The sequence below is a fragment of the Nicotiana sylvestris genome, chromosome 10 (assembly GCF_000393655.2).
Source record: "Nicotiana sylvestris chromosome 10, ASM39365v2, whole genome shotgun sequence".
Classification (NCBI taxonomy): Eukaryota; Viridiplantae; Streptophyta; class Magnoliopsida; order Solanales; family Solanaceae; genus Nicotiana; species Nicotiana sylvestris.
The window spans coordinates 71,393,501-71,465,589 of NC_091066.1; the positions used below are offsets into that span (position 1 = coordinate 71,393,501).

Consider the following 72,089-nt stretch of genomic DNA (forward strand, 5'->3'; position numbering starts at 1 on the left):
ACTGATCACTACCACCGATATGCCAACTCAACTATGGCTAGCTAATCTCTCTTCTTCCAATTTATCCTTGATTGCCTTAGAAATAATAATAACTCCATTCAACGCATAACACACTCCATCCGCACTCATCCTGAGTGACCTTGAATCACGAGACCATGCTGTCTCAAGTCCCACGAACCATTTCATAGCCCCTCCATTTGCTACACTGCAAGTCAAAACATCATAGGACATTCTGGGCCTCTTCTCATAAGCTTCTACAAAAGTGTGATTCTTAACCGTACCTATAGGCTCAAAATCATTAGGCACCAAACTTTACCCCTTTGAATCCACTAGGACCGTTGTTGAGAGCCACCCACTCTGACTTGGCTCCAAATGTAATCAACTCCATGAATCTTCTAGCACATGAATACCCTCTCAACGAAGCACCCGGCAGAATCACTTCCCTTGAAAACCCACACCTATACAAGGCATAAATCCTGAATCCTTCCCCAAGTCTGAGCATGAGCCAATAAGGCCAATCATAGCACACCTTTAACAATTCTTTTGCTCAAACTACCACTTATGTTCCTTTCCCGTAGCTGAAATGACCCATCAATGTGCTAATAACCAGAAACATCGCAAGTAGTGAGTCATGCAACCTAATCATAGGCGATGGGACTCTCCCACTTAGCTCGAAGCCACTATTACACAACTCTGGAATTCACGAGGATTCTTTATCTCTTATTGACATAACCTTGCCCGATCACCCACCAAATTCTCGAAATCTTCCTGTAAAACCCCTTTTTATATTCTAAATCATCAACCACATTCGCACGACCAATCTCTTTGTTGTACAACCCATAGGATTCTTCGCATAAGCCTCGCCAACCACGCGAACGCTAACCTGCTCACAGAGGATAACCCACCTGTGGAAATCACTTCCCGACATCTTCCAACGCTGCTGCACGGGGTACAAACACTACGACATCAATAACCCATCCCGAGTTTGAGCTCACTCTCTAGCTACACAAGTCCATTCACCCCTCGTGGGCATCAATTAAATGTGCGGCAACATCCCTCCAATTCGAAGTTATGTTGTATCCTTCTTCATTCAAGCAGCCCCTTCCCGTTATATCAAATCTCCTGCCGCATAATAGCCCATACTTCAAATTAAATTTGTAGACCCCAATCACCAATCACTAAAATTCCCAAGTCTTTCCAAACTCTCCTTAAGGTGCATAGTCATCCTACCACAATGCCCATATGTAACTCCGCCACTCTCCCACTTTGGCGGAACTCATCCCCTTAATCGACTACTCGACCTTTTGCTTTTTATACTTGGCCTTCTAGAAATTTTAGCCACCGCCTGACATTTCCCACATGTCCTTCCTCATCCTTTGCTGCTCAGTTATTGCCTTAAATAAAATCTATCTTCGTAGTACTTGAACTCGCAACTCTCTACTAACTTCAAACATTTCTGAAGATCATCTTTCTCGAGCCATCAACATTAGAAACACTGATTCGATCTGAACCACCGCACCCCGCGATCTCTAACCGTCGCTTCTTTAATAATGGCCCACATTAACCTGATCCAAAGGCAAATTGTAGAAGATCATAACACTGGCGAACTTAGTACATTCAATAAGGACAACGACGACTTATCATAGAAGAAAACTCCATTACGCTCACAAATACCAAGTCTCGTTACCCATCAACCCAAACCGGAACACTCTCAGCCTGATTGCCTTTCCCCTATGGGGAATACAATATCAAATTTCTAGATCATGCATTGAGTAAACCTCCCTTCAAGTCATTCACCGCCCCGACAAGTAGGCAAATATCCTACCATCATAACAATACCGCAGAATAATCGTTCATAAGCATCATGGCAACTTGTGCCAAGCCTCAGAGCTCTCAGAAGTACCGCTACTGGGCCGAAACAATAAAATATCCTTCCACAAGGCGAGGATAATAGCTTAAACAACCTCGCAGTGAGAAACACCCCGCACTGCTTTCGTAGTACCATTAAAATCCTTAAATTCTCGATTTATAACCAGTGGCTCGCGTCGCGTAAGATTGAGTAGAAAGGAAACAAGGGCATTAGCCTCAAGGAAATCAAATTGCACGATGAGGAATCAAGAAGGGAAGTACTCCTAACAGTCCTGTAACCTCCCGAAGATAAGTACATATGTCTTCGTACCGATCCGCGAGACTCTACTAGACTTGCTCATGACTCGTGAGACCTGAGGGAACCTAGTGCTCTGATACCATGTTGTCATGACCCAAAATCCACTAAGGGTCGTGATGGCGCCGGACACCGCTGTCAAGAAAGCCAACCAAAATACTTAATTATATTCCAATTTTAGTATTTGTTTAAAATCATTTTTTTACTTTATACATTAAATAACGAATAAGGAAATTTACAGAAATAACCATGAAGTCTTTAACAAACTTAACATTGAATAATCCAAAAATCCTCCCAGAACCCGGTGTCACAAGTGCATGAGCAATTTCTAGGAAATAATGTAATACAACAACCGTCTGGAATACAATATTTGACAAAAAGTAAATACAGAAAACTGAAAGAGACTCTGATGGCTGCGGGTTGCTTCGAGAAGTATAGCTCACCTAAGTCTCTGTATCAACCATGTTGTCACGCCCCGTAGGCCACTAGAGACGCATGCATGTGCAACAAAAATGCACAAAAGTGTAGTATGAGTATGAAAACCATGTGTACCCAATGAGTATCCCGTCTAATCTCGAAGAAGTAGAGACGATATGGTCGACTTCGGCACTTACTAGTGGTCCAATAATGATATATTATTAATGCAAATAATCAAGGATTTATTAAGAATGGCAGTAATTTCAAGTAAGTCATGAACAGGTGAAAGTCCCTTTTTATATTAAAAGTCTCCAGATTCATAATCCAATAGTTTCCAATTATCTTAAGTCGGGGAGAGCAAGTATCAATCTTGAATAATCTCAAGTCAAGAAATACAAGCATGCACAAATCATGTCGAGGTCGTACGGCCCGATCTAACATAAATGTAAAATATGCACTGCCGAGGGTCAAACGGCACGAACCATAGATGCATCTATTACCCGCGCTCGCGCATCATGCATGCGACGCGGTCAACATAAATAAACAAATACCCCGATCGTGAATCATGCATGAGATGCGGGTACACATAGATGCACACAGTCAAACTGCCAATTAAGAGTTTATCGGGAAATGTTTAGTCCAATAAAAGCCAATTCTCTTTTAATAATTTAAGAAAAATGAAGCTTAATCGGTTTAGAAATTCATTTACTAATTCAATGTGATTTAAGCAATTCAAGCTGTCAATAAGTTTACAAATAATCCAAGTATAGCATGCTTTTGGGTCTTAGACTACCCGAACAATAGCATAATAGTAGCTACGCACGGACTCTCGTCACCTCGTGCGTACGTAGCCCCCACAAATAGGAGCACATAACCAATTAATTCACCTATGTGGACAATTCCCTCTTATGAAATTTCTTCCAAATTGCTAACTTCCACGATATGCGCCAAAACGCTCCCTGGTCATCCATAACCCGATTCGGGCATACGCCCAAGTCCGAAATCATCTTACAAACCTGCTGGAACCTTCAGATCCTAATTCCGAGGTAGGTTACTCAAAAATTCAATCTTAGTCAATTTTTCTAACTTAAAGCTTCCGAAATGAGAATTCTCTTTCCAATTCAACCCCGAACTTCCCGAAATTCAATTCCGACCATGCGCACAAGTCATAATACCTGAAGTGAAGCTGCTCACGGCCTCAAAGTGCTGAACGACGCGCTAGAGCTCAAAACGACCGGTCGGGTCGTTACATTATAAGTCATTTTAGTGCTTTTAATTTGTTTTCAGAAATTTGTTTATTATTTTTTTATAAATTAAATGGGGAAAAAAGGGCTATTTAACTTATAGCCACATTTGGCCTTTTAATTTGGCCTGATTAAACCCAATACCCAACCTAAATTAAACCAACCCAAGACCCAAGCCCAATCCTAAATCTACCCGACCCAACCCGGATTAAATCCTTGTGGTTGATCATTTTTGATCAACGGTCCAGATCCGCCCTTACCAAATTAAACCAAACGACCTCCCAAGACCTCTCTCATTCTTCACTCAACCGACTATCTCTCTATCTCTCTATCTCTGGTTCTCTCCAGAACCTTTCCCCTTCCCATCCTCTCCGATGAGTTCCATCCATCTTTCACGGCCACCTCTTGGCCTGAATCCATGGTGGTTTCACCACCCACCAGCCTTCTATGTCTCCTCACGCTTGGTTACTGAAGTTTCATGACTTGACTATGAAGAGTTGGGTCAAGAACCTTGTTGATTCAAGTTTCACGGCCATCTCCGGCCTTGGTCCAGCAAGCCATGTTTGTTTTGAGCCTGGCCTCGACTCCTCCCGATTAGATCCAAGCCTTTTTCACTGTTTGGGTTTCTCTGAAACCCTAGCTTTTGAGGTTTTTCTGATCTATGTAGATCTGTTCCAGATCCATGTTTTCCCTAAGCTTTTAAATGATTTTCTGATATTTCTTTCAAAAGTTATGCTTTCAAAGCCTTTATTTTTCGATCTAGGGTTTTTAGATGTTTCTCTAATTTTCCTTTTTCTTTTGTGTGCTTCTTCTACTATGTTTCTTCTACTGTGTTCTTTATTTTTCTTCTACTACGTTTCTTCTACTGTGTTATCGTTAAGTTTTTGCTACCATGTTCTTATCAGTTTCCTCTACTGTGTTTTAAGTTTCTGCTACTGTGTTCTTAATCAGTTTCTTCTAGCATGTTTCTCATTAGCTTCTTCTACTATTTTTCTTTTATTGTGTCTCGCATGTTGTTCTATTACTATGCTTCTCATGAGTTTCTACTACTAAAAGAGCATGATAAGGGTCTCAGTTCCTTTCTGTGACCTCTGAACCTGTTTCGATTAGTATCTTTTCATTGACTGCTTGTCCTCTCACCTCTGCACTCAATTGATGGTAAAAACCCTAGAATTTGGGGGTTCATCTGAGTTTTGAGACCATTGGCTATGTGATTTGCTTGTGCTTCATCTCTGAACTTTCCTGATTTCGAAAACCCTAATCTTTTGGACCTATTTGAGTTCCTGGAGTTGTTTCATCTAGTGCTTCATTAAGTTTCAAAATCATTGATTCAATTTTGTTTCTTCATATTGTCTGCACTGTGGATTGTTTACAAGACCTACTGTTTTCTCTATTTGTTTCTTTGAAACTAGTATGTCCTGATTTAAGCTTTAGCACCACAACAAAGTGTTTATGTACTGCTTTCATATCTACGTCTACTCATTGTTTCTGTATAGTTCAACACTTACTTTAGCATGCTGATTTCTTTCTGCTTGTTCTATTCTGAATCCCCAAACCCCTGCCCCCTATGTGTTTGAGCTATGGTTTAAGGCATGGCAATATGCAAATTATTGTCCATGAATTAAATTTGACCCCTTGGGATCCTAGCCTCTAAATAGTGTGTTCTAACAGGCTTATGGGTATGCTGGCATTCTCCATTGTTGGGCATACCCACAGCCTGCCCTTGCCTCTTTCAATTTCCCTATTCCCCTAAACCCCTTATGTGTACTTATCTGTAGCTATTTCCCTCTCCTTCCCCCCTTCTAGAATTCTGTTTCTTCACACTTCTCAGTCTTTAAGTTCTGCCCGTCTCTTATGAGCCTTGCCTTGGGGACCCTTTGAGCTCCCTCTAAACTTGGACACTTGAGGGCTGGCCCTTCCACACTGCACTTGTCCTAATCTGATAAAACATTTGGGTGTGAGCATTGCCTGGAGTCCTTTTGAGGCTTTTAGGGAACTTTGACGCACTCTAATGGGAGAAAGGCTTTGGATCTTGATCTTGTGGAGTTGGTTTACCTCATATTTCAAACATGAAGTCTGAATCAGGCTCTCCTTTGGTTGTACTTTTATTTATAATATTTTGATGTATTTTACTTTATTCTGGGCTGTAATAATTTGTAATAAACTCTTGGGGATGTCTAGTGAAAAGGGTGGGTAACTATGTATGCAAAGGGTAGATATCATGCCTATAGGTCATTCTAAATTCTGCAACTCTCATATAGAAATCATGCCTATAAGTCATTCTGAAATTTGCATTGCATATAGAAATCATGCTTATAGGAATCATGTCCATAAGTATGGAAATCTGAATTCTGCATATGCATATAGAAAATATGCCTATAGGTCCTTCTGAATCTTGTATATCCATTTTCATCTAGAAATCATGTTCATACGTTTTAAACAATCAACTGCATATAGATATCATGTTCATGTCTTAAAATAAATTCTGCCAGTTAGATACCATGCTTAGAGGTTAAAACCCGTCTTCAGCACCTAGATATCATGCCTATAAGGTTTCTGCACTTTTACCATGTCTATAAGGTTTCTGACCAACTACGCGTAGAAAGAATGTCTATAGGAATTATTAATCGAATCTAAATCGCTTCATTCACGTCAAGAGCTAAACCAGTAATAACAAGGATCACCATTTGCAGAACTCATGACCTTCGTAAAAAACTTACTTTTTTAATAATTTGACAACCTTTTTATCCAGTACGTATTCAGTTTATTATTATTGCTTTCTGAATTTAGTAGATACCATGCCTATAGGATCCTTGTCCAACACTTAGGCAAGCCTTAGGGCGAAGTTATAAACTGAATATGTGCTATTAACTACAACTAGCAGGCAGGCCTGATTCGGGTTTCTTATCTGAATTATGTAATAAATCAGTCTGCCTCAACCGTTAAGTTCTTAATCAAACCATAAACAGTATGTGAAAGTCATGCCAATTATGTGCTTTCTTTGTTCAAGGAGGTATATCTGAGCCTTTTACTTGTTATGTGATTTCCCCCAAATTGCTATACATGTTTTTTGTATATCGCCTTAGAATTTTGCCTTTGAAACTACAAATAAGCCTAATATCCCTCCCCCCTTAGGATTAGTAGTCCTAAATGCCTCCGGGACTGATAGGATTGGGACGGGTAATAGCATGCAATAAGTAAACGAGACCATTCCGTGCTTTAATACCTTAACGGGGTGGGAATGGGTAGATATGGATATGATGACCACGCGATAACGTCTCGTGTAGCCCCTCACAGAGGAGTGATTACCGGATGTTGTGTGGGGTGATCCATATTATTAATAAACCTAGGACCCCCTTTTTCCCTTTGTTTCTTTGTTTCTTCTAAAGATTTCAAACTATTTCTTTTAAGAAAATCAGCTTCCTTTTAATTCTTTCCAATTTTGTTTGTAACCATTATGTGAAAATCCCCTCTTATTTAAAATTTTATTTGCCTACATGTTATTTGCACCTAAATTCACAATAATAGTCTGGCCGGTGAACCACACTAGTGGATCCTAAGGGGTGCCTAACACCTTCCCCTTGGGATAGTTTCAAGCCCTTACCCAATCTCTGGTTACTCAAATCAAACATTCTTGTTGTCCTAATGCACCTTAATCATTAGGTGGCGACTCTTCAATTCAAACCCAAATTCCCAAAAAAGGGAACGAGTTGTCCTCCCAAATGTCATAAACCCGATTTCGCGAGAAAAAGGGTGTCCGACAGCATGGCGACTCCACTGGGGATCTTTTAAGCTTTTACCATTTCATACTATTACTGTGGCTTGACATTTTCTTTATATGCCTTTATTTGTTTAATACCTTTAAGCATTCAATTCCCCTTTTCAACTACAAAACTGACTTGTCTTTTTGTTTCTTTCCTTTATTTCTTTTACTGCTTTCCTTTATTACTGTTTTAAATTATGAAGAATTGTTTTATTTACTGTTTTCTCAACGTGCAAATACGTGACAACCTGCTTTAGTTATTGCATAAACATGTTTTCAACATCATATTCCACTCGCGCTAAACAAAATACAATAGCAACACTTATAATGAGTGGTTGCGCTATTTCGATATCATCACCCCCTAAATCCGGTAAAGGCATATTTGCGGTAAAACCAGTCGATCAACGGTGTAGTCGACGGTTCCGCACCTTTCCCTCTTGAGTTGTCCGCTCAAGGGTACCAGTCTAAAACCCTACAGAAACCTTACTCTGTTTAATTGTGCATGCATCATGGTCAAACCTAGCCCAGTCAGTTATGTTGTCCGCATAATAACTCTTTAAGATAGCCTTGTCCAAAGTCCACTGGGTTTCCCTAAAACCCAAATGGACACTACCACGTTTTATGCATTTATTTGGAGAACTAAATGTTTTTATACAAATTATTGATATTTAATAGTCGAGTCTAGTGGGGGTAAGGGCCTAACCCTTTTGTCTTGCAGAAATATGAGGCACGAAGTCCCCAGATTCGGCATGGTCACTAACATCCACCCAAAATTGCTAAGATGGTGGGAGGATCTTCATTCCAGTGATCAGACTCTTGTCCGGAAATACCTAGGAAATCTACCTTCTCTCCTGGAAATCCAACCTAACAACAAAATCATAGAAGCTGCTACTCTGTTCTGGGATTGTGATAGGTCTGTATTTCGCTTCGGGGACAGTGAGATGACACTCCTTCTGGAGGAAATAGAAGGCTTAGCTGGTATACCATGGGAAACTGCGGGTTTGTTAATGCTGGAAAACCGCAAGAGTAGAGGTTTCCTCAAAATGATGGGTCTAAAAAAGAATCCAGACTTGACATGCTTGAAAGAGTCGTATATTCCCTTTGATTATTTGTACGAGAGGTACGGTCACAACAAATCTTACCGTACTTATCCTGACGAGTTCGCCCTTACATCATTGGGGCATATTCACCGAAGGGTCTTTGTCTTCATGTTTTGCTTCTTGGGGATGATAGTGTTTCCAATAAAGAAAGCAAGGATCCACATCATGCTAGCTATGGTAACCAAAACTCTAATGGAGGGAATTGGTGGGCAACCATTCGGCATAGTGCCCATGATCATTGCAGAGATATACCGAGCCTTGGAGAAGTGTCAACAAGGAGCCAAACATTTCGAGGGCTGCAATTTGCTACTCCAGCTCTGGCTCATGGAGCATTTCCAAAGGGGTGAATATCGACAAGAGATTCAGCGAAGGGTTGGGATGATCACATAGCCTTCCATCATCTAAGACGAATGAACTACATGCCCAACATGTTCGCCCAGCCAGAAGACGCCAAGGGGTGGTTAGAGCTATTTGAAAATCTAATTGAGGATCAAGTACAATGGATGTTCGAGTGGTTCCCTACTGAGAAATTCATCGCCCGATCCAGGTATGCACCGTTTATGATACTGATCGGTTTGATAGGAACCTACCCTTACGTCCCACTCCGAGTTATGAGACAGGCTGGTAGGAAATAGGTTGTACCAAGGGTCGACAAGATAAGTCACTTCCGAGCTGAATTTCAGGATGATGATAGCCCTTACAAGTGCCAAGCTCAGCATATATGGCACTGCAAAATCGTCATGGGAAGGGATACTATCGAGCCAGACAGATACCATGCTGGTTGTACTTCATACTATTCAAGTTGGTTGGAGGATAATCATAATGGTTTGGGTCAACCCGAGTTTGTTCGAGGTCATAGAATCATAGATGAAAAGGCCGAGGCACAGGTCAAATACAATCAACTGTGCAAGAGGATTTAGGAATGTGAAAGCGAGCACCGTGAGATACAAGAAGCCCACCAAAAGCTGATTGAAGAGTGGAAAGACATGGTTCTCAGTGCCAAAAAGCGACTGGGATACTTGGAGCGGGGTTTAGTAGAGCTGGAAAGGAAATTTCTCAAAAGAATCGAGGATTGCCAGAATGCTAAAGGAAATGAGGGCGGACACCTAGCCAGAGCCTACCTGTTGTTGGGACTTCGCGAGTTGGTGAAGCTATTCGATGGAGCCAAAGATGCTGAGTCTGGGGAAGGTCCTTCTGGGACCAAATAGATAGGAGCTTGTTCTTTTGCTTTGAGAAATGTAATAAGGCCGATGGCCACTAGTGAAATTTTATTTCCTGCTATTTAGTGTCGTTTTGGGATTTGTCTACTTTTTATCAATAAAATGAGGTATTTAGCACTCTAAGTTCTCCAAATCAATTTGTCGCTAGGCCTACCTCGGGCACAAAGAGGTTCCCCGAGTTAGGACACGATTTACATTCTTGCACTATGTGTTTAAATATCGCAACATTTTTCTTATAATCCTCACTAACTTGTTACCTTTTTGTTTTTACTTCTGTTTTATTCCCCTCCCAAAAGGTTAGTTCGTGCACTCTGGCATCGTCATCCTATTCCACGAGATCTAGGGCCCTCCACCCACTCCTTCTCTTAGTCCTATCAAAAACAAGAACAAAGGAAAGATGGAAGATTCGAACAACACCAGAAAGGAAAACTCAACTGAATGGATAGAGGTCACTCATGGTACTTAGGTTTCCAAAGAAAGTACGTCCCAACTCGAGCAGAAACTATTGAAGTTCTAGGAGGAACTTGATCAAGTTCGGAATCTGGCGAATTTGTCATTTTCCCTCACCACTCCAGACATTAATTTCCCAAACACTCAGAACCCCACACCTCTACAAATATCCCAAAAACACAAAACCATACCGCTCCTCACCACCACTACAACACTTGCCACACCTCCAACAATACTCCACTGCTCATCCCAGAACCGTGAACTCCACAAATGACCATTTCCACGCTCGTCACAACACCCCCATCTATGCGGAGACCATACCACACTCTACCTAACCCATCTTAAGCACACTTGAGTCTGATGATAAAGACTCACTCATTAGGAACCTGGCTAAAGAATTTAAGAAGTTGACTAGCCGAATTCAGGGTGCCGAAGGAAGTAAGGGGATTGAAGGGTTGAACTACGAAGATCTTTGCATACAACCCGATGTCAAACTGCCCAAGGGGTACAAACCTCCTAAGTTTGAGATGTTTGATGGAACAGGGGATCCAAGAGTTCATTTGAGAACATACTACGACAAGCTGGTCGGAGTAGGAAAGAACGAAAGGATCCGCATAAAACTTTTCATGAGGAGTTTGAAAGGAGATGTTCTGTCTTGGTACATCAAGACCTGAAGAAATGGTCAAACTGGGTGAGTATGGCATCTGACTTTATGGACAGATTCAGGTTCAACACAGAAAATGCACCAGATGTGTTCTACATCCATAACCTAAAGAAGAATCCCACGAAAACATTCTGCGAGTATGCTAATCGCTAGAGATCAGAAGCAACTAAGGTTAGGCCTGCTTTAGAGGAGGAAAAAATGAACAAGTTTTTCATCCGGGATCAGGACCCGCAGTATTATGAAAGGCTAATGTTGATTGAGAACCATAAATTTTCTGACATCATCAAGCTGGGAGAAAGGATTGAAGAAGGCATCAAAAGTGGTATGGTTACAAACTTTGAAGCCTTGCAAACTACCAATAAGGCTTTACAGTCTGGTGGTACGTCCAACAAAAGGGACGTATGTGCCGTAATGGTGGCACAGAGAACCAAATCCCCTATCAAATACCAAACCTATCCAATGTTTCCACTCACATATCAGCCTACTCCGAACTACCAGTCACCCTCACCCTCTTACCAAACTCCACCACCCACTTATCAATCACCTCCACCTCCCACATATCAACCTACCTCACCAAGATATTCCCAACCTGCACATGTCTACCAAGCCTACAATGCTCAACCATCCCGCTATCAATCGCCTCCCACACGTCCAAACTTTCCTAGACCTCGACCAAATTTTGATCGAAGACCTCCCAAACAGTATACCACCATTGCTGAACCTATTGACCAGTTGTACGAAAGGCTCAAAGATGCTGGTTATGTCACCCCTATCCCTGCTATAATCCCTGAGAACCCTTATCAATGGGTTAACCCAAACAAATTCTGTGCATACCATTCTGGCATGAAAGGACATACCATCGACGAATGTCGCTATCTGAAAGACAAGATCCAGGCCCTAATTGATAACAACATTATTATGGAAAAGGAGCTTGCGCCAAATGTCCGCAATAACCCTCTGCCAGACCACAAGGGTGGAGGTGTTCACATGATTGAAATAAAGAATGATTGGGACCCCAAGGGATCGATCGGTTTGATCACGGAAGGCGACGATCCAAAGAAGCCAATAGTCACCCTTAATCTGATTGTAGTCCAGATTCAGACTTCTGGGGGCGGCGAGGTAATTATGTCCATGTCTCTTGAGTTTGAAGCACCATCCTCTGCAAAGACACCAACGCCGATTGAGGTTGAATTTATGTCACTAGCAAATGCACCTACACCCTTCAAAATTACAATTTTACCGTCTAAGGTTGCATGCTCCGTTCGGAGTAAAGATAGCCATGCCAATTCTAATGGCAATGTCTGTTGTAACACTATTCCATACAAATGCCATAGCTTTGGACTACACAGCCGAGGAAAGAAGAAAAGGGAAGGTCAAGTTCGGGGAAGCTGTTGCGGCATAGGGTATGACAAGAACAGGTAGGGTTTATACCCCGGAACATTTGGCTGAGTCAAGCAAGAAGGCCTCTGGTCGGCCAACCATCACTGAAACTAGGCCCGATGATCTCTGGAGAAAGATACAACCAAGGAATACTCGGTCATTGATCAGTTGATCAAACCGCCGGCACAAATTTCTATCCTAGCTTTGCTACTAAATTCTGATGCACATAAGAATGCCTTGTTAAAGGTGTTGAGTGAGGCATATGTACCAAGCAACATCAGCAGAGGAGAGATGGCAAACATAGTAGGGCAGATATTAGAAAGTCACAAGATCACTTTTTATGAAGATGAGCTGCCACCAGAAGGGTCGAGTCACAACAAGGTATTGTACATCACCATGCAATGCGAAGATTATTTTATCACCAGAATCCTAATTGATAGAGGGTCCAGCCTCAACATTTGTCCATTGGTAACACTTAGGACATTGGGAAAGGGGCTGCATGAGATCAAGGACAGGGCCATCAACGTCAAAGTTTTCGACGGTTCCCAAAGGTCCACCATTGGGGAAATCAGCCTGTGTTTGCAAATGGGGCCTACTTGGCTCGATGTTGGTTTTCAAGTGATAGACGTGCTGGTATCTTACAATTTGTTGTTGGGATGACCGTGGATTCATGCTGCTGGGGCCGTAGCGTCAACACTACATCAGGCGATGAAATTTGAATGGAACCACCAAGAGGTGATCATTCACGGCGACTGTAGCAATCCCATATACAGTCGCCAGACCATCCTAGTAATCGGAGGTAGAAGAAAGATAGACGGGGAGACCTATCACCACATCGAGCGAGTCAACACTATTGACAAGGACAAATGGTGGGATAATAAAATTGAAAGCATATTGAACTGGAGTGGATATGAACTTGGTAGGGGACTTGGCAAGAACCTCCAAGGAATTGCTAAGCCTATCAAACTAAAGAAACATGGCACCACCTTCGGTCTGGGATATGAGTACACTTGGGAAGAATTCAACAACTGGTCGCCACCATGGCACAGTCCTTACTATCCGCTGGAGCAGCCAATACCACATTTGGAGCAGATTTTCCAGCCAGTCGATATTATCTATGGGTCAGAAGAAGAGGAAGCACTGGCAGCAGTGAGGAATTTGTTCCTAGAAGACGATGATATGGATTGTTGTGTTGTTTTCGAGGAGGAGGGGGAGGAAGGTCCTTCCATACAGGCAGTAAGAAAAGGAGCATGCCTCAATAACTGGACCATCAGAACCACCAGAACTCGGAAATCCCTGGGGTAGCAAGGCTGAACAAGCATCATGCATTATCTTTTATTTTTACTAATTGACTTTCCTTTCGCATTTTAAAATTTCGCAATAAGATCTTCAATGTTCAAAACAGTTATGGAATTTATCAAAGCATTTCAATTTTCCCTATAAATCGTACTCTTATTATTTTCTCTCATTACTTTACTTATACAACATTACTATTACTTAACTTCATGAACCAATGACTATGACATGCAACGAGACAACGCAACAAACGGACATAGATTCAGAGGAAGATGACATACCGGAAGAGATTGTTAAAGAAGTCGAGAATTTTGAGAACAGACCTAAGTCCAACCTGGACGAGACTGAGATTGTTAACCTGGGAGATGCAGAGAACGTCAAAGAAATACGAATCAACGTTCATTTATCACCGTCAAAAAAGGAAGAGTACACAGAATTTCTAAGGGAATATGGGGACATATTCGCCTGGTTGTATGATGACATGACTGGTATGAGTACATCTATTGTGGCACACAAACTTCCAACTAATACAACATGTTCGCCGGTAAAGCAAAAACGCAGAAAGTTCAAGCCTGATATGAGTTTGAAAATCAAAGAAGAAGTGACTAAGAAGGTCAAAGACACGGTTCTCAGGGTAGTAGAATATCCGACGTGGTTAGCCAACATTGTGCCGGTACCAAAGAAGAATGGGAAGGTTAGAGTCTATGTTGACTACTGGGATCTCAACCGGGCTAGTCCAAAAGATGACTTCCCCTTGCCGAACATACACATCCTGATCGATAATTGTGCCAAGCATGAGTTGCAATCATTTGTAGATTGTTTTACGGGGTATCATCAGATCTGGATTGATGAAGAAGATGCTGAGAAAATGGCTTTCATTACGCCGTGGAGGATGTACTGTTACAAGATGATGTCGTTTGGATAAAACAATGTTGGGGCCACCTACATGAGGGCCATAGCTACCATATTCCACGATATGATACACAAGGAGATCGAAGTACATGTAGACGATGTTATCATTAAGTCCAAGAAAGTCACTGATCACATGGAAGATTTGAGGAAGTTCTTCAATAGACTGAGAAGGTACAACTTAAAACTGAATCCCACGAAGTGCGCATTTGGGGTTCCTGCTGGAAAACTACTTGGGTTCATTATAAGTCGCCAAGGAATAGAACTGGATCCATCAAAGGTCAAAGATATTCAAGAGTTGCCACCGCCAAAGAACAAGAAGGACGTGATGAGTTTCTTGGGGAGACTTACCTATATCAGCCGGTTCATAGCACAATCTACAATTATCTGTGAGCCAATTTTTAAGATGTTGAAGAAGGATGTCGCTACCAAATGGACCGATGACTGCAAAAAGACCTTCGACAGAATCAAGGAGTACTTGTCAACACCACCAGTTTTGGTCTCGCCCGAGCTAGGTAGACCTCTATTACTCTACCTCGCAGTATTGGATGGAGCATTCGGTTGTGTTCTAGGGCAACATGATGAAACGGGGAGGAAGGAGTAGTCCATCTATTACCTCAGTAAGAAGTTCACCCCATACGAGTCCCGGTATTCTCTGTTAAAGCGCACCTATTGTGCTTTAACTTGGGTAGCTCAGAAGTTGAGGCACTACTTCTGTTCCTACACTACATATCTCATATCAAGGATGGATCCTTTGAAGTACATCTTTCAGAACCCCACGCCTACCAACAAGCTAGCCAAGTGGCAAATCTTGTTGAGTGAATTTGACATTGTCTACGTAACTCAGAAAGAGATCAAAGGACAGGCACTAGCAGATCACCTTGCCGAGAATCCTGTGGACGAAGAATACGAACCCCTAAAAATATATTTTCCTGACAAAGAGGTATCATTCATAGGATAAGATATTGCAGAATCCTATAAAGGTTGGAGAACGTTTTTCGATGGAGCAGTAAATTTCAAAGGAGTCGGCATAGGAGCAGTCCTAGTATTAGAAACCGGCCAGCATTATCCGATGTCTGCCAAACTCAGGTTTTCTTGCACCAACAACATGGCCGAGTACGAAGCCTGCATCTTAGGGTTCAAGAAGGCCATTGACATGAACATTCAAGAGTTGCTAGAAATTGGGGATTCAGACTTGCTTATACATCAGGTCCGAGAAGAATGGGCCACCAAGAACTCCAAGATACTCTCTTATCTGCATCATGTACAGGAGTTGAGAAAGAGGTTTACAAAGATAGAGTTCCAGCATATTTCCAGAGTCCAGAATGAGTTTGCCGATGCATTGGCTACCCTATCATCCATGATACAGCATCAAGATAAGAACTTCATTGATCCCATTTCGGTAAAGATCTATGATCAGCCAGCTTACTGTGCTCATGTCGAAGAAGAAGCAGATGGAAAGCCTTGGTTTCATGATATCAAGGAATATTTGGCAAAATGAGAATACTCAGAACTTGCGAACACTAATCAAAAACGCACACTTCGAAGGTTGTCTAACAATTTCTTTCACAGCGGAGGAATCTTGTATAGGAGGACTCCATATGTGGGATTACTAAGGTGTGTCGACGCGAAGGAAGCATCTGAACTACTAGAAGAAATCCATGCTGGGACCTGCGGTCCATATATGAACGGTTTTATCTTAGCCAAGAAGATACTCCGGGATGGTTACTTTTGGATAACTATGGAGACAGACTGTATCTAGTATGTCCGAAAATGCCACCGCTGCCAGATACATGCAGACATGATCAAGGTACCCCCAAATGAGCTTACTGCAACAAGCTCACCATGGCCATTCGCTGCCTGGGGAATGGATGTTATTGGACCAATCGAGCATGCCGCCTCCAACGGGCACAAGTTTATCCTAGTAGCAATCGACTATTTCACCAAATGGGTCGAGGCAGCATCTTACAGAGCAGTGACTAAGAAAGTTGTGACAGATTTCGTCCGCGACCGTATCATTTGTCGGTTCGAGATTCCGGAGTCAATCATCACTGATAATGGTTCCAATCTCAATAGTGACCTAATGAAAGCCATTTGTGAAACCTTCAAGATCAAACACAAGAATTCTACAGCCTACAGACCTCAGATGAACGGAGCCATAGAAGCCGCCAATAAGAATATCAAGAAGATACTAAGGAAAATGATAGCGAAGCATAAGCAGTGGCACGAGAAGCTATCATTTTCTTTATTAGGATATCGCACCACAATCCGCACATCAACCGGGCAAACCCTCTATATGCTAGTTTACGGTACAGAGGCCGGCATTCCCACTGAGGTAGAAATTCCATCCCTAATGATCATATAGGAAGCTGGGCTCGGCAATGTAGAGTGGGTGAAGAGTCGTTACGAGCAGCTGGCTCTTATCGATGGAAAGAGAATGAATGCAGTTTGCCATGGTCAATTTTATCAGAACAGAATGTCTAGAGCCTTCAACAAAAGAGTCAACCCGAGACAGTTCACACCGGGGCAACTAGTGTTAAAGAAAAATTTTCCGCATCAAGATGAAGCCAAGGGGAAATTCTCTCCCAACTGGCAGGGTCCATACATGGTTCACCGGGTTCTGACAGGAGGAGCCCTCATACTCGCAGAAATGGATGGAGAAGTCTGGTCGAAGCCGATCAATTCAGATGTAGTCAAGCGTTACTATGTGTAATCTTTATGCTTTCCTTATATGATGTAATTTGAACTATGCCTGACCTGATTCCCGTTTAAGAGGGGATACGTAGGTAGCCCTATGGGTTCGGTCACAATTCAATAAAATTTTCATTTCTCCCCCGTAATTGGAAATCGGGGCAGAATTTTGAGGAGGACCCTCAAAATTCCGAAGCAATTTCAACTAGTCATCACAAGCAGCCGTCAGAAGCATCAAACCAGTAAACTGGGGCAGAATTTTGAGGAGGACCCTCAAAATTCCGTAACAAGAAAGGTCGCAATGTCTTGAACCACGTCGCAGTCGTCGGTTCACCTAAACTATTCTCGATTATTTATTTATGTTATATTGTTTACTAAATCATGCCTGTTTGTTACCAAAATTGCTCTGTTTAGCAACGCTACCCCAATGATACGTACAGTATCACCAAATCAGAGTCGAGAAGGTCAAGCAAAGCCAAAAGGGATACGAACTAACCTCCCCTCTACAAAACTCACGATTTTTCTTTAGATGCAGAAATTTGGATTGCGAAAGCATCCAACATGCTATACATTCACGAGATAAATGGTGTTCAGGAATACAACTCTCAAAATTGTTCACGTTTACCAGCATTTCCTATCCACGCACGCCGACGATATTCCCTATATCGCAACGTCCCCAGCAGTCACAGTGTCGCAACCTGCTATCAGCTAAGAAACTCTATTACCATTTGCCCTTTTACTTTTATTTATGCATTGCATAAGGCTACCATTCTGCCTTCCGAGACTAAGCATTGTCTCCATCTGCATTTCCTACATTGCATAAGGCTACCATTCTGCCTTCCGAGACTAAGCACTGTCTCCATCTGCATTTCCTGCATTGCATAAGGCTACCATTCTGCCTTCCGAGACTAGGCACTGTCTCCATCTGCATTTCCTGCATTACATAAGGCTACCATTCTGCCTTCCGAGACTAAGCACTGTCTCCATCTGTATTTCCTGTATTGCATAAGGCTACCATTCTGCCTTCCGAGACTAAGCACTATCTCCATCTGCATTTCCTATATTGCATAAGGCTACCATTCTACCTTCCGAGACTAAGCACTATCTCCATCTGTATTTCCTGCATTGCATAAGGCTACCATTCTGCCTTCCGAGGTTAAGCTCTACCTCCATTTGCACTTGCATGGCTGAAAGATCGCCGCTTTATTTACACTTGCATGGCTGAAAGATCGCCAATTTATTTTACATTTGCATGGCTGAAAGATCGCCGCTTTATTTTACACTTGCATGGCTGAAAGATCGCCGTTTTCTGCATTGCATGGGCTGAAAGATCGCCAAATACTGCATCTCATGGGCTGAAAGACCGCCAAATTATCCAAAGGCGTCATTGTTCGGAGGCACCATTTTCATAGCCCGAGAACGCCATGCCATGACCTGAGGATCTCCTTTAATCTTTTGCATATCATTATTCAAAGGCGTCATAGTTTGGAGGCATCATTCTCATAGCCCTAGAGCATCATTTCATGGCCTGTGAATCCTTTATTATTTGCTTCATGGCCCAGAACATCATGGTCCGACGAGAACTTGCATCATGTTTAAATTTATGTACAATATATGCTTGTATTGCTTATTTGCAGGTAAACCGGTGAGCAACAGCTATCTCAGCGGAAGCCATCTTGCTCCAGTTCCCGCAGCCCTATTAGACCTTAACAATTCGTCCCGACCTGAATATTGCGCCCGTTCTTGAAAAGGTCTCCATCAGCATACTCCGCCGATGGATCCTGAACTACATATGGCTTGATTCCTGTAAGACCAGGGATATGTAGGTAGCTCAAGAGATAGAGCACGGTCAACCTCTTCAAACCATTTCGTTCGGTCAAAAATTGGCCATCATATCTTTACCCGACAACTCTTTCATCCTTCCCGGGTAAAGAGGGGAAGCTGTTGATACCCAATTTTTTCCTGTATTTTTTATATGCAAAACACCTTTCAAAATAGCATGTATATGCATATATAAGTATATCCCAAGGTTACATTATTTTTTCTTAATTTTTCAAAGATTTTCAAATCAATTTACTACCTTATTTTATCAAGAAAAACCCAATAATTATCCCCAAATTATCATTTTGGTGATTTATTTATTGCATTCTCATGTTTATATTAAAATAAAGCTAATACATTTTTCACGCATTTTTTTTACAAATGTATTTGGTTTTCTTTAAGGATAAAATTGCATAATTGCAATATTAGCCATTTTATGTTTAAATCCGTCTCATGTTTATAAAATGGGATTCTGTATTTTTAAATTGATAATTATACGTTATAAGTCATTGTATTGCTTTTAATTTGTTTTCAAAAATTTGTTTATTATTTTTTATAAATTAAATGGGAAAAAAGGGGCTATTTAACTTATAGCCACATTTGGCCTTTTAATTTGGCCTGATTAAACCCAATACCCAACCCAAATTAAACCAACCCAAGCCCAATCCTAAATCTACCCGACCCAACCCGGACTAAATCCTGGCCGTTGATCATTTTTTATCAACGATCCAGATCCGCCCTTACCAAATTAAACCAAACGACCCCCCAAGACCCCTCTCATTCTTCACTCAACCGACTCTCTCTCTATCTCTCTATCTTTGGTTCTCTATAGAACCTTCCTCCTTCCCCTCCTCTCTGATGAGTTCCATCCATCTTTTACGGCCACCTCCTAGCCTGACTCCATGGTGGTTTCACCACCCACCAGCCTTCTATGGCTCCTCATGCTTGGTTACTAAAGTTTCATGACTTGACCACGAAGAGCTGGGTCCAGGCCCTTGTTGATTCAAGTTTCACGGCCATCTCCGGCCTTGCTCCGGCAAGCCATGTCTGTTTCGAGCCTAGCCTCGACTCCTCCTACTTAGATCTAAGCCTTTCTCACCGTTTGGGTTTCTTTGAAACCCTAGCTTTTGAGGTTTTTCTGATCTCTGTAGATCTGTTCCAGATCCATGTTTTTCCTAAGCTTTTAAACGATTTTCTGATATTTCTTTCAAAAGTTATACTTTCAAAGCCTTTATTTTCCAATCTAGGGTTTTTAAATGTTTCTCTGATTTTTCTTTTTCTTTTGTGTGCTTCTTCTACTATGTTTCTTCTACTGTGTTCTTTATTTTCTTCTACTATATTTCTTCTACTGTGTTATCATTAAGTTTCTGCTACCATGTTCTTATCAGTTTCCTCTACTGTGTTTCTAAGTTTCTCCTACTGTGTTCTTAATTAGTTTCTTATAATATATTTCTCATTAGCTTCTTCTACTATATTTCTTTTACTGTGTCTCGCATGTTGTTCTTTTACTATACTTCTCATGAGTTTCTACTACTGAAAGAGCATGCTAAGAGTCTCAGTTCCTTTCTGAGACCTCTGAACCTGTTTCGATTAGTATCTTTTCCTTAACTGCTTGTCCTCTCACCTCTGCACTCGATTGATGGTAAAAGTCCTAGAATTTGGGGGTTCATCTTAGTTTTGAGACCATTGGCTATGTGATTTGCTTGTGCTTCATCTCTGAAGTTGCCTGATTTCAAAAACCCTAATCTTTTGGACCTATTTGAGTTTCTAGAGTTGTTTCATCTACCGCTTCATTAAGTTTCAAAATCATTGTTTCAATTTTGTTTCTTCATATGATTCTGACTTTTGCTAAACTCTATAAGACCTTTTACTTGACCCCTTTTCGCATGCCTGATACTTGTGTGCTCTTTATATGTGTTGAACTTCCCTCTAAAAGGGCTTTCAATTTTTGATAAATTTCATACTTCCTTTTGTATAAGCTTGATTGATTTCTTCCCTTGTTTGCTGACTGCCCTGTTACTCGACTTAAGTTAAAAACTTTTCTCAGCTTTTCTGACTTGGTTCATTCATGGACCAGTGATTACAAAATCTCTGGTCCTTGATTTACTGGCTACTAATTGATTTCTCTTACCTTATTTATGCAACCGTGTATTTCAAAGCTCTGCCCCGAAAATAAAATTCTATGTATTTACCTCTAATTGCCTACTTTGCACAAGATGTTTATTTGATTTCTTTCCTTAAATAGTTTTTTACCTTTTGAGTCTGAATTCCTTAATTAAAGGAAGTCTTGTGTTGATTGATTCTTAATTGACATCCAATTCCTTAATTGTTTTCTTACCTTATTTCTGCCTGTTTTCACACTATAAATACACGACTCTTTCATTAGCACACCCATCACTCATAGTCTTTCTGAACTTACACTTACACGCAATAGTATTCTCTCTTATTGTATGCACTGTGGCTTGTTTACAAGACCTACTGCTTTCTCTATTTGTTTCTTTGAAACTAGTATGTCCTGATTTAAGCTTTAGCACCACAACAAAGTGTTTATGTACTGCTTTCATATCTACGTCTACTCATTGTTTCTGTATAGTTCAACACTTACTTTAGCATGCTGATTTCTTTCTGCATGTTCTATTCTGAATCCCCAAACCCCTGCCCCCTATGTGTTTGAGCTATGGTTTAAGGCATGACAATATGCAAATTATTGTCCATGAATTAAATTTGATCCCTTGGGATCCTAGACTCTAAATAGTGTGTTTTAACAGGCTTATGGGTATGCTAGCATTCTCCATTGCTGGGCATACCCACAGCCTGCCCTTGCCTCTTTCAATTTCCCTATTCCCCTTAAACCCCTTATGTGTACTTATCTGTAGCTATTTCCCTCTCCTTTCCCCTTTTAGAACTCTGTTTCTGCACTTGCACACTCTCTTAGTCTTTAAGTTCTGCCCCTCTCTTGTGAGCCTTGTCTTGGGACCCTTTGAGCTCCCTGTGAACTTGGACACTTGAGGGCTGGCCCTTCCACACTGCACTTGTCCTAATCTAATAATACATTTGAGTGTGAGCATTGCCTGGAGTGCTTTTTTAGGCTTTTAGGGAACTTTGACACACTCGAATGGGAGAAAGGCTTTGGATCTTGATCTTATGGAGTTGGTTTACCTCATATTTCAGACATGAAGTCTGAATCAGGCTCTCCTTTGGTTGTACTTTTATTTACATTTTTCTGATGTATTTTACTTTATTCTGGGCTGTAATAATTTGTAATAAACTCTTGGGAATGTCTAGTGAAAAGGGCGGGTAACTATGTATGCAAATGGTAGATACCATGCCTATAGGTCATTCTAAATTCTGCAACTCTCATATAGAAATCATGCCTATAAGTCATTCTGAAATCTGCATGCATATAGAAATCATGCTTATAGGAATCATGTCCATAAGTATGGAAATCTGAATTCTGCATATGCATATAAAAAATATGCTTATAAGTCCTTCTGAATCTTGTATATCCATTTTTATCTAGAAATCATGTTCATAGGTCTTAAACAATCAACTACATATAGATATCATGTTCATGTCTTAAAACAAATTCTGCCAGTTAGATACCATGTTTAGAGGTTAAAACCCGTCTTCAGCACCTAGATATCATGCCTATAAGGTTTCTGCACTTTTACTATGTCTATAAGGCTTCTGACCAACTACGCGTAGAAGGCATGTCTATAGGAATTATTAATCAAATCTGAATCGCTTCATTCACGTCTAGAGCTAAACCAGTAATAACAAGGATCATCATTTGCAGAACTCATGACCTTCGTAAAAACTTGCTTTCTTTAATAATCTGACAACCTTTTTAACCAGTACGTATTCATTTTATTATTATTGCTTTCTGAATTCAGTAGATACCATGCCTATAGGATCCTTGTCCAACACTTAGGCAAGTCTTAGGGCAAAGTTATAAACTAAATATGTGCTATTAACTACAACCAGCAGGCAGGTCTGATTCGGGCTTCTTATCTGAATTATGTAATAAATCAGTCTACCTCAACCGTTAAGTTCTTAATCAGACCATAAACAGTATGTGAAAGTCATGCTAATTATGTGCTTTCTTTGTTCAAGGAGGTTTATCTGAGCCTTTTACTTGTTATGTGCTTTCCCCCAAATTGCTATACATGTTTTTTGTATGTCGCCTTAGAATTTTGCCTTTGAAACTATAAATAAGCCTAATACCCCTCCCCCTTAGGATTAGTAGTCCTAAATGCCTCCGGGACTGATAGGATTGGGATGGGTAATAGCATGCAATAAGTAAACGAGACCATTCCGCGCTTTAATACCTTAACGGGGTGGGAAAGGGTAGATATGGATATGATGACCACGCGATAACATCTCGTGTAGCCCCTCACTGAGGAGTGATTACCGGATGTTGTGTGGGGTGATCCATATTATTAATAAACCTAGGACCCCCTTTTTCCTTTGTTTCTTTGTTTCTTCTAAAGATTTCAAACTATTTCTTTTAAGAAAATCAGCTTCCTTTTAATTCTTTCCAATTTTGTTTGCAACCATTATGTGAAAATCCCCTCTTATTTGAAGTTTTATTTGCCTACATGTTATTTGCACCTAAATTCACAATAATAGTCTGGCCGGGAACCACACTAGTGGATCTTGAGGGGTGTCTAACACCTTCCCCTTGGGATAATTTCAAGCCCTTACCCAATCTTTGGTTACTCAAATCAAACCTTGTTGGTGTCCTAATGCACATTAATCATTACGTGGCAACTCTTCAATTCAAACCCAAATTCCCAAAAAAGGGAACGAGTTGTCCTCACAAATGTCATAAACCCGATTTCGCGAGAAAAAGAGATCGCGACAATACTATATGACTATGGAACATAACAATGGGTAGGAATCTTGCTTTGTATATGAACACCATGCGAATTATTATAAATTAGTAAAAGTTTTCAATGTTACAATTTTATCCGCACATGAAATTATATTAAAAGTAATATGAATACACGACTAAAGATATTTACTTGTTCAATATTATATGAATTAGACAGCTCGAAAGTAATTATACTAATAGGATTCCTAAAGGTAATTATGTAGGATTACTAAGGTGTAGTATTATGTCCTAAAACTAATAGGATTATAAGGCTAATCTCTAGAATTCCGGTTATGTCCTTTTATTATGAGTTATTATGCTTAATATTATAAGGTTATTTTTGTAAACCAATATTGTATTCATGCTTTTATAATAACTAGTCTCTATATTTGTGCTTTGCACGAATATGTCTTGTGTTACAATCTATACAATACGTAACATCCAGTTTCATAAAGTGATTATTAACCCAAATACAACCATTATTAATTATTATGCACATAGCAATAAAAAAAATTAAAAACAGCAAGAAGGAAAGGATACAACAAAAGCAAGATGGAAGACGGAGTTTAGTTTCTATACTCGTGCGTTGCACGAATATCTCAAGTTAAGTATTACATATTTTGTACAAAAAATAGTAAAATTTTAATCGCGCGCACACACATATATATATATATATATATATATATATATATATATATAGTATTATTGGCCAGAGTAATATAATGGACCTAATTAATTATCACTAATAGTAAACTAAATTTCCAAAAGTTATAGAAAGAACGTAGGATTCCTATTCAAGTTGAGAATCATATAATTAGCAATCCTCTCCTAATCAAATTTAGTGTCCTACCACGAAAAAGAACTCATAAAGATAAGCTCTTAATTGTTTGCAAGATCCTAATATTACCAATGCATCCAATATCAAGTTTGTTCTTAGAATGAATTGTTTAGTTTTGAAAGGATATAAAAGTCTGTCAAGTTTTGGAGGATATTTTCGTCGTTCAACATTTAGTGTTTGAACATTCGTGCTTTTATAATAATAATAATATAGATAAATCAAATTGACTAGTTTTCGGTAACAATTCAGTCAGACATAAGTTCTTTATATTTTTTTAAAGTAAAATTTGCATATTCAGAAATTACGTAAAAAAATATTCTTTTTTGAGAAGGAGGAGTTTGTTAATTCAACGATTTTATTTGATATAAAATCTTTGTCCTGGAAGATCTGCTTTGAGAATAATTAGTTTGTTTGCATATACACAAAAAATTGACGATTTTTCAATGTTTTCGGTGTTCAGGCTGAGAGATAGATTGTAGGTAAATTATATTGGAGACAGATATGAAAATATGCAAGTTCATGTCTATTAATTAGACATAATTTCCGAATAATCTAAACCGAACATTTTGAAGTAATATAAACCTACCAAGTTCCATCAATTAGCAAGTTCATTTTCTTACGTCTTTCTGTTTGTTATGCAATTTTCAACTGAATTGTAAAGCAAGAGTCTTAAGGAAAGACTTCTGAAAGTCACATTGAAAGCCCTATTGGTTGTCTTTGTGTTATAAACAGATTTTCCATTTGAGTAGGAACATTCACAACTTTCTTAGACTCTTATTACTTAGATAAAATATTGAGAAATTTTCATAAAGCACTATCTTTTAGTAGTAATTAGTCATCTATAGATACCATTTGCTATATTACGGATTATAAATATCTTTTATGTGGTTCTAAGATGTATTTGATGTATTTAAGCTATTATATTCATGAATATAGTAGCAAAAATAGGCGTGAATCAGGGAAGTCCAGCTAATCAGTTGTTGTATTCGACTGTATTCATGGAGTGAAACATGGGATTACAGCTGGACAGATTATTGTAATCGGTTGTATTCACGACGTGAAATAGGGGATTACACTGTTTTTAAAACGGAAAGTATATCAATTAACATAATAGACTCCTAATATAATCAACAAACTCAATTATAACACACAAATTTTGTATTTTTAGTTATAAAAAAGATTCTCAACCGAAAAATACCCCAAAAACATAGCAATCTTCAGAGAAATTATATAATACATCTGAATACATAAATTTTATTAATTAAAAAAAACTTATGAATACATTCATGGCATATAGCGAGACAATGAATACAATGAAATATATAGAATATAGTGGGATACATTCAAATGCAATGAGAAAAAAAGACAGTGAATACAATGAAATACATGGAATACAACGAGATACATTGAATTACAATGAAAATAAGACAATGAATACAATGAAATACATGAAAATACATTGAAATATATTAACAGAAAATCAAGTTGCTCAGCCCCAAACTCCATCGTCTTTGTTCAAGAACAAACCCTAATTTCCGACGAATCTGTCGTTCACCGAAAACCGGTAGTGAGAAACCAACTGGATTAAAAGAGCTAAGGATTTTGAAAGAATCAAAATAGGGCCATTAGGATTTTGAAAGAATCAATATGTCATGGTAATTCTGCTTCTAACACAAACACACCAACTTTATTTCTAGAACAAAGCGATTGATTTGGTGATTTTAGTGACTCGTTCCCCACGGAGAACGAGCATTGCTTTGGGTTAGATGAAGTTTGCTGCCTTTCCAAGAATGCGAATATCAATTCTACAATTGAACCCCACAACCCAGAAAACAAAACTGAAACTATTCCAAACACTCCACTTGTTGTAGAACACGAGGAGAAGAAGAACAAGAAGGCAAGAGGTTCAATGCAATTATCAAGAATTGAAGAAAGCAAGGCATTTTCTTATCGTGAAAAGAGTACAGAAAGATATGAAATATTGACTGAGAAATTGAGTGAGGCGGATCCATGGAGATGGAGAAAGGGAACCTGCTCTGAAGTGGGCTTTGCACAAATCCGGTGGAAGGAAGAGGGTAGATCGGAAATTTTAATAGGATGGGGGGAGAGAATGAGATGTATCAAAGTATAGAGAGAAAGAAAAAAGTGTAACTGATTAGCGTATTTAGTTGCTTAGGGCTAGGAGGTAACCAAAATTAAATATTTTGCTATAAACCTTAAAAGGTATCTATAGAATATAATTTTTTTAAATGGTATTTAATTAAAATAAATAAGGTGTTAACCTTTGCTATAGGAGGTAAAAATTCCTAAAATATTCACTCCGGATAATATTTTATTTGCATCGAATATATACACTAGAAATTTGTATCTTGTTCATAGGCACTGCCATTTAACCATAGTCTAGTGATTTGTATTTTACTTTAAATATTTACATCTAAAATTAAATTGCTTGGTTTAATATAAACACCAAGTATAAATAAGTATTTACTTCATTCGGTCCATAATAAGTAGGGGAGGCAAATGGGCGGGTTGGGTTAAATTTGGGCGGGTCAAAATAGATTAGGTCAATAAATGAGTCATTGCCTAGCCTAGCCCAAAGTGTACTTGGACTAAGATGGGATGAGTCAAGATGGGCTAAACAATGGGTTATAGCCCAACTTGACCCATGTTTTAGAATCATGCTCACCTTGCATAAAAAGCTTTTTAACTTAAAATGTGTAAATTGAAAAATATTTTGCGGGTGAGGGTGGGGGTGGGGGGGAGGTTGGCGTGGAGTGGGTAGGTGGTACAAGAAAACGAAAAAATAGAAAATTAAAAATACAAAAAAAAATGTAAATTTGAGGGGATTTGCGCGGGGGAGGGGGTAAGAGAATGGGTGAGTGGGTGGTGCAGAAAAACAAAAAAAATAAAAAATAAAAAATACAAAAAAAAGTAAATTTTTTTAGGGGGTTTGAGCGGGGGAGGGAAGGTAGAGGTGGGTGGGTGGTGCAGAAAAACAAAAAAAATTGAAAATTAAAAAAAAATATTTTAAAAAAAGTAAAATCGGAGTAACTAAGCAAATTTCTAAATAAATTGGGTTGAGATCTCTTTGTTTTTGGTGACTTTCATGGGTTGTATTTGGGCCGCTTAATGTGTCAGAATTAGGGTTGGGCATAATTCGGTAAATACCGAATTACCGTACCGAAACCGAAAATTTTGGTATTTGGTATACGGTATTTTGGTATTTGGTTTAAGCTTTAAAAAAAATTGGTATTAGGTATGGTATTTGGTATTTTAAGATAAAATACCGAAATACCGATACCGTACCGAAATATATATTATATTACACAAAACACATATTATCAATTATAACATAAATAAAAAAAATCTAAAATTTTACTTTCCTTTATTCTCAAAGTTCATCAATTAACTCTAAACAAGTAACAAGACATTTCTAACGATAAAATATTCTTTTATGTACAATTTTCTCTATTTGGGTCGATATTTGCTAGTTTTGAACAAAATTTTTGTCAATAAATATTTTTAATTTTATATTTTTGAGTACTTTAATTAAGAATATTAGAGTGTATGACTCTATGTATTAGTTGGTATTCAAACCGAATAAACCGAAGTTACCGAACTGAATAAACCGAAACCGAAAGGAGAAAAACTGAACCATACCGAATTTAATTAGGTACGGTATTGGTATAGGATTTTAAGAAACCGAATACAAAAAATACCGAACCAAAATGTCTAAATACCGTACCATACCGACCGACGAACACCCCTAGTCAGAATGGGCTACAAAAAATAATGGATTATCTTGGGCTCAACCCAAATAGACCCATGAGCTAAAATATTTGTAGCACAACCCATTAATCTCTGGACGGGTTGGATGAGTTTGGGCTCAAATTGCCACCCCTAATAATAAGTGACTTTTTAGTCTTTGACACACTCCTTAAGAAAATATGAACTCCTAGAAAAAAAAAAGATGTATTTACTAAATTACCCACTTGACACATTGGAATATGTAAATAAGGGAAAACTTTGGAAAAATAAAATTAATTACTTCATCATTATGTAAAATGACACTTAGTTTGGTTAAAATAGCACGAGCTAGCCAGTTTTCGGACTGGTCATTCAAAAATAGTTAGCGTTTGCAAAATCATTGAAAAATAGCCACTATTTTGCTGCAACAGGGACCGGTCCAGCATAATATACTGGAGATCGGTGCACCTGTATATGAACTTCCAGTATATTATACTGGAACTCCAATACGCGGAAAGTTCTAGCATAATATACTGGAGATTAGAGCACCTGTGTATGAACTTCCAGCATATTATACTGGACCGATATATTATATTGGAACTCCAGTATATTATGCTGGAACTCCATTATAATATGCTGGAGTTCCAGTATATTTATGCTGGAACTCCATTATAATATGATGAAGTTCCAGTATACTTATGCTGGAACTCCATTATAATATGATGGAGTTCCTGTATACTTATGCTAGAACTCCAGTATATTATGCTGGAGTATTTTTGGGATTTTGAATAGTCTTTTCGTTCAAATTTAGGCTAAGTTTCGATTACTTTTGAAACTGTGGCTATTTTTGAATGACCATTTGTAAATCTAGCTATTTTTGAATTTCTCTCCTTATTTTGGACCAAAATAAAAAGCCCAAAGTTCACTTATTATGGACCGGAGTGATTACTTATCTTTCATTTATATGACAAATCGGGTCTTAACATATTATTTACCTAACCTGTATTCATTGCATAGAATCCTTTCACGCTTGTGGCTTCTGCTCTTGTTTTTCTCCCAAACATTTATGTTTAACATTGAAAAATTATAGAAGTAATTGAATATTAGGTGTTGGGATGAATATATTTTCGGCATGCTTGAACGGTCAATTACTATTGAGAGAATTCGAAAAAGTCAAGTTTGTAAGTTGTAACTTATCGGAAAGAGGAGTTTGGTATATCTAATTATATTCAAGTTCAAAATTGGTGGTTAAGAAAATTAATTATTAGACTACGTCGAGTAAAGTTAAGTTCATCATCTTGAATAAAAAACCCAAAAAGAGTTGGTAAACTTCTTACATGAAAACAATAATTTCTTTGTTAATTGTGTAGTTAAATACTCTATTTATAAGTACATATAGTCTAGAAGTATTAATAGCCCGTTTAGCCCAGCTGCAAAAATCAGCTTATTTTGAGAAGCACTTTTTTTTTAAAAGTACTTTTCTCAAAGTACTTTTGGTGAGAAGTAGTTTGTGTTTGGCTAATTAATTTGAAAAAACTTCTGAGTAGCAATTAGTGTTTGTCCAAGCTTTAAAAAACTGCTTCTAAGTATATTTTTCTCAAAAGTACTTCTCAAAAAAGTGCTTTTGGAGAGAAGCTACTTTTTTCTGCTTCTCCAAAATTGCTTCTGCTTCTCCTTAAAAGTACTTTTTTCTTTCTATAAGCTTGGCCAAACACCTCAATTTTTGGCCAAAAAAAACACTTTTGACCAAAAATAAATTTAGCTAAAATAACACTTTTGACCAATAATAAGCTTTATAAATGAAGTGGATTAACTTATGCTATTGACAGAAGAGAATATCTGCTACCTAGTCTAACAGAGGGCATATAATAAAGCACCTTTTTCCAAGTCATTTGCGTGCAGAAAGAGAATATTAAGACAAGGAAATTGCCATATCTAAGTGGGAAGATAATAGTCTAACTATTTGATCAAATTAAATAAAAAATTCATATTGAGAATGGTGCAGACATTTAACACTTTTCGGTTTACTCATTCGATATTTGAAATTTACTGACTTGCCTAATTGGAATCATGTGAATAAGCTCTATTTATTACTCTCTATGTCTCATATTAATAGTCGTAATTATTAAAAATAATTATCTAAAATTATTTGTCATTTTAGAAGTTCAAGACAAAATTATTTTTTTTTTCCTTTTTTACCCTTAGTAATAATTATTTTGAAGATTGAAATAACACATAAATAGAATAAATATTCAATGAAGAGAGATTATATTTTAAGACATAAATAAGGGTAGAACAATCTAATTCTTTTCCTAATTAAACTTTTTTAAAGAGCGTATAAAAGAGAAACACGCCGCATAATATGAGACTGAGGCAGTATGAAGCCAAAGTATTTTGTACGACTAAGCTTCTTTATTATCAAGGTTCAAACTCAAAACCATTTAATACACTCGGGGGTGGTATGTGCACGACATTTAATAATCTATACTATATTAAAAGGAGAGTAGTATGCATTGTGGTTAAGCCAAGTGGCAAGCTAAAATGAAGCCACTTGACAATTTTAGGACAACATTAATAATTAGAAATTATATATAGAAACATAATTAATGGAGGTAGTTTAATGAATCTTATACATAATCTAAATAGATCTAGATAAATCTAATCTATATATCTATATTTAAATTTATAATATATATATCTATATTTAAACTTATATGTATATTTGTATCAATATCTATATCTATATCTATATTTATATCTATATATTGATTCACTCATAGATTTTCTTCTATGTTAGCTAGAAATATGGAGGTAAAAAATTAATTAAAAACTATAATAGAAAAAAATTATATAAAGACGTGAATTGAGATAACCTATGACTATTTATACTTTGGAGTAAGTTAAAATATAAAATAAAACTAAAAATTACTTAAGATATTAAAGATTTATTGAGTTTAAAAACTAAATAAATTCAAGCAACAAAATAAGATCTTACATAAAGTATACAAATTAATTATAAGGTAAGAGAAAAATTAAATAATCAACAAAAGATATTTTAATAACAAGAAAAATAAATTCATATTAATATTGATAAATCGTGCAAATTTATACGTAAATATTACTACAATATTTAGATATAATATGTTCAAACAATTAAAAAAATATTTTCCTATGATTAATATTTGAATTGAGTTTAGTTAGTTTAAATTTAAAAGCATACCATAATTTTTTTAAAATATGGTCCAATTAAGAAAATAGAATGATAAAAATTATTTAAATTTAAGATGAGAGAGTATTTTAATTTTTATCTATATTATATTAGAATGAGTGTGGTAAAAATAGATATTAAATTCAAACAGGCTAATAAAAATTCACATGACAATGTAATAATATTAGGTATTGAATAATATAAAATCAATAATAAAGAATAAATAGAAAAAAACTAAGATTTTTCATCATAGGAAAAAGTGTAAAACTTATTTAAATTTGAGATGAGAAAATTTTTTATATTATGATAAGAAAAGTCATAATATAAGCCCACATAACTCAAGTCTAATAGTAAAATCAAAAACTAAAAATATTGAACAATAAAAATAAATTAGAGATAATATAAGGATATCTATAAATCATAAGTTTAGAAAATAAAATAAAGTAAATATATAATACTTAAAAATATTATTAAATTTTAAATAATTTAAAATTTTCGAGCAATATTTTTAAAACAAAATAAATATTTATTTTATAATTAATAAATTATATATTTATCTTATATTATTAAAGAAAAGTAGTTGAGAATGGTATTAAATAAAGTTACGAGTTAGTGAAAAGCCACATAAAACGTAATAAGACTATATATTCGATTGAAAAATAGGAAAATTATGTTAACTTATTAGAAATTTACTATCAGAAATGAAAAGAAAAGACTATTTGAATTTGAGATTAGAAAATTCTTAAAACTATGCTGTAAATGCTCAAATTATGAATAATACCACGAAATTGAAGTCTTATTTATGAAAAATAAAACAATAATAAAATTTTAAATTATAAAATAAATTTCTAATATAGGTAATTTTATAAAAATTAATTTTGTATCCTAAAACTAAAAAAGAAAAAAATTATGTAAAGAAGTAAACTGACAGTGAAAATATTACTACAATATTTAGATATAATATGTTCAAACAATTAAGAAAATATTTTTCTGTGATTAATATCTGAATCGAGTGCAGTTAGTTTGAGTTTGAATGCATAGCATAATTATTTGAAAATGTGGTCAAGTTTAGAAAATAAAATGATAAGAATTATTTGAGTTTGAGATGAGATATTTTTAAAAATATTACGTAAAGATTAAAATGATAGTAAAAATATTATTACAATATTTAGAAATAATGTGATCAAAAAATTAAGATTTTTTTCTATGAATAAAAAAATTATTAAAAATACAAAATAAATTTCTAATATTGGTAACCTTAGTAATGAAAATTAAAAATTAAATTTTATCTTATAGATAAAAAAAGAACAAAAATTTAACTGCATCTAATACAAAATTAATTATAAGAGAACTCAATACATTTGGAACATGATAATCAAATAGCTTATGTATTAATATTTTAGATTTATGATTAATATCTAAATCGAGTGCAGTTAGTTTGAGTTTTAATGCATAGCATAAGTTTTTGAAAATGTGGTCCAGTTTAGAAAATAAAATGATAAGAATTATTTGAGTTTGAGACGAATTTTAAAAAAAAAGAATATTACGTAAAGAATTAAAATGATAGTAAAAATATTATTACAATATTTAGAAATAATGTGTTCATAAAGTTAAGAAAGTTTTTTTCTATGATTAAATAAATTTTTAAAAATACAAAATAAATTTCTAGGTAATATTAATTGAGTTTAGTTAGTTTAAGTTTAAAAGCATACCATAATTTTTTTAAAATATGGTCCAATTAAGAAAATAGAATGATAAAAATTATTTAAATTTAATATGAGAGAGTATTTTAATTTTTATCTATATTATATTAGAATGAGTGTGGTAAAAATAGATATTAAATTCAAACAGGCTAATAAAAATTCACATGACAATGTAATAATATTAGGTATTGAATAATATAAAATCAATAATAAAGAATAAATAGAAAAAAAACTAAGATTTTTCATCATAGGAAAAAGTGTAAAACTTATTTAAATTTGAGATGAGAAAGTTTTTTATATTATGATAAGAAAAGTCATAATATAAGTCCACATAACTCAAGTCTAATAGTAAAATCAAAAACTAAAAATATTGAACAATAAAAATAAATTAGAGATAATATAAGGATATCTATAAATCATAAGTTTAGAAAATAAAATAAAGTAAATATATAATACTTAAAATATTATTAAATTTTAAATAATTTAAAATTTTCGAGCAATATTTTTAAAATAAAATAAATATTTATTTTATAATTAATAAATTATATATTTATCTTATATTATTAAAGAAAAGTAGTTGAGAATGATATTAAATAAAGTTACGAGTTAGTGAAAAGCCACATAAAACGTAATAAGACTATATGTTCGATTGAAAAATAGGAAAATTGTGTTAACTTATTTGAAATTAACTATCAGAAATGAAAAGAAAAGACTATTTGAATTTGAGATTAGAAAGTTCTTAAAACTATGCTGTAAATGCACAAATTATGAATAATACCACGAAATTGAAGTCTTATTTATGAAAAATAAAACAATAATAAAATTTTAAATTATAAAATAAATTTCTAATATAGGTAATTTTATAAAAATTAATTTTGTATCATAAAACTAAAAAAGAAAAAAACTTATGTAAAGAAGTAAACTGACAGTGAAAATATTACTACAATATTTAGATATAATATGTTCAAACAATTAAGAAAATATTTTTCTGTGATTAATATCTGAATCGAGTGCAGTTAGTTTGAGTTTGAATGCATAGCATAATTATTTGAAAATGTGGTCAAGTTTAGAAAATAAAATGATAAGAATTATTTGAGTTTGAGATGAGATTTTTTTAAAAAATATTACGTAAAGGATTAAAATGATAGTAAAAATATTATTACAATATTTAGAAATAATGTGATCAAAAAATTAAGATTTGTTTTCTATGAAAAAATAAATTATTAAAAATACAAAATAAATTTCTAATATTGGTAACCTTAGTAATGAAAATTAAAAATTAAATTTTATCTTATAGATAAAAAAAGAACAAAAATTTAACTGCATCTAATACAAAATTAATTATAAGAGAACTCAATACATTTGGAATATGATAATCAAATAACTTATGTATTAATATTTTAGACTAATTAAAAGTTACAATTTAAAACAAAACATGACATTATTTTGGTTATAGGTAAAATATTAATATAAAACTAATTGACATTTATAGTAGGGAAGAGAATGTACATTAAAAAGAAAATATAGGTAGTGTGAGGATAAATTATAGGTAGTGTGAGGATACTTATACTTTAAATTAATTTTAATGTAGATAAAATAAATTAATTAAATTATATTTAAAAATATTACTGACAAATTTAAATGATGAAAATATTATGAATAAGAGGATAAAAGCATAAAAATATATCAAATTTCGAGAATAAAATATTTATTTTTATCACATACTATTAAAAGGATAATAAGCAAGACATTAATTTAATCATAAGCTAACAAAACATTATATGATAGTATGATAATATGAAATATTAAATAATATAATAACTATAAGAAAAAGAACAAAAAAAAAAGAATTTACGTAAAAATGATGTGATGAATAAGACATATTTGACTTCCTGATAAAAATAAAGTGATTGTAACAATTTTGTTAAAATAATATGATCTAATGTGCTCGAACAAAATAGATCACAATATGACATGTTTAGTATTCTTTAATATCGACAACGGAACGAAATCCAAGTACTAAAATCAAGGGGTTAGGTTGCTACAAATATATATTAAAAAGATTGGTTGTCTACTACGAGATTTGATCAATGATTTCATATCCTGCTTCATAATTAAATTCTCATGTTATATAATTTTTATATGAGAGATATATATTTTAAGGTTATTTGTACATGATTCAAACAACATACATCGCAATTTGAAATAATTTGTCCGTGCATCGCACGGGGTACTAATACTAGTGTTTATATATGAGCATGACTTCACACGTACATACGTTGCTGTATGGGGAAATCATTTGAGATTAATCAAAATAAAGTCCAAAACCAGATACCCATAATTTAGTATGTACATTATACTTTTATATGTTTCACCTACGGATTCTTGCAATAAAGCTTGAAACCTTGGATTTTGTTCTGTCAGTGTTCTTTTCCAAAAACTAGAACCTTTAGCTGCTTTCATGAGAAAGACCCCAACCCCATTGACATAAATTTCTATCTCAAATTCAAAGACACCACATGCCCAACCTTCAACTATGTCCACCAATAACGAATGTGTGGTGAAATGATAAATACCCATTCGTCCTTAATCAAAGGGTTCGAATTTGTATTATAGATAGTCGCTTTTATTAGAGAACACTTTATTCTTCAATGTAAAATTTTTCGGTGCGAATTCAGATTTTAGAGGGCACCACTAATACTAGTACAAGACACTCGGGAAGAAACAAAAAAAGCCTTCAATTATGTCCAGGGGCGGAGGCGCAAGTCGAAATATGGGTTCGATCGAACCCTGTAGCTTTTGCTCAAATAGTGTATTTGATGTATAGAATTCATTAAATATGTACAAATATTAAATTTAAAACCCAGTCACTAACATTTAAAATCGTCATTCTAAAATCCAGAATCCATAAGGTTGAAATCATGGCTCTGCCTCTGACAGTCTGACTATGTCCATTTACTATAATTGCCACACAACAAGCCTATCATAAGATATTTTAGTTACAAACAAGTAACCTCCCCCTCTTCTCACCATTGGAAAGACCTATTCTTCTCATATCCTTATCTTTTTTTTACTTATTTCTTTTTGTCCCTTCAAACAAAGAGTTGAAGAAGAGAAGTTTGAGAAACACCCCATCTTAGATCTTCCTAGCAATTTTGTTACCCTGTAACACATATCCTCCATATGGACAGCCAATTACACCAAAACATGAACCACAAAGAAGAGAAACAGAGAAATCAAGAAAGTGATCCTCACAATGGCAGTAGCAGTAGTGCAACCTCACCACCACCTTCATCTTCATCATCTCCTTCACATGAATTCTCATTCACTATTTCCTTTCAACAAACGCCAAAATCACCTGCAGATAATAAAACAAATAAACAAATCCCTCCTTCTTCTTCATTCGCCATAGATTTATCACCAGCTGATGATATTTTCTTCCATGGCCACTTACTTCCTCTTCACCTTCTTTCCCATCTCCCCATTTCCCCTCGCACTTCCACCAATTCAATGGATAGTTTTACTCTTCCAATAAGAGATCATTTTTTTGAAGATCAAAAAGTCCAAAATTCCAAGAATCAAAGAGTATTAGATCATAAGGACACTTGTGATACTACTTATACATCTAAGGGAAAACCAAAGGCAAAGTCTTTTTCCTTGTTTGGTTTACCAAAAGGAAGAAAAGGACATGAAGGTAAAGAAGAAAAGGAAAACAAAGAGAGATCACATGAAAGGAGGAAGCTGAAATTTGATATGATGAGTCAAGTTGTGAAGAGGTACATAAGAATGGTTAGGCCTCTTTTATCTTTCAGCAACAGAAAGAATGTGCAATTTCATAGGCAAGCTTATTCTTTTTCTGGGAATTTATCAAGTTTAAGAGGAAAGAATAAAGAGATTAATGGAAGGAAAGAGCAATTATATTCAGCACCAGCTTCAATGAGAACATCTCCTACAAATAGTGGGCTTCTTGTAGCTACACCTACAGGAGCTTATAATTCTCCTAATTCTTCTTCTTCTTCTACTTCTTCAAGTGATAGTACTATGGAAGAGTTGCAGGCTGCTATACAAGCTGCAATTGCTCATTGTAAGAAATCTATTTCAATTGAAGACAAAGTCAAATCCCATAATGACTAGGTTTGGAGAAGCTTTAATTTTCTTCTGTTTTTTTTACCCTTTTATAGTACAGCTGGTACCAATGTTTTTTTTCAAATTAATTTTCTTGTGTATCATAATGTATGTAAGTATTTTACAACATGATATCGGATATATTTTATGATTCGTGTTAAATTTTTAACATGGAAGCCATATACTCCCTCTTTTTGGAATGTCAAATTGACTAATTTTCCATATGAATTTGAACATAAATTCTTTTAAGTTTTGAAATAACATTTAGTATTTAGAAACTTTATAAAAAGTACTATAAATTACGATAGTTAATAACTTAAAATATTTAAAAACTATTTGCAAAAACAAGGTCAAAGAAAATCTTGTTTAATTCCTCAAATAATAATAGGTTGATCATTTCTTTCTTTTTGAGGAATTATTTTTGCATACTACTCCCTCCGTTTCAATTTATGTGAACTTATTTTCTTTTTGATCCGTGCCAAAAAGAATGACCCCTTTCCTTTTGGAAACAATTTACCTTTATGCAATAATTTATAGCCACACAAAATATATGTGTCTTATTTTACACCACAAGTTCAAAAGTCTTCTCTCTTTTCTTAAACTCCATGCCCAGTCAAATGAGTTTACCTACCTTAAAACGGAGGGAGTATATTACAAGTTAGTAAGTGTTCAAATTGATTTTGATTATCTTGAAATCATGCTAAGGTCAAGGCTATGCAAAGAATAAATTTGGTCTAGGGTCTACCTATTGTCTTGAAACTTGAGTGTTCATCCTCTGATCTTTGGTTATTTAATTGTTTAATTAATTGTCAATATCAAGTTCTACGATATCTACTATCAAGATTAATGATGTAAAATATCAAATTGCGTTTACCAATAGAATAAAGGTACGTGTATAATTAACAATTTCAATAAACGGCAAGCAATCCATGCTTATTCAGTGATTAGTCACTTGAATCATATGAATTTAAAGATGTTGAATAGGTCATAGAAAATGATATAAGAAATAACTACGTACAATAAAGTACAAATTACCTAATGTTGAGGGCAATCTTCTTCTTCAGTCATATTGTTCACGAGTTATCATGTTCACACACGTATCACAAGCCACTATCAATTAACTTCGGTTTGTTTTTGATGTGTCAAAGTTGATAGGATAGTAATTTGAACTTATCATTTGAGCTTCTTAATTAATGATCAAAATAGCTAATCGACCATCGGTGGTCAGTCTCAAATTAAACCTTATAATTGCTTCTTCCTTTGGTGGCCCTTTCTTCTTCCAGTACGAGATGACATTCCAAGGGGGGGACATACCCATGAAACTTGGTCAAAAAATTTTACACCATCCCTCATGTTATAGGAGTACAACAAAAAAATTCATGGATGGGGTAGCAAAGATAAACCACAAAGAAAAAAAATATACAAAATTCCAAAAACCTAAGCAAAAAGATACCTTTTTCAATGGGTATGTTTTGAAAATACGTAAATGAGTCAATATATGAAATTTGAGGAAGATTAAAGATGATTTAGACTAGTTTTGAATCAAAATTTGCAGTTGAAATTGAGTTTAAAATTTCTCTACGACATATGAATCTAACATGTATCTCACATAGGAGATACACAAGAGATACATATTTGATATACAAGTGATACACAAAAGATACACGAAAATACACAGTGAGATACAAATATCATTTTCTTCTATGTTCATCTTGTGTACTTCGAATTTCACTCAAATTTCAATTCAAATCACCTATAATCTCCACCAAATTATCCAAACATTGAGATTCACACTTCTTAAGATGTACCCAATCTATTTCAAGAACATTAACTCGAACAAATTCTAATTTCGAAAATCTAAAATTTTGAATTCAAGCTTAAACAAGCTTCATTGTTGTTCATGGTGTTTTTAGTTTAATCCCTCGACTCAATCTAACAAACTAACATTTAATCGTGATTTCTAATTCGAATTAAGGTGCTCGATTCTTTGAAACTCACTTAGCTCACTGTATGCTTAAAAATTGACATTAATTGAAAATTATTTGGATTAAAATGAGATTTGGGCCATTTTTAGTAAGTATTTTGTTTGTGGGCTAGTTTTGATTGAAATTGTTTCTAGATTGACATTTTAAGTAGTTTTTCCTATAAAATATTTGTATAACATGTGGATTATCATATATAATTAATATTGTATAATTTATGTATATCGATTTTAAAAAGTAAACAGTGAATACATCCATATATTTGAAGGGACCATAGAGAGTGAGAAGCTATGTTGGTGTAGTAATGGAACACCATAAACATCGCATGTGTAACATGTTGCTTTCTATGTGCTCATGCATTAACTCATACAAAAAATTTCTCCAGTCAAATAGTCCTTTTGGATTGACAACTCTCTAATGGTGACAGGACTATTCAACTATCCTAGAGCTTTTGGTTTTTTTCCCTTTCGAATCTTTGCATCATTTCACGTGGTGTCGAATGGACATTTTATACCTTCGATAGGGAAACAAAGATAAACTGTAATGTGTTGGGATAAAACATATACTACTGTAAATAGTTTTAGTTGACATATAAGTGGCTTATGCCAATCTTACAAGTTTGGGCTGGGGTCTACAAGTTCTTTTTAGTCAATTCACAAGGAATAACACTGTACTTGCTATTCTGTTATAACGGCAGGTATGCATAACTCGAGTTAAAAACAGTGAATAAAGCTGAACTTTGTATGAAGCATCCGCTTATGCTTGGCACCATACTGAGCTAGGATTTTGAGTTTATGGGTTCGGAGTACGAAGAAACAATTTATTATGTTCTGGTTAAATTAGAGCGAACAAAGAGAGGTATAAAGTAGCTAGGATGGAGACGAAGCTGGCGGTCACGGAGGCTAAGACTGCAGCTTTTGGTCGTCTATACGAGGAACTAGGGGACCAAAGGCAGGGGAGAAGAAATTATTCTGGCTGGCCAAGACGAGAGAGAGGAAGGCTCGGGATCTGGACCAAGTGACGTGCATTAAAGACGAAGACGATAGAGTATTGATGGGAGATGCCCAGATTAAGCGGAGATGACAGACTTACTTTCATAAACTTCTGAATGAAGAAGGGGATCGGGATATTGTGCTAGGCGAGTTGGGGCATTCCGAGAGCCACCGTGGCTTTGGATACTGTAGGTACATCAAGGTTGAGCAGGTCGTGGGGGCTATGCGTAAGATGAGCAGGGGCAGAACTACCGAGCCTGACGAGATTCTGGTATAATTTTGGAGGTGTGTGGGTATAGCATGTTTGAAGTAGCTGACTGGACTGTTTAATGTTATTTTCAAGACGAAGAGGATGCCGAATGAGTGGATGTGGAGTACAGTGGTTCCGTTGTATAAGAACAAAGGCTATATCTAGAGTTGCAACAACTATAGGGGTAGCAAATTATTGAGTCATAACATGAAAGTTTGGGAGATGGTGGTAGAAGCGAGGTGAGGAAGACGGTGTCTTCATCTGACAACCAGTTCGGGTTCATGTCGAGTCGTTCCACTATGTAAGCTATCCACCTTATTAGGAGGTTGGTGGAACAGTACAAGGATAGGAAGAAAGATCTGCACATGGTGTTTATTGATCTAGAGAAAGCGTATGACAAGGTTCCTAGAGAGGTTCTTTGGAGATGCCTAGAGGCTAAAGGTGTGCCGGTTGCTTACATTAGGGCAATTAAGGAAGTGTATGATGGAGCTAAGACTCGAGTTAGGACAGTGGGAGGCGACTCTGAGCATTTCTTGGAGTCTCTTGCTCTGTTCTTTATACTGTGGTTACACCAAGGATCTGCGTGCATCCCATTCTTATTTTCCCTGATGGACTCAGTGACACACCATATTCAAGGGGAGGTGCCATGGTGTATGTTATTCGCTGATGATATTGTTCTTATTGACGAGACGTGAAGCGGCATTAATGAGAGGATGGAGGTTTGGAGACATGCCATTGAGTCTAAGGATTTCAGTTGAGCAAGACTACGATGGAATATCTTGAGTGCAAGTTCAGTGCCGAGCCGAGGGAAGCGGGTATGGACGTGAGGCTTGGATCGCAGGTCCTTCAAAAGAGAGGTAGTTTCAAGTACATTGAGTCGGTTATCCAGGGGGTGGGGAGATCGACGAGGATGTCACACACCGTATTGGGGTGGGTGGATGAAATGGTGGTTTGCATCTGGAGTCATGTATGACAAGCAAGTTTCACCTCTAATCAAAGGTAAGTTTTATAGAGCAGTGGTTAGACCGGCCATGTTGTATGGGGTTGAGTGTTGGCCAGTTAAAAATTCACATATCCAGAAGATGAAAGTAGCAGAAATAATGATGTTGAGGTAGATGTGCAGGCACATGATGAATAAAATTAGGAATGAAGATATTCAGGAGAAGGTGGGCTTGGCTCCCATGGATGACAAGATGCGGGTAACGAGGCTCAGATGGTTCGTGCACGTACAGAGGAGAAGTGTCACGACCCAAACTGAAGGGCCATGACTAGCACCCGACCACACTTGCCGAGCACCAACGTACATTTCATCTAACCTTCATTATTATCTTTTAAGGCTGACGAGATCAATATAAATGGTAGACCTAGATCATGGACAACCAGCAATAAAATATGACGGCATGAAAATACATAGCAGGGGATGACCAGACAATCAAGAAACTACGTATAAGGTATGAGCTACCACGCTACTATGAAAGACTATACAACAAAAACTAGCCGACAAGGCATACCAAACTATACATGAGCCGACACCTGTCTATGAGCCTCTAAAAGAACATAAGTGTTGCAACATAGCCGGAACAGGGCCCCGACATACCCATAATGTCTATAACAAAAATTGCATACCAAGACCAAGGCAAGTCCGGAGAAGGGATCTCGCCAATCACCGCTGAACTAGACAGTCTACTGTGGTGGGGGAGCTGCACCTGCCTGTCTATCAGGACCTGCAGCACGACATGCAGCGTCCACAAATAAAAGGACGTCAGTACGAATAAAGTACTGAGTATGTAAGGCAAGGAACCATAAATGCGATCAGTAATGTAAGCAAGGATAGAGAATATACAACCTGTAACATCTTAGTACCTCTGAGGGCTACTTACATGAAATGCATGATACATATGTATAAATACATAAACCTTTAAAGCATTCGCCTCTGTGGGCATCATCATCATCATATCGTACCCGACCATAATAGGCTCGGTAGAATCGTACCCGGCCACGTGGAGCTCGGTAAAACCCAACTGATCAGTGGTTGCACAATAGGTGCCGTACCCGGCCAACTATAGCGTGGCTCGGTAGAGTAAAATAGATACATATATATAATGCATGCTCGACTCATGGAATCACATTTTAAACCTTTCGGAGTGACGTAAGGTCGGTATCCTCTATACACGTTATTAGGACTAACTCTTCACTATGAACCTTATAAGAATCAGGAAGTACCAATAACATTGATAACATAAGAATAAGAGAAGCAACATTAACATCAATCGTTCCATAAGAGGGAAAACAATGTAAGTACTGCTAGCTTCTAAGAGTAGAGTATCTTTGGAAGCTCGTTCATTACATTATGTACAATCGGAGTCGTGCAAAAGAAGGAAAGGGATAGCCTCACATACCTTGTATATACTGCCCCAATCTCAAGCTATGCAATTGTCAAAACTCCTTAGTCTACAATAAGAGAAACGATACTATCGTTATCATTTAAGCGTCATAACTATTATGTATCGACCACAACCTATTTTACGATGAAACGGACAGCACCTCCCCTATATATATGACCTCACACCATTCAAAACAGTCACCAAACAGCCCAAACAACATCAATAATAAACATATTGAGCCTCCCAAAATAGTCCACACATAGCCTAATCACTCCATACATACGACGACCACCGTAGTCGTGTCAAACAACCTGGAAATGTTACGAATAACTATCAGCCCATAACCCTATATATATATGGTGTTTCTCCACACCCTTCCTCCTCCAAAACTCCATAAGATAGTAGTAAAATACGCAGCCCAACAACAACGCAAAACAGTCCACAAAACAATAACATTACTACCAAGCCTTTCGATATATATCTCACAAGTTCTAGCTTCAATGGCTTAGCCGCAACTTGGATAATCTTAAATACATATAGAGTAAGAGGTTCCTTACCTTTATACAGAAAGAACAACTCCAATTTGACCTTAAATTTCCATGAAATATCCCTCCAATGCTGCCACAACAACAAAAAAGCGAAACTAGCGATCAATTAGTGTTTTTCGGCACTAGAATCACTTTAGAAGGCTTGAAATCACCTAGGATTGATATTAAGAACATGAGGGAGTATTTACAGAACATAAACCCTTTAAAACCACCTCCCACACGAGCTGGAATGACACAAAAATGAGCAACAACAAGAAGAACAAGAGACTTACTAGCGCCACGGAATTCCCGACACTTGATTTGTGTTGTTTGCCCTTTTTTGGGTCTTGAATCTTGAGAGAACCTTGAGAGGATGTTCCTAGGGTTCTAAGGTCTGAAAATAGTGAAAAGAAATGACTTAAAATGGGTTGGAGTCATCCTATATAGGTCCAAATATCTTAAACCGACTTAGTGGGCCCCATAGAGAGGTGCTTGGCGCAGTCTCGCGAAAACGCGAATATCCCTCTACTCCGAGATCGTATCGATGAACGGTTTAATGCGTTGGAAACTAGACTCATAGATATTTAATTTGGTTGGTAGATCACCCCGTAATTCCTTGTAAATTATGAGAAAAGATTAGAAACATTTGACCTAATGTTTAAGTAAAATTATGAACCTAAGTTGCGACAACTTTTGTCGACTTTTGTTTCATAACTCGTTTGACTTCAAGACTTATGATACGGATATTATATGATTAAAATACCTTCATAAATGACCTCTTGAGTGTATTAAGCACCGCTAGATTACCTGAAAATTCGAGTTACAACATCCTTGATTCGTTTAACTTCTAATACTGGTTAATCACCCTTATACACTCTTGTATCACTTAAGACCAATAGGATTGACTTCTTATCATCTCAAAGATAATTCCTTCTTGGATTTATGTTAACTAATATATGGCATGAACTAACACATGTGGATATGGGTTGTAACACCCTCCCCCCTTAGGAACATTCGTCCTCGAATGTAAGGGTTTATGGGGAGTTTAAATCATCGTGGATTCCAATGGAAATTTCCGATCAATTTTCCCCTATAAAATGGTCACTAGCAAAACTTGCAAGTAATTAATCCCAACATATGGCTTCACAAGGCTACACAAAGCATTATGCGTATTTACATTATCTACATATCACCATTTTGTATTAAGGAGGAGTATTCTCAAATTATTGCTTACCTCATAGAGCCGTTTCACCTTCCAATGTATTCTGTCTTCCACCAGCATCCTTGTTATCTTTATTCTGGAATAAGTAAGGGTATTTAGACTTCATCTCCTCTTCTGCTTCCCATGTCATTTCTTCCATATTTTTGTTCCTCCACAATACTTTGACGGAAGCTACATCTTTTGTTCTCAGCTTGCGGACTTGCCGATCTAATATCGCCACTGGCACTTCTTCATATGATAGGTCCTCTGTAACTTGTACATCTTTGATAGGGATGACTCGAGAAGGGTCTCCAATACATTTTCTCAACATAGATACATGGAATACCGGGTGAACAAATTCCAATTCGGATGGCAATTCTAACTCATAAGCAACCTGTCCAATCCGTCGAAGAATTTTATACGGCCCGATATACCTTGGACTCAGCTTACCTTTCTTCCCAAAACGCATAATACCCTTCATTGGTGAGATCCTCAGGAAAACCCAATCACCAACCTCAAACTCTAGATCACGACGTCGGACATCAGAATAAGATTTTTGCCTGCTTTGTGCCGTCCTCAATCGCTCCTGTATCACTTTCACCTTCTCAATAGCTTGGTGAATCAAATCTGGCCCATATAATTCTGTTTCACCGACTTCGAACCATCCAACTGGTGATCTACATCTCCTCCCGTATAGTGCCTCATATGGGGCCATTTTAATACTGGAATGGTAGCTATTGTTATAGGCGAATTCTATGAGTGGAAGATGATCATCCCAATTCCCCTTAAAATCTAGAACACATGCTCGTAGCATATCTTCCAGTGTCTGAATGGTACGTTCAGCCTGTCCGTCAGTCTGCGGATGAAATGCAGTGCTGAGATTTACTTGTGTGCCTAAACCCTTCTGGAAAGACCTCCAAAAGTTAGCCGTAAATTGAGCTCCTCGGTCTGATATAATAGATATGGGCACACCATGAAGCCTAACAATCTCCTTGATATACAACTTCGCATAATCTTCAGCCGTGTAAGTTGTCTTCACTGGCAGAAAATGGGCACATTTTGTAAGTCGATCAATTATCACCCAGATGGAGTCAAACTTATGATAAGAGCGAGGTAATCCAATAATGAAGTCCATATTAATCACCTCCCACTTCCAGGTCGGAATCTCTATATTTTGAAGCAATCCACCGGGTTTCTGATGTTCTATCTTTACTTGTTGACAATTGGGACACTGGGCCACAAATTCTGCAATAGACTTCTTCATATTATCCCACCAATACTGCTCCTTGACATCATGATACATCTTTGTCGAGCCGGGATGGATGGAATATCGGGATTGATGAATCTCATTCATAATCTTCTCTCGCAACCCTGCCACATTAGGCACACACAATCGGCTCTGGTATCTCAGTGCCCCATCTTTTCCGATCCCAAAAGCCATACTTTTACACTGTTGAATGCTTTCTCTTAATCGTACTAAGATAGGATCTTCATATTGTCGTGCTTTTACCTCGGCTACCAAAGATGATTCTGATGTATTCTGTACAGTAACACCTCCGTCATCAGAGTCTAACAATCTGATTCTCATATTGGCTAGCTGATGAAGCTCTTTAATCAACCCCCATCTACCTGCCTCAATATGTACTAAGCTTCCCATTGATTTACGGCTGAGAGCGTCTGCCACAACATTGGCTTTACCGGGATGATACAATATCTCGACGTCGTAGTCTTTCAATAATTCAAGCCACCTACGCTGCCTCAAATTCAACTCTTTCTGCTTGAAGATGTATTGTAAACTCTTGTGATCTGTGTAGATGTCAACATGGACGCCGTATAAGTAGTGCCGCCATATCTTCAAAGCATATATTACTGCAGCCAATTCCAAATCATGGGTTGGATAATTCTTTTCATGCTTCTTCAATTGTCTTGATGCATAAGCAATCACATTCCCATGCTGCATCAATACGCACCCCAAACCTATACCTGAGGCATCACAATATACCACATAATCTTCTGTTCCTTCAGGAAGAGTGAGCACTGGTGCAGATGTCAATCGATTCTTCAGCTCCTGAAAACTACGTTCACAAGTGTCAGACCACTGGAATTTGGTAGCTTTTTGTGTTAACTTAGTCAATGGTGATGATATAGAGGAAAATCCTTCTACAAACCGCCTATAATATCCTGCTAGTCCTAGGAAGCTGCGGACTTCTGATGGTGTTGTAGGTCTCGGCCAATTCTTTACTGCATCGATCTTCTGAGTGTCGACACTAATACCCTCATCAGATATCACATGGCCAAGGAATGCTACTGAGTTCAGCCAGAATTCACATTTGGAGAGCTTAGCATATAACTTACGATCCTGAAGCGTCTGTAATACTATCCGCAAGTGGCCCGCGTGTTCCGCCTCCGAACGAGAATACACTAGAATGTCATCAATGAATACAATCACGAACACATCAAGATAGGGCCTGAATATAGTATTCATGAGATCCATAAAAGCTGCTGGGGCATTTGTTAGCCCGAACGACATCACCAAGAACTCAAAGTGCCCATATCTTGTCCGGAAGGCCGTCTTTGGAATATCTTTCTCCCTAACCCTTACCTGATGATACCCTGAACGTAAATCAATCTTGGAGAAATACTTGGCACCCTGGAGTTGGTCAAACAGGTCATCAATTCTTGGAAGTGGATACTTGTTCTTTATAGTAGACTTATTCAACTGTCGATAGTCGATACACATCCGTAACGACCCGTCTTTCTTCCGCACGAATAGGACTGGTGCACCCCAAGGTGAAGTGCTAGGCCTAATAAAGCCCTTATCTAGCAAGTCCTTCAACTGCACCTTCAACTCTTGCAACTCTGCCGGGGCCATTCTGTATGGAGGAATAGAGATCGGTTGAGTGTCAGGCAACACATCAATGCTAAACTCAATCTCCCTTTCAGGAGGAAGGCCTGGGAGTTCATCTGGGAAAACATCTGGGAATTCGTTGACCACAGGGATTGATTGTAAAGTAGGCGGTTTCGCCTCCGCATCCCTAACGCGAACGAGATGATAAATGTAACCTTTTGAGATCATTTTCCTTGCCTTAAGATAGGAAATAAACCTACCTTTCGGTGTAGCAATGTTCCCTTTCCATTCAATGACGGGTTCACCCGGAAATTGGAACCTAACCATCTTCGTACGACAGTCAACATTTGCATAGCATGAGGCCAACCAGTCCATTCCCATTATCACATCAAAATCAACCATTTCTAACTCAAATAAATTTGCCGAGGTTTGACGACTACAAATCATCACAGTGCAACCTCTATATACCCTTCTAGCAATCACAGAATCTCCTATCGGAGTAGATACCGCGAGGGGTTTACTTATCAATTCAGGTTCAATGCCAAACTTATTAGCCACAAAGGGTGTAACATATGATAATGTAGATCCCGGATCAATCAGCGCATATACATCATAAGAAAACACAGATATAATACCTGTAACAACATCTGGAGACGACTCGAGATCCTGTCGACCTACTAGAGCATAGGTTCAATTTTGAGCACCACTCGAACTCGGCACTGCACCCCTACCCCTACCACGACCTGTCGACTGCTGAAAACCCCGTGCTGGAGGTCGAACTGATGAGGAAGAACCAGACACAGATCCAGTCGGCTGAGCCATACCATCACCTCCTCTATTAGGACAATCCCGCATCATATGGCCAGGCTGCCCGCACGAATAGCATGCATCAGAACCTCGACGACACAGTCCAAAGTGGGCCTTGCCGCACTGATCACAATGTGGTGTTGGGGGTCTCATCTGACTAGTATCCCTGTGATGTTGCGAGCCAGATGCCCGCGAACTCTGACCTGGACCAGAATAGGATCGATCATATCGAGGCCTCTGAAACTGTGGAGGAGCACTAGCTACAGGTGGCGCCGAACTCCTCGAAAACTGTGGCCTGATGCGGCCTCTGAAGTCATCAGAATACCCTGCAAATCTCGCCCTCTTATGCTGGCCCCTATCCTGCTCCCTAACTGCCCTCTGCTGGCGCTTACGATCCTCTAGGGTCTGGGCATAAGCTTGAATACGGGAAATATCCATGCCCTCCACCAAGGAGGCTGTCGTACACTCATTTATTAGATGTGGTCCCAACCCATTCACGAACATATGCACCCTATCACTCATCTCGGCCACCATATGGGGAGCATACCTTGCCAAAGAATCAAACTGCATACTGTACTCTCGCACACTCATATTACCTTGTCTAAGGTTCAAGAACTTATCAGCTCTAGCTCGTCGTATCTCAACTGGCAAGTAGTGACGAAGAAAGGCCTCAGAAAATTCCTTCCACACAGCTGGAGGAGGGTTCGGACCCCTGGATCTCTCCCAACTATCATACCAGAGAACCGCTAAATCCCGTAGCCGATAAGAAGCCAACTCTACTGCCTCTGTATCACTAACATGCATAACCCGAAGTGTACGATGAACCTGGTCAATAAAAGTCTGTGGGTCCTCCTTCGGGTCTGATCCGGTAAACACTGGAGGGTCTAAGTTAATAAAATCACGAACTCTTGTACTAACTGGTTTCTCAGCAGCACCTGTATTCTGCCTCTGAGCCTGAGCAGCTACCAAGCTAGTCAATAACTGCAAAGCACTCCGCATATCCTGGTCTGGAGTGCCAGACGGAGGAACTGGAGGCGCTGGGTGCCTTCTAATATCCTCTGGAGGAGATGGAGTAGATGAGGTATGAGAGGGCATCTCACTTTGAGCCTCACTTTGTCCTGCTCTGACTTGGGGAACCTGACTGGTACCCTCTCCCGCTGCTGTATCAAGCCGTCTACTAATCGTTTGCTTCCTAGTCGAAGGCATCACTGAAAAAAACAAGGTGAATATTAGAGACGAACACTTACGACTCAACTCTACGCACGATCTAGATTCAGGAAGAAGGTAACAACCCTAGATGTCATGTAGCCTCCTGATTATAAATGTGGCGCGCTACACATCCATAATCAAGACTCTACTAGACACGGCTCATAGACAACCCCTAGGACAGACTTGCTCTGATACCAAGTTTGTCACGACCCAAACTGAAGGGCCATGACTAGCACCCGACCACACTTGCCGAGCACCAACGTACATTTCATCTAACCTTCATTATTATCTTTTAAGGCTGACGAGATCAATATAAATGGTAGACCTAGATCATGGACAACCAGCAATAAAATATGACGGCATGAAAATACATAGCAGGGGATGACCAGACAATCAAGAAACTACGTATAAGGTATGAGCTACCACGCTACTATGAAAGACTATACAACAAAAACTAGCCGACAAGGCATACCAAACTATACATGAGCCGACACCTGTCTATGAGCCTCTAAAAGAACATAAGTGTTGCAACATAGCCGGAACAGGGCCCCGACATACCCATAATGTCTATAACAAAAATTGCATACCAAGACCAAGGCAAGTCCGGAGAAGGGATCTCGCCAATCACCGCTGAACTAGACAGTCTACTGTGGTGGGGGAGCTGCACCTGCCTGTCTATCAGGACCTGCAGCACGACATGCAGCGTCCACAAATAAAAGGACGTCAGTACGAATAAAGTACTGAGTATGTAAGGCAAGGAACCATAAATGCGATCAGTAATGTAAGCAAGGATAGAGAATATACAACCTGTAACATCTTAGTACCTCTGAGGGCTACTTACATGAAATGCATGATACATATGTATAAATACATAAACCTTTAAAGCATTCGCCTCTGTGGGCATCATCATCATCATATCGTACCCGGCCATAATAGGCTCGGTAGAATCGTACCCGGCCACGTGGAGCTCGGTAAAACCCAACTGATCAGTGGTTGCACAATAGGTGCCGTACCCGGCCAACTATAGCGTGGCTCGGTAGAGTAAAATAGATACATATATATAATGCATGCTCGACTCATGGAATCACATTCTAAACCTTTCGGAGTGACGTAAGGTCGGTATCCTCTGTACACGTTATTAGGACTAACTCTTCACTATGAACCTTATAAGAATCAGGAAGTACCAATAACATTGATAACATAAGAATAAGAGAAGCAACATTAACATCAATCGTTCCATAAGAGGGAAAACAATGTAAGTACTGCTAGCTTCTAAGAGTAGAGTATCTTTGGAAGCTCGTTCATTACATTATGTACAATCGGAGTCGTGCAAAAGAAGGAAAGGGATAGCCTCACATACCTTGTATATACTGCCCCAATATCAAGCTATGCAATTGTCAAAACTCCTTAGTCTACAATAAGAGAAACGATACTATCGTTATCATTTAAGCGTCATAACTATTATGTATCGACCACAACCTATTTTACGATGAAACGGACAACACCTCCCCTATATATATGACCTCACACCATTCAAAACAGTCACCAAACAGCCCAAACAACATCAATAATAAACATATTGAGCCTCCCAAAATAGTCCACACATAGCCTAATCACTCCATACATACGACGACCACCGTAGTCGTGTCAAACAACCTGGAAATGTTACGAATAACTATCAGCCCATAACCCTATATATATATGGTGTTTCTCCACACCCTTCCTCCTCCAAAACTCCATAAGATAGTAGTAAAATACGCAGCCCAACAACAACGCAAAACAGTCCACAAAACAATAACATTACTACCAAGCCTTTCGATATATATCTCACAAGTTCTAGCTTCAATGGCTTAGCCGCAACTTGGATAATCTTAAATACATATAGAGTAAGAGGTTCCTTACCTTTATACAGAAAGAACAACTCCAATTTGACCTTAAATTTCCATGAAATATCCCTCCAATGCTGCCACAACAACAAAAAAGCGAAACTAGCGATCAATTAGTGTTTTTCGGCACTAGAATCACTTTAGAAGGCTTGAAATCACCTAGGATTGATATTAAGAACATGAGGGAGTATTTACAGAACATAAACCCTTTAAAACCACCTCCCACACGAGCTGGAATGACACAAAAATGAGCAACAACAAGAAGAACAAGAGACTTACTAGCGCCACGGAATTCCCGACACTTGATTTGTGTTGTTTGCCCTTTTTTTGGGTCTTGAATCTTGAGAGAACCTTGAGAGGATGTTCCTAGGGTTCTAAGGTCTGAAAATAGTGAAAATAAATGACTTAAAACGGGTTGGAGTCATCCTATATAGGTCCAAATATCTTAAACCGACTTAGTGGGCCCCATAGAGAGGTGCTTGGCGCAGTCTCGCGAAAACGCGAATATCTCTCTACTCCGAAATCATATCGATGAGAGGTTTAATGAGTTGGAAACTAGACTCAAAGATCTTTAATTTGGTTGGTAGATCACCCCGTAATTCCTTGTAAATTATGAGAAAAGATTAGAAACATTTGACCTAATGTTTAAGTAAAATTATGAACCTAAGTTGCGACAACTTTTGTCGACTTTTGTTTCATAACTCGTTTGACTTCAAGACTTATGATACGGATATTATATGATTAAAATACCTTCATAAATGACCTCTTGAGTGTATTAAGCACCGCTAGATTACCTGAAAATTCGAGTTACAACATCCTTGATTCGTTTAACTTCTAATACTGGTTAATCACCCTTATACACTCTTGTATCACTTAAGACCAATAGGATTGACTTCTTATCATCTCAAAGATAATTCCTTCTTGGATTTATGTTAACTAATATATGGCATGAACCAACACATGTGGATATGGGTTGTAACAAGAAGCCCCGATGCCCCGGTTAGAAGGTGCGAGCAGTTGGGGTTGGTGGGTATGAGGAGAGGTAGATGGCGGCCTAAAATGTATTGGGGAGAGGTAATCAAGCGGGATATGGCAATTCTTCAAATCTCCGAGGACATGGCCCTCGATAGGAAGCTATGGAGGTCGAGCATTAAGGTTGTAAATTAGGAGGTAATTGAGTGTATTTCTAACTTGTACTAGTGTGAGGCTAGTATGATAGGATTTTGTCTTAGACTTCTAATGGTCAATGTTGTGTTCACACTACTCTTCCATTTTCATAGTGCCGGGCCTTATTTGTTGGTTATTGTATTTGCTTTTTATCTATTTACTGGTTCTTGTGATGTTATTATTATTTCTATAATTTTTGTTGATGGTACTGATATATTGTCTCTTTTCGTCTTCTTGATCCAAGAGTTTATTGTAAACAACCTCTCTATTCCTCGGGGGAGATAAGATCTACGTACACACTACCTTTCCAAATCTCACTTGTGGAATTTTACTGGATCGTCATTATTGTTATTGTTGTATTAGATGAATTTATAAAACAAATATAAGATTTGCGTCAAACTTACTGTTCTATCGAAACCATAAGGAGTCCGGAACAAAAGTGTGATTCTTTTGGACTCAAAGAACCATAATAGGTGAAAAATAAAACTGGAAACCATAATATATATAGCGCGGTATTGCAATACCTTAATGGAACGTTTGTTTGTTAAGGCATAGCGCGATGCAATACCGCGCTTTATTTGAACTGAAATGGGCGGGAATGTATAGCGCCCTATATAAGGGCGCTATACCTACATAAATAAACGGGCCATCTCCTTCCCACAAAAATAGAACATCCCCCCTGATCGAGTCCAACTCTAAATCACTACAAAGTGGCAAGAGCGGTTGATGCAGCTTTTACCCGAGATGGTCGGGATCGAATCCACAAGGATCTAGATTGATTGGAATTTGGATTCCTATCTAAACTAGCAGTGCGTAGTGCTCTTAGTTACTCTTCCAATCATAATTTTTGTTTGTTACTTCTAATTTATACTAATGAGATGCTAAATTAGACTAAGAGTGAATGCTTGTAAGGTTTTCTAAATGATTAAAGAGGCACTAGGGAAGTGACTTTCTCCTAGGTGAATACTTGACGGGATCTAAGGCCTACGGCGAAGTTGTTATGTTGGGGATTGCGATATAGCCAATGCACGGAACTACTCACTCTATACCTCTCGGTAGCTTGAGTGACTTGACCTAATTGACTTTCTCAAGACCAATTGGGTGTCAAAATTTGTACAACATATAGGCTCAAGTCGGGTATTACTATCTCTAGGTTTAACCCTTTAATTGGGGCTATTAATCTCTTGATTACATCCCAATTCCTTGTTGGACTGATTTTCCTAGACTTAAGCTCTCTTTCTCAAGAAGAGCCCAAGTCAAATAGGCACAAATTAATGTTTGCAACCACTAATTCAACATGGAAAACACAAATCAGTCCAAATATCAACTGCCCATAAACACCTAAGCCTTAAATCAAAAGACCCATCAACTACACATACTAGGATTGAGCCACAACCCTAGCTAATGGGTCTAGCTACTCATAATAATGGAAGAAAATAGATAAATAGATGAAGAATAACCCATATAATTTGATTACAAACTAAGAAATTAAAGATTCAGTGTTAAACTAGCTACAAATTACTCAAAATGGAACAAAACCGTCGTTCACGTGAAATGTGAAAAGAAAGTATTTATACTAGGCCGAATTTTTTGGACAAAAATACCCCTGACGGAGGTATTGCGGACCGCGGAAAAAGTACCGCGGCCACGATGAGGCTATTTGGCTTGACTTTTCATTCTCTGAATCTGGCCACCGCGGGCCGCATAAAATGCTCCGCGGCCGCGGTGGCTTCACTGAGGTCCGCACAAAATGCTCCGCGGACTGCGTTGGCTTCAATTGTCCAAACTCCCAACTTTCTGAAACCCCTCTCCGCGGACTGCATAAATGGATTGCGGCCGCGAAGAGGCTTCTGTGACCGCGAGAAATCCTCCGCGGACCGCACTACTTTAAGCTCCAAAAGTGCCGCTCTTTGAACTCTTCCACCATGGACCGCACTAAATGGCCTGAGGCCGCAGGGAGTTGCAACTGCAGTGAATTTTATGTTGTAGCAGTGCCTTGAGTTGTTCTTGGTACTTGTGCATGTTTCATTCCTTTTTGAGCTAGTTTTGACTACTTGTCATTTTTTTGACCAAACCCTGCAAACAAGTACAACATGTAAGCCTTTGGGATTGTTTGTATACATTTTTAATCCAAAACTCAAGTAAAAAGGAGTGCAAAATGAACTACAATCCCAAGTTATCAACTCTCCCAAACTTAAGCTTTTTCTTTTCCTCAAGAAACTAAAATAAGTCCCACCTCCTTAAGAGTAAAACCAAGAAAATTCAGCTGATCTAAAGTGACCTCATCTAGCATCAATTGGGACTAACAATTGCTCTCAAATCAAATGAATCATTAACAACATTCAACCTTTAAAGCACCATGGTTTTAGTGCGACACAAGAGCATCAAGAGTTAACTCAACCCATCAAGGAATTCTTTCTACTACTTTGGTCTTTATGGAACCCAAACTCATACTCCTCAACTCTCCATAAGCAAACCTCACTTTTAGGTTGTAGCACTCAGAACGAGGATTGTGGGAAGCACACTCATCTCTCTCAAAGAAAGGTCACAAGTCCGGCTCTAAGTACCATTAGCTTGCCCCTTATGTAAGTCACCATTAATGTAAGCTTCATTCAACTCAAGATCATATAGGGCTTTTGTGGAGATATAGTGAAGGCTTTTGGTTCAGGGTAGAAAATATTTGGTCTAAGTAGGTTCCATCTTCCCTTAAGCACTTCATTTGCTTAATTTTGGCACATATTCTCTTGAATTTTTAAGTCATTTACTTCTTTCTTAGGGGTTAGAGAGACACACTATCACTCTTTCTTGTTCATTTCAAAACTTTTTCTCCTTTCTAAACTTTCCTCACCTTTCATATCTTTACTTTTTTTGAATCCCTTCATTTCTTCTACATTGTTCATTCTTTTTGACTTTTTGATTTTCTTTCTCTTTTATTGCCTTTATTTTTCTTCATTTTGTACCTTTTACCACTTTGTTGCATTCCTCGCCTCTTCCCTCAAACTTATTCTTGTTTCTTGTGCTAAGGAAAGATCGGGTGCCAAGAGAGGGTCTTTTTAGAACGGGTAAAGGCTTGTATCTTGGTCTTTGAAATAAAAAGGGATATGGTTCAAAAGGGTTGACTAGGGATATTATCATTGGTAGGTTATGGAAGTTTTCAAGATATCATTCGGATCAAGGAGAGCCTATAATCACTTCTCAAGTCAAACTACACTTAAAATTTCTTCTAGAAAAACATTCAGGGCAAGTTCTAGACTAATGGCACAAGACTTGGACTTGAAACTCAAATTCTCACCGCACAAGCTATAAGATTGCTAAAGAGACACAGTCGGGGGCCCACAACAACGTTAGCTAAGATTTTAGAAACACGAATGGTCCCAAAAAACCACTTGATGATTATCGGCCAACACAAGAGTCTCAAGGTCACAATTTTCACCATCATATACACAACAATTTGTTTTTGACCATAAGATCAAAGGCAAATGTGTTAGGCCCAAGTGAAGCTTTGCTTGAGGCACTATTACTCATTAGCTACTATTTACACAAAACAAAAAGAAATCAGACTCAAACCCTTAAGAAGGTTGTCATGCCATCCATCATCCGGAAGAGCCACCCGGTTCATACAAATTCCACCTTTGGAAAGAACCGTGGCATTAAGAAAACCAAAGACTTATTGCACGCAAAACTCAAAACAAGAAGCTACGAAAATGAAGTAAGAAGCTATGAAAGAAAATGCGGAACGTAAAATGAATATGTACAATAGGGGATTTAGACGAATATACATAAGGGGGAAATAAATATATACATCATAAAGTAACTTTATATACAGACCAAGGTTGCAAAGTACGAAAAGTGCAATAAACTAGTTAAATTATATACATACCAAGAGTAAAAAGAAAGAATAATAAAAAGAAAGCTAGCATTGTCCTCAATGCTAACTAACCAAAAATAGCTCAATAAAAGATAGACAGTAAAGAAAAACTCCCTATTGGCCCTCTATCTGCATGGGGTCATGAGCCTGAGTCCTTGGGTCCTGTGACTGCTCGGGAACCTGCGACGGGATCCCAGTATCCTGTGTCTGCACTACGACCTGAGGCTGCTCTGGGGCCTGAGAATGGCTAGAGGAACCTCCCTGCGGGTCCTCCAACTCTATCACTGGATCATCAACTCAGGGGATCACCCTCTTCCTCTTTGCTGGCCTCTTCATCTCCTGCTGCGGCTCAGGCTGGGCTACTGGAATCAGGTCATGCAATAGCAGCTCCAATGGCAAGTGATCAACCTTCATTTTCTCCACTTCAACCCTCAACTCCTTCACAGACTCCTTTGATGCTCGAGTCTTTCTCAACTTCTTTGTTTCCTTTGCCAGCTCCTTCAGTGCTTTTCCATGAGTACCTACAGCATCTAATATCAACTTTTAGTTCTCCAAGAGCTTCTTCTGGTTGTCTAGAAGCTCCTTGAGAGTCTCCTCCATTGAGGCTTGGACCTGTGGCTGTGGGGGTACGGACTGGGCTACCACCGAGCTAGAAAGCACAGACAACTTAGAAGTAGCTGTCTGCATCCAGTTGTTGTTACTAGCAAGGGTTTGGCTCAAATGGCGGGCAGTCAATGGGTAGGCTGAGGATGAGGGGATATCTGGAACTGTGGAAGTAGAGGGTCCTGGGGCAATGTCTGGTGTAGCTGAAGGTGGCTGAGAAGAAGCTACTACTACTACTGGCTAGTAGAAGCAGTGGCTTTGCCTATAGGATCTTTGGGGTTGTCATCACCCTTGAGGCTGTACCAAGAAAATGGAGCCTTTAGTTTCACCTTCACATCAAACTTCCTTTTCTCCACATCTTGATCCTCAAAGTACATGGTCAGGAAATTTGAGAAGGGGTAGGGTCTATCACCTTTCATTCACCACCCTTGTAATCACCCTGGATATAACATTCCTGATGTTGATCGGGTACCCGCTGTGAGCACGTGATTTTTGCCCTATATGAATTGATCCCATAAATTCAAGAAAATAAAATTTTTCCATTATTTGCAATTTAATAGATTTTTTGTAGGATTTATTGTTAATTGTTTGCATTTTTCTATGCATGTTTGTTTTATTTAAATCATGAAAAATACAAAAAATACCCTGCATTGCATTTGAGATTTATTTTTACATTTTAGGTTAATTAGTAAATTATTTGTTTTATTAAAAAATGAAAATCACAAAAAATAGCTCACTTCGCATTTTTAACCTTTTAATTTTAAATTTTATAATTTTTTCTTTTAATTTAGGAGTTGTTTAATTTTGTAAATGTTAGGATAAGTAATTAGTTTAATTTTTGTAAGTTATTTTTAATTTAAGAGTTTAATTTTTGTTTAAATTAATTAAAGAAGAAAAGAAGAAAATCAATTGAAAATTAAAAAGAAAATAAGAAGGTTGTTGAGTTTTTGGGCCAATTTGGCATAACCCAAATATTTTCCTCCCCATACCTGTTCAAAATCCAGGCTCAAACCACGCCTTTCACCCGGTCCAAGCCTTCAGCCCCGAGACCCTTTGAAACGACGTAGTATAGGAGCGAAACTACGACATTTTGAGTTCTCTAATGATAAGAGATCTTGGCCTCTCATTTTGTTTCATCCAATGGCTGTCAAAACCTTCCCTTTTTCACTTAAAAGTGTCTGAAGGTAATTCAAGCAACCTAGGACCCAGTTCATTTCCACTTCATCATCTTTATCTGAACCCAAACCCTAGCACAGCCCTAACTTCGTCACCATCTCCGGTGGCGGCGCCACCCCAAACTGCCTCCAAAATTACACCGCATAATCCTCAGCCCCTCCTCTTCCTAAATCCCAAAATAATTTCCCTCAAATCCTTCTCCATCGCCTCAAATTTCATATCTCAGATCGAAGCCCTAAAACCCCAAATCGCCTTACCCCAGATCTTAAACATACAAGGTTTAGGTCTCTAAGTTTTCGAGTTTCGAGGGTCGATTTAACCAAAATCAATGTTAGTCATTAGTTCTTTGCAAAGAACAGACGGTTAACATTAGTTTCGAGTTTAAATTAAAGCAGCTGGAGTTTCATCAGGATAGCCAATAGGTATTTTTCTTTTTCTTTCATTTTACCCATCTCTATGGTCGTATTGTTCCGTTTGTTTTCTAGTTTCTTTTTCCAATTTTAAATTTGTTCATTTGAATCCATTTGGGTTATGTATTTGCCTTGATTAGTCGTTATTCATGTCAGTAGGTCAATTCATTCTTCTTTCTTTCTGTTGTTTCCTTTAATTAAATTGGAGCTTTGTTAATGATCCCAATAGGTCTAGTAGGTTCCCTCTCCCCTCCTCTTCTTTTTCTTAGTTAATCAGTGCTGCTAGATCCTAAATGGTTAAATACATGTTGCTGTTAATTTGAATATCTTTTGGATCTTGGTTATATCGTTCATGGCTATGCTAATTTGGAAGCCGCCTCTTGGATTTGTGGTAGTCTAGACTTGGGGTATTAGAAGCCCATTTGTTTAGGCCCAGGTTTGGGAATCAGTTGGCCTACAATGGTTTAGGCTGGGAAGGTTAATACTAGGAATTCAAAGGGTAATTTAGGGAGTTTGGATAGAAGGAATATGTCTTAACTAACTAGGAAGCTGCTAGAAAAGAGGGTAATGGGGCTAACTTAACAAACATATTAAAAATAAGGGTCTAAGTTGAAAAAATAAAAATTGGGAAAGGATTAATTGATAAATGGTTGGGTCATTTCTGCTGCCCTAAGGGTCTTCTATAAGAGGCTTGTTTTCCTTCATTGCCAGGGGAGAATTTAGAGTATACACGGTTTAGAAACGGTTGAAGAAATACAAACATTGAGAGAATTTGAAAAAAATCAAAAAGAAAAATACAAAAAAAAAATCACCATTACTATTCCATTGAAGTTGGCCTTTTTCATTTTTCCTTGGCTCTTAAATTGCTCCTTATTTCTGGATTCCAAAACATGAAGAGCTGACTGTTGAGCTGCTGTTGGTTGATGTGTTAAGATCTGTTGTTTGATTGCTAACTCCTTGCTGAATTACTGGTTATTTTTGTTTGTTTCAGGTATATTTCGAACTGTGAAAGTGCCATATGAAGTTGGAGCTTCATTATGTTAAATAAAAATGAGATTTCCTTCCAGCTTTTGTCTTCTTTATTTTAACATTACTTGTATTAATTAGTTTGAAAGTCAGTATTTCTAGTTGTATTAAGTAATAGCCTCAACAACCTATTCCCTAGTAGGATTCAGTCTTCGAATGTTCAAACCTAAACCTGTATAGTGCTCTATTTTGGACTGTGCTAAACTATGGTTGTGAGGCTATCATCTGAGTTTGAATAGCTGAATATTTGACATGTTTGATAAGAAATAAGTAAGCATTCATTATTTTTTAGATCTGGAGTCGGACAGGTTTAAATTCATGTTAGTAGATAAAGTCTTTCTAAAATTATGTTAGTATTTTGTTGGAAATTCGAATTTTGTTATGTTAAATGATGAAACAATTTGTGTATGAGCTATTATAACATTAGGAGTTGTATATTCATCATAGAATGTGATCTGACATCATATATATGCTTTGAATCTGTTTAAGGACTGTCAGTATTTGTTTAATCTCAAGATTTTCGTAAAGAAATATAGTTTGCCTCAATTATTTGTGCTGAATCACGTAACCGGGCCTATGGCATTTGGCCCAGTTGTGTCAAATGCCCTTTTGGTGTTTACTTATGCCTTCTGGGCTTCATGTGAGCCCAGTCACCTAGCTTTTAAGAGAAAGTTGGGCCTGGTGCCAGCCTAGGCCCTTCAAACAACCTAACATTTATTTTCTTTTAACGCAAGCCCAATAATTGTCAAGTTAGTTTGAACATTAGTTTAGAATAAATTCATATTCCCTTAGTTTTCTTTAATCAATTAGACTCCTTTAATTAGGTTGAGGTGTGCCGTATTAACCAAACATACAAACTATGGCCCTCAAAGACTATTAAGAAACCCTTTTAATAGAAGTAATTTGAGGCGCGCCATGCCGATTAAAATCCCTAAGTACATGGACCTCATGTAATTAGTACTAACTCTTTATAATTGAGGTGTTTCATCAATTGAATTTCCGTGGCCCTTGCAAACTTTGTTATTATATTCGAACCTTCGTAGTTGCCTTGGGCGTATTCTTTAAGTTGACTTTTCTTTTAATTATTAACCTTGGGTGCACATTTCATGTGACCCAAATTTAATTCTTAACAATGTTAAATAAAACGTGTTGCAAACCGCGGGTGCATTTCATGTGGCGTGGTTCAAGGCATGTTTTAAGTGACGTTGAATCTTCCTAAAAAGCATTTTGGAATATTTAAAAGCGCTCAATAAGTTAAAAAAGGCACAATAGGTTTAAAAGTGTTTTAAAATCAAATAAATAGGCCAATAATAATAGTTGAGAGACCGTGCTAGGACCACGGAACTCGGGAATGCCTAACACCTTCTCCCGGATTAACAAAATTCCTTACCCTAATTTCTGTGTTCGTGGACTGTAAAACAGAGTCAATCTTTCCTCGATTCGGGATTTAAAATCGGTGACTTGGGACACCATAAATTATCCAAAGTGACAACTCTGAATCTAAATATTAATCCCGTTTCGATTGTCACTTAAATTGGAAAAAACTCCCTTATACCCTTCCGAGGGTGGTAAAAAAGAGGTGTGACAGCTCTGGCGACTCTGCTGGGGATCGAACCCAGAATCTCTGGTTCGGGGTTCAAGAATTCGAGCTTAGAATAATTGTTATATTTGACTTTATTTATTATCTGGTTTTATTTACATGTTTGGGTCTAATGTGCTAAATGTTGCTTTTTACCGCTTTGATATTGTTGAACTATATATAAATTGATATGAAATCCTCCTCTCTCTGAGTCTTCTAAATCATCTGGGAAGTGTGCACTTCGTGTGACTTCTCTTCTGTTAGAGTCATATCCCAATTTTAGAACGAGGTTCGGATAAGTTGCAAAGCCAGTGAAACTTTTGTATTCCCGGTACGCTGTCCCCTCGGCTCGAGCTATCCGCTCTGATAAGCCAGATCTAGAAAAAATAAACCTAGGTTTTTAAACTTAGAATAACATAGCCTCATGCCGGATCCCTTGTAGGAACGTTTGTTGCATCATGTGCATTTGACTTTGGGATTCAACACAGGGGTTGGGTCCGTCTAGGACAGGTGCACCCAAAAATCAAAAGACCATCCTGATGCATTCTATTTGCTACTTGCGCATTTATTTGACTCGGATTGCATATTGACCGGCTTCTAGAATAAAGGAAAAAATTGAGAAAAACCAAATTAAGATGAGAGAGAGGAAATTACCCGCTTGTGAAAAAACCTGGTGTCCAAAATACTCCGAAACTCTGCCGAAATTTTCAGAAAAAAAAAGAGAAAAAAGGTTACTTAAAAAGTTTGTGTTTTCTATTGCATCAAAATTGACCGAACTACGCAAGTTTGATTCTTACCGGATGTGGGATACGTAGGCAACCCTCATCGGGTCCAACTACTTTTGCAAAAATAACCTCAAAATATGAAGTGTCGCTGTTTTGTCATAAATAAATTAGGTGGCTCCATTCTTGTCCAAAATAGCCAAAAATGCCCCAAAAGGCGCCAGAAGGCTGTTTTTACAAGAATAGCCACCTAGGGTCCTTTTTCAAAATTTTTGGTTGATTAACAAAAACAGCCCTAAATATTTTTATCTTGAGGTGTTGAGGGGTTGTATTCGCAAGATGTTTTGTTCTAAATTTTGTGAAAATGGGCGTTTTTCTCTTGAGTCAAAGTAAATTACAGTCTTTTAATCAATCACTTTAAACAAATGTGTAGGATGAGCACAATTGAAAATGAACCTTTCACAGTCCGCAAGGAAATCCTGTTAGAACTACATATGTGGTGACATGATTTGGGGGAAGTCAGCAGAAAAATTGTGATAAGAGCTTTGGGTGGTCTTGTTGGGCTTCTGAAGATCAAGCCGAGGAAGGATATAATTGAGGCTTTGATACCCTTCTGGGACCCAGCACATAATGTATTCTATTTTGCTGATTTTGAGTTAACCCCTACGCTTGAAGAAATAGCGGGCTATGCTGATTTTAGTGGGAATCTCAGAAATCAATACCCGGTGGCACCCAAAACAGTGACTCCTCATAAATTTCTGGACCTTCTAAGCATCAATTAGGAAGTTCAAGACGCAAGTTTGGCCAAGGGATTCTGCACATTCTACTTCTTGTACCGACGCTACGGGAACCCCCACGGTTTTGAGATGCCAGATACCGGTCTTACTCATTTGGGTAATAAAGATAAGTGGGAAGCTCGGCAGGGATCGACTTTCATAGTGGCATTCTCGAGTGTTTTGATTTGTCCAAGAAAAGATGAAAACATAGAATTGGGGCTTGTGGGGATAGCCGACTTCATGACTAAAAAGGCAAATGGCACCATTGTACTGATGATCTTGGCGGAGATCTACCGAGCTTTAATTGTTTGCCAAGAAGGAGGAAAGTTATTTTGAAGGATGCAATATGCTTCTACAACTCTGGAGGGTGGAGCACCTTTGCCACCGTCCGGGGTACATGAACTACAGTATGACCGGTCTTTAATGCATTGAAAAATATGAACGACGGGTGGAGGGCTATGAGTTTCTGGATGGTATGGAAGCATGGTTTTCACACTTGAGCTCCCTGACTGCAAACAAAATTGAATGGACATTCGGGTGACTCTCGGTTAGTGAAGTCATTTATATGTCGGCTGAGGTGTGTTTTATTCTATTGATTGGTCTCCGGAGCATTCAGTCTTATGCCCCACACAGAGTTCTACTCCAGTTAGGCAGGTACCAGACCATCCCACATAATGAGGATTTGAGTCGGCAGGTCATCGAATTGGAACCAAAAGCTGCTTTCCCATAAGAAAGGGTGCGTCGAATTTGGCATCAATGTAGGTTCTTAGAGCCAATGACTCAGGTACGAGATTTATCCAGAGGCGAGTTGGAGCCTAGTTACATAGCTTGGTATGGTAAAAGGTCCCAAGTCCATCAAGAGCCCAAACGGCCCGAAAAAGGCCCCATGTCAACAATTCAATGATGGAGCGCAGGAGCAATGGGATTGGTTGGCAAAAGAGGCAAACTACAGAGCCACCATAAGCAAATTGGAGGGACAGATTCAGGATCTTATATTTGACAAAAGTGTGTAGGCCGCTGCCGACGAAGGAGAGAAGAATAAATTGGCTCAAGAAAACAAGGCCCTTCGAGCACAGATCCAAAAAATGAAAATAGCTGCTAAGAATCAGGAAAGGAGCCGAAAGGATGAAAGACTCATAAGTGGTCTCAAGAGGAAAATAGGTGAGTGTGAGGATGATTTGGAAAAATCCGAGGGTAATTTGGCAAGGGCTTGGGCACAGTTAACGAAGAACGCAGAGGGACGAGCGGAGTTTGTCCGACAACTAAAAAAGAAATATGAGGGAGAAGACACCAAGTTGAAGAAACAACTAACTACCCTCGAAAATGAGATGGCCAAACAAGCTAAGAACTCTAAAGCAGAAAGGGAACATTGCTATGCATTAATTGACCAGTTAGAGGAAGATATGCAACAGTTGCAGGGTCAAAACCTTCATAATGCCCAGGTGCTAGAAGCTAGGTCTCAGCAAATAATGCGTTTGCTTCAAGAAAAGGGTATCATCAGGGAGAGAGTTAGAGCCATTGCTGACTACATCGTCATGAAGTGTCATGAATGTGAAGACATGACTAGAACCACCTTCTTTGTTGCGGTAATGACCTTTGTTCGCAAAATAATGAGTGACCTAGAGCGCCTTCAAGGGGATCTTGCGCATAGGCCTGTGGCGAGACTGACTGATGTCCCGCGGGCCCCTGGAGCAGTTGAGGCATTGATATATTCATGATTTTCATTCGAGTCTGTATTTTCATTTTCTTTGATGGAGTTTGTTAGTCTATTTTCGAGTCTGTACTTTCATCTTTCTGTTGGAGCCTGTTAGTCCCCCTTTTTTCGAGTCTGTTAGTTTTTATGATTAAATTATGTACGATGAGTTGTTGTAGTCAAGATGTTGTTATTTTATGAAAAATTTGAAAACCCCAAAATGTTATTTTTTATTTATTTTGCGCTTATCCCTCAAAACTATGCTTGGTCTGATTCATGCAGCGTCATGATACTTAGGCAATCCCCATAGGATTCGATCATAACCGTGAAATGAAAAAAAAAGAGAAAACAAGAGAATTGTGGGAAGGAAATAATAGAAAAACAAGAGAGAAAATGAAGGAATAAAAGAAAAACAAGAATCAACCAAAAGAAAACCAGGAATGAAAAAAGAGAGAAGTTGCAAAATGGAAATTAGGGAAAGCCGGGATGACGCAAGCGACCAATCAAATGCATAATAGAAATGGTTAACTGCTTAGGTGCATTGCATCCCCAATGTGCGGTTGCCTATCTGTTAAGCCGTAATCGCTAACAAGTTTGTTGTTGTCATCAAGTTCAGGCAGGTGATTAGTTTTTTTGGCATTCTGGCAACTCATCCGTACAACACCAGGTCCAAAGACAAGTTGGTCATGGATAACCAAGAACTGGATGCAAGTGTTATTGATCCATCAAGGGAGGAGGAAGAATCTGATGTTAATCTGAAAGAGTAGTTGTATAAGCTGAAACACCAGATGGCAGAGATGTACCAGGCATGGGTAAAAGGGCATCCACCACCATCCTACCCTGCTAACCCTACTTTCGTCCCGCCGCTGGCTCAATCCCAAGAACCTCCCACTATTGATTCATCTCCAGGCTTCCCTATTTACCACCACTACCAGGGCACCACTTCCCAAACACCACAAGCTCCACCACCCAAACCAGTTCCATACCCTCCTCCTCCACCAGCCACCCCTGTTTTCGTGGCACCCCACCCGCTACACTCCACCGATCCTCCAGTAAGCCTTTATTCCAGACCCAAGATAACCAATACTATCCCCCGAAGCCTACTTTCAAGGCCCCGGAACCCTACTCCTACACTCCTCGTTTCGACCTCCCTGTTGAGACTGAGAAATCACCTAAAATCCTAGAACAGGAGGAGATGTTCAGAAGGTTAGAAGCCTGGAGCAGTCATTCAGAAACATACAGGGATTGGGAGGCCAGGTAAGCATAACCTACAAGGATTTGTGTCTATTTCTCGATGTTCAGTTTACTATGGAATTTAAGATGCCAAAGTTTGATTTGTATGACAGGCACAGAGACCTGGTGGCCCACTTGAGGGGATTCTATAGTAAAATGATAGGAGTCGGTGGGAAAGATGAGCTATTGATGGCATACTTTAGCTAGAGTTTGAGTGGCTCAGCATTGGAGTGGTACACTCGTTAGGATCACAACAGATAGTATACCTGGGATGATTTGGCCCAAGCATTCGCTCGCCATTTCCAATACAACATCGAGATTGTCCCAGATCATTTGTCTTTAACTAAAATTGAGAAGCCTAGTGAAAGTTTTAGAGAATATGGTTTTCGCCGGAGAGAACAAGCGGCAAGAGTTAACCCCCCGATGGAGGAGAGCGAAATGATGGAGTACTTTCTGCACGCTCTGGAGCCCACTTACTTTGGCCATAGGCAAATCGTTTAATGAGGTAGTGAAGATGGGTGGCATGGTGGAAGAAGGGCTTAAATCAAGCAAAATCATGAGTTACTCGGCTATCAAGGCAACTACCCAAGCCATTCAGAACGGTACTGGGGGAGTGATTGGAAAGAGGAAGAAGGAAGATGTGGAAACAATTAATTCAGGATCATGGTTCGGACCGAGGGGCCCGTCATACCAATATACCCAGCCTCGACCCCACCACCGAACCTATACTCAAACCTCATATAATCCACCCCAACACTACTTCCCATCACCAGACCCTCATATTTCTGTCCACCACGCCCAAACATGTACTCAACCTCCTGCTTACGCACAATAGCATGCCCCAGCCCCACAAAACACCTACCCAGCTCCACAAAATGCTTACCTACCCCTACGAGCCTACCGAAACCCTGCCGGTCCAGGTTTTTGACCCAATCCAGCATTCAAAAACAAGAGGTTGCAACGAAAGAAAACCTTCACCCTATTGGGAGAGTCTTATACCAGTTTATTCCATAGATTGAGGCAGTTGGATTTGCTGAGGCCAATTGAGTCAAAATTGCCAAACCCTCCTCCAAAGAATTTTGATTACTCCATGAGCTATGAATATTGTTCTGGTACTCTGGGGCATGATACGGAGAAGTGCTGGAACATGAAAAATGCCATCTAGGAGCTCATTGACACAAACTGGATTGAAGTCCAAACTCCAGAGGCACCCAACATCAACCAGAACCCGTTACCAACCCATCAGGAAACAAACATGAATGAGATAGTACATAAGGGAGAGGAGCCCAAGAAGCCTTCACATACCGTCATGATAATCTGATCCAGTGAGGTCAAGCCAGTTAGAACACCAACAGTTGAAGGATCAGTGAACAAGTTGAGCATGACAAACGGTGAGCCATCTGTGGTAGTCAAGAAAGGATCCCCAAGTGATATTGCGGAAAAGCAAGAAAAGTCCAAAGTGGTTGCGCCAGGAGTAGCAAACAAGTCGATCATAATTGTAGAAGGAGCCCGTACAGATCCTGTCATCATCAAGCCTGTAACCCAGTTGTCGGTAATTAGCACCAAGGCCATCCCACGGAACTATGAACGGGTTATAGTGACCTATAAGGGAAAGGAAGTGAAAGAAGAAGTCAATGAGGCCCAGGGATTAACTCGTTCAGGGAGATGCTTTGCACCGGAGGAGTTAAGGAAAGCTAAAACATCCAGAGATAACCCAGTTCTAGTGAGGAAAGCAGTGACTGAAGAAGAGGCAAATGAGTTTCTGAGAAAAATGAAAGTACAAGATTATTTCATCGTGGAGTAGTTGAGAAAGACGCCTGCTCAGATTTCTTTGTTGTCATTGTTAATCCTCTCAGACAAGCATCGTCAGGCCTTGCTGAAAATTCTGAATGAGGCTCACGTTCCCGACAAAATTTCAATGAACCATCCGGAAAAGATTGCCAACAAAATATTTGAGGTGAACAGGGTCACCTTCTCTGATGATGAGTTGCTTGTGGAAGGTACTAAACACAACAAATCTCTCTATCTTACGGTAAATTGTGAAGATTCTATGGTTACCAGGGTATTAGATGACAATGGGTTTAATACAAACATCTGCCCACTCAATACTCTGAACAAGTTGAAAGTTGATGATGAGAGGATTCACAAAAATAGCATATGCATCCGAGGTTTTGATGGTGAAGGAAAAGACTCGATCGGTGATATAGTGCTTGAGTTGACAATAGGACCGGTGGAATTCACCATGGATTTCTAGGTGCTAGACGTAGCCGTCTCTTATAATTTGCTTTTAAGTTGACCTTGGATTCATGCCGCCAAAGCAGTCCCGTCCACTCTGCATCAGATGGTCAAATTCGAGTGGGATAGACAGGAGATCGTCGTGCATGGCGAGGATAATTTGTGTGCTCACTATGATGCCTCTATCCCGTTCATTGAGGTTGAAGATGACAACAAGCCTTGGGTCTATCATGTTTTTGAAACAATGCCGGTCGAGAAGGTTCCAGAGGGGAAATGTGTTCCAACTTCAAAGATAACCTCTAAATCAATCATGGTGGCTTTTGAAATGCTGAAAAATAGCTTTATGCCCGGTAAAGGTTTGGGTGCATCTCTGCAGGGTATCATACAACCAGTGTCCCTCCCTGAAAATTTGGGTACGTTCGGTCTTGGATTCAAACCTACAGCAGCAGATGTGAAAAGGGCTAAAAGGTTGAAACAGAAGGCATGGGTGCTTCCAAAGCCTATCCCGCGTCTCTCCAGGTCTTTTGTCTAGCTCGGTGCCAGGAAGCGCCCAGTGTCAACAGTTTCAAGCTCTGTGGTTGACATTGATGAGGAGTTAATTGAAAGGTTCCAGAGGTTGTTTGATGATGCGAACATGGTAGAAGTTGGAGAAGGTTCTAGCAAAGCGGACGTGCAGTTCGTCGGGCCGAATGCAAAGCTTAACAATTGGAAGGCTACTCCTCTCCCTACCAGGAAGGAGTCTTGGTAGTTTGTTTTGTTTTCCTTTCTATCTGGGTTATTCCAGGGTTGTGACCTTGACTTTTGTTTTTCACTTGTTGATGTACAAACCTTGTTATCCTTTATTTTCAATGAAATACAATTTCCCTTTTCCATCACTCCTGATAGTTTTATTTTTGTTTTTCTTTCTTCTCTGTACAGTTCTTTTTACGCTGGTTTAAATGAAATGACATGCATGAGGAATCTTTGGCCCAGTCTTAAAAGTCAATGTAATTCTGAAATAATAATCCAAGAAATAGAGTGTGATGATGAATCAGAATATGATGAGGATGAGGCCTTTGAAAAGATTAGAAAGGAACTAAGTCATTTTGAAGAAAAGCCTAATTTGAATGAAACGTAAGCAATCAATCTAGGGGACCTAGATAATGTCAGAGAAACTAAGATAAGTGTACATCTTGAACCACAAATCAAAGAAGAAATAATTGAAGCATTGTTTGAATACAAGGATATTTTTGCATGGTCATCATAGGCTTGAGTACCGATTTGGTGGTCCATAAATTGCCAATTGATCCAGCATTTCCTCTCATTAAGCAGAAGTTGAGAAAGTTCAAAACCAATATGAGTGTGAAGATTAAAGAAGAGGTCACAAAGTAGTTTGATGCAAAGGTCATTAGGGTCACGCGGTATCCCACGTGGTTAGCCAATGTTGTGCCGATGCCAAAGAAGGATGGTAAGACCAGAGTGTGTGTTGATTACCATGATCTCAACAAGGCAAGTCCAAAGGACAACTTCCCATTGCCAGATATCCACATTTTGATTGATAATTGTTCCAAGCATGAGATTGATTCTTTTGTGGATTGCTATGCGGGCTATCATCAGATTTTAATGGATGAGGAAGATGCGGAAAAGACGGCATTCATCACGCCACGGGGAACATACTGCTACCGGGTCATGCCTTTAGGTTTGAAAAATTCTGGGGCAACTTACATGAGGGCAATGATGACCATATTCCACGACATGATACACAAGGAGATCGAGGTTTACGTGCATGATGTGATCATAAAGTCCAAGAAGCAGTCTGACCACATTAGGGATTTGAGAAAGTTTTTCCAAAGGCTCCGCAGGTACAATTTTAAGCTCAATCTAGCAAAGTGCATATTTTGTGTTCCATCAGGGAAATTGTTGGGATTCATAGCCAGTCGGTGGTGTATTTAATTGGATCCATCAAAGATTAAGGCCATCCAGGAATTACCACTGCCAAAGAACAAGACCGTGGTGCTAAGTCTGTTAGGGAGGCTGAACTACATTAGCAGGCTTATTGCTTAGCTCACGACAACCTGTGAGCCCGTCTTCAAGTTGCTAAATAAGGATGCTGCTGTCAAGTGGACTGACGAGTGTTAGGAAACATTTGATAAGATAAAGGGGTACTTGTCGAATCCACCTGTGCTGGTCCTACTAAAACTGGGAAGACCTTTGATTCTTTATTTGAAAGTCCTGGATAATTCATTTGGATGTGTATTGGGTCAGCATAACATCACTGGCAGGAAAGAGCAAGCTATCTACTATCTCAACAAGAAGTTCACATCTTATGAGGTTAAGTATACTCCCCTTGAAAGAACATGTTGCGCCCTGACTTGGATAGCACAGAAGTTGAAGCATTACTTATCATCCTACACTACTTACCTCATCTCTTATCTGGATCCTTTGAAGTTATCTTTCAAAAGCCCATGCCCACAGGAAGGCTCACAAAGTGGCAGATCTTGCTCACGGAGTTTGACATCGTATATGTGACTCGGACGACGATGAAAGCCCAAGCTTTGGCTGATCACTTGGCCGAGAACCCGGTGGACGAAGAATATGAACCTTTGAAGACTTATTTTCCTGATGAAGAGGTAATGCACATTGGCGAGGTAGAGGGGGAGGAAAAGCCCGGTTGGAAACTCTTCTTTGATAGGGCTGCTAACATGAAAGGCGTTGGGATAAGAGCTGCACTCATTTCTGAAACAAGGCATCACTACCCTGTTACGGCTCAGCTTCGTTCTATTGTACCAACAACATGGCTAAGTACGAGGCATGCATTTTAGGTTTAAGGCTAACTGTAGATATGGGAATCCAGGAAGTCTTGGTCTTGGGAGACTCGGACCTTCTGGTGCACCAGATTCAAGGAAAATGGGAGACACGGGATTTAAAGCTTATACCATATCGACAATGTCTGCATGATCTTTGTCAACGGTTTCGATCTATAGAATTCAGGAACATTCCGAGGATCCATAACGAGGTTGCCGATGCCTTGCTACTCTGGCGTCGATGTTACATCATCCAGATAAGGCTTATGTTGACCCTTTGCATATTCAGGTCCGCGATCAACATGCTTACTGTAACATGGTGGAAGAAGAATTTGACGGTGAACCTTGGTTCCACGATATCAGGGAGCACATCAGAATGGGGGTATATCCGGCACAGGCCACAGGGGATCAAAAGAGAACAATTCAACGTTTGGCAAGTAGGTTTTTCTTCAGTGGGGGATTTTTGTACAAAAGAACTCCTGATCTTGGATTGTTAAGATGCATAGATGCTAGACAAGCCACGACCATCATGACCAAAGTACATTCCGGGGTTTGCGGGCCGAATATGAGTGGGTATGTTCTGGCAAAGAAGATTCTTCGAGCAGGTTATTATTGGCTCACCATGGAGCAAAATTGTATAAGTTTTGTGCACAAATGTCATCAATGAAAAGTACATGGAGATTTGATTCATTCTTCGCCATCTGAATTGCACAAAATGTCCGCACCATGGCCTTTTGTTGCTTGGGGTATGGACGTCATTGGACCAATTGAACCAATGGCATCCAATGGGCACAGTTTCATTCTGGTGGCCATTGACTATTTCACTAAGTGGGTTGAAGCTAAAACTTTTAAATCCGTGACAAAGAAGGCCGTGGTCGATTTTGTTCATTCAAATATCATTTGTCGGTTCGGAATCCCAAAGATGATCATCACAGATAATAGGGCTAATCTTAACAGTCATCTAATGAAAGAATTGTGTCAATAGTTTAAGATTACGCATCACAATTCCACCCCATATTTCCCCAAGGCAAATGGAGCAGTCGAGGCAGCCAACAAGAATATAAAGAAGATACTTAGAAAAATGGTACAAAGGTCCAGGCACTAGCATGAGAAGTTGCC

At 38.3% G+C, this 72,089-nt stretch overlaps 2 protein-coding genes across 2 annotated transcripts; both read left to right on the plus strand.

Moving 5' to 3' along the window:
• Positions 1 to 36,695: 36,695 nt before the first annotated feature.
• On the plus strand, positions 36,696 to 37,622 carry LOC104219900 (BRI1 kinase inhibitor 1). The gene has a single exon (XM_009770670.2). The coding sequence runs from the start codon at positions 36,696 to 36,698 to the stop codon at positions 37,620 to 37,622; it is 927 nt and encodes a 308-aa protein (XP_009768972.2).
• Positions 37,623 to 41,202: 3,580 nt separating this feature from the next.
• Positions 41,203 to 41,532, plus strand: LOC104219901 (uncharacterized). The gene has a single exon (XM_009770671.2). The coding sequence runs from the start codon at positions 41,203 to 41,205 to the stop codon at positions 41,530 to 41,532; it is 330 nt and encodes a 109-aa protein (XP_009768973.2).
• The last annotated feature ends 30,557 nt before the right edge of the window (positions 41,533 to 72,089 follow it).

Bases quoted from the DNA above. Each gene is read 5' to 3' on its own strand.
- LOC104219900 (XM_009770670.2), top strand. From the start codon at position 36,696: ATGAACCACAAAGAAGAGAAACAGAGAAATCAAGAAAGTGATCCTCAC.
- LOC104219901 (XM_009770671.2), top strand. From the start codon at position 41,203: ATGGTGTTTATTGATCTAGAGAAAGCGTATGACAAGGTTCCTAGAGAG.